Consider the following 72,089-nt stretch of genomic DNA (forward strand, 5'->3'; position numbering starts at 1 on the left):
TATGGACAAGAGAACTACAAGAAGTTAGCCAGGAGCACTAACTCATGGGTTTGCAGACATAAGGGCAAGGGCAGGCGTTTCTGCCACCACTGGCTAAATGAGTCTAGGAGGCCCAGCACCAGGGATATGGGGTCAGCATCTTCCCATAAGGACAATAAGTCTTTCATGAGAATCCCAAGGTCTAAATTGAACCAATTCAGGAAATGGTACACTCTCAGTGCCAGCCTTGTAAGTTACAGGTTGCAAAGCTTTCATGGAACATCTTCATATAGTTAGTTGCAACAAGAGACATATAAGTATACATATGTAATAGTTTGAACACTTAAAATAAATAGTACCAATACTTTTATTAATAAAGATAAATCACTGGCATTGATTAAATACTTACTACATGTTAGCCATAGTGATAAATGCTTTATAGAGATTAGGTACTTTAACTTCACAAATCTATGACCAGAGGCCACAATAGATCTATGACTAGAGCCACAATACCATTATATAAGAAGTTTGGAAAATAATATTCATTTTTAAGTACCAAAATGCCATGCGTTAGATTTTCCTATAGCATACAGCTTCTCAGCTTATGAATAAGTGTTTCTCACAGATAGAAAATTAGCCGGTGTAATCGCCTGCCTGCTCCTTGATCATGATCCACACGAGTTCTGTCTGAGCCAAACTTCAATTCTCCAGCCTTCCCAATTCCTCAGTCACCTCAAGACTGAGTGAGCCCATCAGGGAGACTCTGCTACACACAAAACCAATTTATAAAAATGCTGAGGAACATCTTTCCTTGTAGCTACTATTCACTTTACTAAGAAGGAGAAGTACGGTCTTGCAGGCATGCCACATTACTCTCCTGTAAAATTTCACAGAGTCCACATGTGTACATACTGCTGCTGAGCCAGTTCTTTTTGGGGAGTGTACAATAGCACCTTTACGTTTGTCAAAGTCTCTGGTCAAAATACGCCATGTGAGCTTTTCCTAGAGATTAGACACAGATACCCATCTGAGTAGTTTGTTGCTGACTTAACCACAAGGAAAGATAAATTTTAAGGTTTAGAGCTTTGGATAACTTTTAAACATGAAGATTTGGAAAAGTCTAGTAATTGTCTTCACTTGTACATTAGGATCTATTATTCTTGGATGTCTCCTTGATGATAAAATTAACAGCTTTCTTTTCAAGCTGTTGTACTGTCTGTCCTAAGTTGTATGATTACTTTATATATTTTGGAAATTAACACCTTATAAGATGTATCATTGGTAAATACCTTATACCTGCCAGAATGACTACTATCAACAAATCAACAAATGATATGTGCCTGTGTGGATGTGGAGAAAAGGAAACCCTAGTACACTGCTGGTGGGAATGCAGACTGGTGCAGCCACTATGGAAAACAGTATAATGTAGAGTTTCAAAAAAAAATGGAACAACCATTTGACCTAGCTATCCAACTTCTAGGAATATACCCTAAAAATCTCTAAACACCAACCAGAAAAATATGTGCACCCCTATGGTCATAGCAGCATTATTTACAATAGCTAAGATCTGGAAATAGCCCAAATGCCCATCAATGGAATACTATGCAGCTATTTAAAAAAAAAGGGGGGGGGGGGTTCTATTACACTTAGCAACAGCATGGGTAAACCTGGGGATTATTATGCTAAGAGATACAAGCCTGTCAGAGAAAGACAAATATCACATGATATCACTTATATGTGGAACCTAATGAACAAAATAAACTGATGAATAAAATAGAACCAGAGGCATGGAAACATGGAACAGACTGTGGAATCTCTGAGAGAAGGGGATTGGGGGTCAGGAAGAGATTAACCAAAGAACTTGCATGGCCCATGGACACAGACAATAGTGTGGTGAAGGCCTGGAGCAAAATGTGAACCAGGTGGAGTGGGGCAATAGGAGAAAAGAGAGACATCAGTAATACATTCAACAATGAAAAATTTTTAAAAAATCATAATGGAGACACTTCTCCAAAGAAGGCATACAAAAGGGCAAGAGACATACGAAAATGTCTGAATCCAGCAATAACTAGTGAGGGGGGGTGGGGGGAGGAGACTCTATTTTCCATGAATTTTTCCCTTTTATTTATTTATTTATGTTTCAATTATAGTTTATATTAGATATTATTCTGTATTAGTGTCAGTTATACAGGAAAATGGTTAGAACATAATTTACAGAGTGGTCCTCCACTTCTTCAAGTATCCAGTTGGTCCATACCTATTTATCTCAATATTATTGATTATACTAGAGGCCTGGTGCACAAAAATTTGTGCATTCGGGGGGGAGCGGGGTCCCTCAGCCTGGCCTGTGCCCTCTTGCAGTCTGGGACCCCTTGGGAGATAACGACCTGCTGGCTTAGACCTGCTCCCGGGTGGCAGAGGGCAGGCCCAAACCTTAGGTGCAGCCCCTGGTCAGGCTCAGAGCACGGCCAATTGGGGAGTTGGGGCACCGCCCCCTATCATGCACAGAGCAGGGCAATCGGGAGGTTGTGATGCCACCCTCAGTCACGCTCAGGGTAGGGCCAATTGGGGGGTTGGGGCCCCGTCCCCTGTCACACTCAAGGCAGGGTCCATGGGGAGGTTGCGGCGCCACCCACTGTCACACACAGAGCAGGGCCAATCAGGGGGTTGGGGCACTTCCCCCTGTCACGCACAGAGAAGGGCGGATAGGGAGGTTGTGGCCCCGCCCCCTATCACACACAGAGCTGCAGGGCGATCAGGGGGTTTGGGCGCTGCCCCCTGTCATGCTGATCCCAGTGCCTGGAGGCCTCGCAGCTCTGGCTCTGTTGAACCCGGTGCTGGGAGGCATATTACCCTTTTACTATATAGGGTAGAGGCCTGGTGCATGGGTGGGTGCCAGCTGGTTTGCCCTGAAGGGTGTCCTGGATCAGGGTGGGGGTCCCCACTGGGGTGTCTGGCCAGCCTGGGTGAGGGGATGATGGCTGTTTGCAGCTGGTCACACATCCTTCAGGGTCGGGGTCCCCACTGGGGTGCCTGGCCAGTCTGGGTGAGGGGCAGAGGGCTGTTTGCAGTTGGTCACAACCCTTCAGGGTGGGGGTCCCCACTGGGGTGCCTGGCCAGTCTGGGTGAGGGGCTGAGGGCTGTTTTCAGGCTGGGGGTGACTGAAGCTCCCAACCGCTCCTTTTTTTCTTTTTTTTAATTCTGGGCCAGCATTAGCTTTGAGGCTTGGCTCCAGCTCTTAGGCCTCTGCTGCTGAAAGTAGGTTTCTGGCCTTTGCTTACAATGTTGCAATCCTCCTGGCTGAAGCCCGGGACTAAAGCAGGTTTCTGGGGGTTTGTTTAGCTTCTATATTTGTTACATAGTTGCTTAGAGTTGCAGCTCAGAGGCCTGCAGCGGCAGGCGGGGAACGTTGGAGTCCTCCGTCACTGAAGCAAGCAAGCCTCATGTTAGTTTCAAGCTGCCTGGTTGCCGGCCGCCATCTTGGCTGGCAGTTAATTTGCATATTGCCCTGATTAGCCAATGGGAAGGGTAGCGGTCGAACGCTAATTACCATGTTTCTCTTTTATTAGATAGGATTCCCGATGCTGTAATCTACATTCCTGTGGCTATTCTGCCACTAACAATTTGTACTGCTTAATTCTGTCCCCTTTTTCATCCATCCCTCAATCCTCTTCCTCTCCAATAGATGTCAGTCTGTTCTTTTTATCTCTGGTTCCTAAAAAAAAAAATAATAATAATAATTAAAAGTGGAACTTCCTTATGACCCAGTGATCCCACTTCTGAGACTATATCCAAACAAACCCAAAACACTAATTTGAATATATGCACCCCTATGTTCATTGCAGTATTATTTACAATAGCCAAGATTTGGAAACAACCCAAGTGCTCATCAGATGAGTGGATAAAAATGTTGTGGCACATGTACACAATGAAAAAACAAATTTTGGAGAGGCTGTGGAAAAAAGGGAACCTTCATTCACTGCTTTTGGGAATAGACTGATATAACCACTATGCAAAGCAGTCTTGTAATTCCTCCAAAAATTAAGAATAGAGCTACCAGCAATCCCACTCCTGGGTATATACTCAAAATCATGTATTTGCAAAGATATATGCACCCATATGTTCATTGCAACATTATTCACAGTGGCCAAGACTTGGAAAAGTATCCTGTGATAGAGGACTGGATAAAGAAGATGTGATATATATATATTTTTACACACAATGGAATACTATTCAGCCATAAGAAAGGATGATATAGCGCCAGTTGCAACCACATGGATGAACCTTGAAAACATTATGCTAAGTGAAATAAGTTGGTGAGAAAAAGCTCAGAACGATAAGATTTCATTCATATGTGGGATATAAAACTGAAATTCATGAACACAAATAGCAGTGTGGTGGTTTCCAGAGGGAAGGAGGTGGGAGGAGAAGGGGTTCCTCATATGAGGTTACAGGAGAAGATTTGACTCTGGGTGGTGTGTATACGGTGCAATATACAGACCTTGTAACATTGAAACCCGCATATGAAGCCTATATGTTCATACTGACCAATATCACTCCAATTAATTTAATAAATAAAAAAAGGAAATCTTACCATTTGCAGCAGCATAGATGGACTGGAGAACATTATGCTAAGTGAAATAAGACTGTCAGAGAAAGGCAAGTACCATATGGTTTCATTCAACTATTATCAGCTGGCAACTGATCTAGCACCCGGAGGGGACATAGTGTTCTGTTGTTCAGTGATAGTCATACTGAACACCAATATCCTCCCCCCAAAAAAAATCACCCCATAATCATGACGGACAGAGACAGAACAAGACTAAGCACAAGTCATGCATAAACAGCGGCAAAAGGAAAACGGGGTCAAAACTGAAAAACTGACTGGCCGTGTATCTTTCTTGCCTACCTTCTTTACCAAATCCAGAATCAGCCCTGTGTCAATACACCCATTCCTCCACAAAAACAGGAACATCTTTCTGGAAGTTCTTAACCTAAAGCAAAATCATGCTTCCTTAACCCTGTCAACAATATCAGTTAACACAAGACCAAATCTCCTTGACATCTTTTCAAGATGCTCCATGACATCTCAGGTGTGCTCCTGTTCTTGAGTGGTGGGAATTTGCTATCAACTGAATTCTTGTGTTTAAACTCCAACCCCCCAAGGTGATGGTATCAGGAGATGAGCCTTTTTAAATTATGAAGGTAGAGACCTCATGAACGGAATTAGTGCCCTTACAAAAGATACTCTGCAGAGTTTCCTGGGCCCTCTGCCATGTGAAAATACAGTAAAAAGACAGCTCTCTCTATAAATAAGAATGTAGACTCTTACCAGACACTAAGTCAAGCCTCCAGAACTGTGAGAATATATTTCTGTTGTGTATAAGCCACCCAGTGTATGGTATTTAGTTATCTTTAACTAGAGGCCCGGTGCACAAAAATTTTTGCACTCAGGGGGGTCCCTCTGCCCGGCCTATGCCCTCTTGCAGTCTGGGACCCCTCGAAGGATGTCCACCTGCTGGTTTAGGCCCGCTCCCAGGGGGATTGGGCTCAGGCTGGCAGTCAGACATCCTTCTGGCAGCCCGGCAGCCCTTGGGGGATGTCCATTTGCCAGTGGGGAGCAGGCCTAAGCTGCAGTCAGACATCCTTAGTGCTGCTGAGGAGGCAGGAGAGGCTCCCACCACCACCGCTGTACTGGCAGCTGTCAACATGGCTTGTGGCTGAGCAGAGCTCCCCCTGTGGGAGCGTACTGACCACCAGGGGGCAGCTCCTGCATTGAGTATCTGCCCCCTGGTGGTCAGTGTGTATCATAGTGACCAGTCATTCCCAGCTGTTCTGCCATTAGGGTCAGTTTGCATATTACCCTTTTATTATATAGGAGTGCCTGGCCAGCCTGGGTGAGGGGCTGATGGCTGTTTGCAGGCTGCCCCCCGCCCCCCAGTGGGGACCCTCACCCCATGGAGGTTTGGCCAGCCTGGGTGAGGGGCTGATGGCTGTTTTCAGGCTGGCCACACCCCCTTTAGGGTTGGGGGGTCCGCACTGGGGTGCCTGGCCTGTCTGGGTGAGGGGCTGAGGGCTGTTTTCAGGCTGGCAAAGCTACCTGGTGACGGAATCTCCCAGCCTCTCCTTTTTTTCTTTTTTTTTTTATTCTGGGATTTATTTACCTTTTATAATTGAAACTTGTAGCCTTGAGAGGAGCTCAGAGCCGGCCAGGGCGGGCGGGAGGGAAGCCTCCTGCTCGCTCCAGCTTTGTGCCCACGGCCAGCTGAAAGCAGGTATCTGGGGTTTATTTACTTTCTATAATTGAAACTTTGTTGCTTTGAGTGGAGCTCAGAGCCCGCTGCGGCAAGCGGGAAGCTTGGCTTCCTCCATCATTGGGGAAACCAAGCCTCCTGCTCGCTACAGCTCCGTGGCTGCCGGCTGCCATCTTGGTTGGGTTAATTTGCATATAGTCACTCTAATTGGCTGGTGGGTGTGGCTTAAGGCATAGCGAAGGTATGGTCAATTTGCATGTTTGTCTTTTATTAGTGTAGATAATAAAAGCATAATATGCTAATTAGAATGGACAGCCGAACAACCTTCTGGACATAATTCTGGATGTCATTCCAGACATCCTTCAGGATGAGGCTGCTGCAGTGGGGGCAGAGGCAGAGGCAGTTGGGGCAATAAGGAAGGCAGGTGAGCAGTTAGGGGTGATCAGGCAGACAGGCAAGTGGCTAGGAGCCAGCAGTCCCAGATTGCAAGAGGAATGTCAGACAACCGGCAGTCAGGCATCCCCTGAGGAGTTCCGGATTGCGAGAGGTTGCAGGCCAGGCTGAGGGACCCTCCCCCTCTCCTGGTGCACGAATTTTGTGCACCAGGCCTCTAGTTAGCATCTATAACAAACTTAGACTGGGTCTATACACTTTTGCAAGATAATCCCTAAATTGCACCACCTATTAAAATATTTTTAGCCCCATGTTTGGTGGGTGTGGTAAATTATAAATACAACATGTTCTTTTTCCTAATTCATATCCTTTTCTAATGTCCTTCCACACTGCTCTGGGTTAGCTTTGTGACTTGTTTTAGACAATGAGACAGTAGCAAACATGACACAAACAACACCTGTAAAGTTCTTCTATTTAGGGGTTGTTCTCTTGCAGCTCTTAGAACCTATTTGCCAGGTGAAGAAACCTGACCTAATCTGCCTTCAGGATGATAGGAGACACAAGAATATTACCAAATTAACTGATCATAACTGCTGATATTGGGACAACCATGAGTTACATGACTGAGGCCCGTTAGACCATTCAGTTCAGCCAATTGCAGAGAACATTTGAACTGGTCCACACTGACAGACCTGTCCATCTAATGCATGTTTGTGTCTTAATCCTCTAGTAGGTATGGGATGGGTTACTGCACAGGAAACTTAACTAATAAGCAAGATAATGTCAACTACAAAAAGAACCATTTTATAGGGAAACCCTTAAGTGTGTGCTTCTGTTTACATAGAATACAAATTAGCATACAGAAAATAAGATACCCCTAATGCATTAAGAGGTCAGCTAAGGAAGTAGAGGCTGTTCTTCAAAGAAGATAGGAGCTCTCTCCTGACTTAGAGTTATCTGACAGCCACAGCCCTCTTGGGACTAGCCTATCTAAGTTGTACACTTCAAAGATCAGTATAGTAAACAAGAGTACTTCACCTGATGAAGACTTCCCCTTTATGTAGACTTTCTTAGTGATACTGAAATTCTTTGAACATACTCTATAATAAAGTATGCAATGGTTTTTGTGCTGTGAAGAAAAGGTCATTTCAACCAATTTTGAATAGAGTTAGAGTTTCTTATGTCCATATCAGCAAACCAATTAATTCATTTTTCTTCTAATGGTAGAACACCAAAAACAAAACAAAAACATAATTGTTATTTACAATTGAAACTTTAAAATAATTTATATGTTTACACTTTCAAGCAGATGAATTAAAATATTTGAGACAAAGTTTGATGATATGTAATGAATGTATTAGAAAAACTCACTTTAAGGTTTTAATGACTGTGTCATGAGTTGTTTATCCTTTAACAAACCATGTTGCTCTGATCAAATATCCTCAGGTTTATAGGTTATTGAAATGAGTCCAAGAATAACAATAGATAAAACTTGGGTTTTAATATAATAATTTCATAATCTTGAAAAAATTCTATTTCAGTAGATTTTGGTAAAATCACTGAGCTGAGGACTATAGGTTTTAAGTACATTACTGTATATTCATGGACTATGTTTTGCTATAAAATCTGGGGAAAGACCCACTTATGCTTCCTGGTTATTTTTTATTGATATTATTTGTTATTTTCACTATTACTACATCAGAATATCAATCTCCTTTTACATTAAGAGCGACGCCAGGTCCCTTACGCAACACTTATCATATTCTACACCTTATCTCTAATATTCTGAATTCAAATGCTTGATTCAAGTACCTGAGGTTATCAGACTAAGTCTTCTTAGGTTCTAACAAAACACACAAGTAACAAACCACAAAAACAGCAGATATGAGTTAGAAGACTACTTCAACTAACTTAAATAAAAAGGAACTATTGGACACCTTGTTTATCACCAGGTGAAATTTTGTAATAAGTATGTCTTAGGTACAAAAGTAAAATTAAGGCAGTATCACTCTGTATATTTTCTTTTAGCTGTAATGATGATTATTTGAAGATCCATTGCATCATGATGACTTTATTATTTTCATTGCTCTTCACTGAATGTGAAGTCTGAGATACCTCCATATATGTAAGTACATATTTAATCAAGCACAGACAGGCTTCAGTGTATCTTGGAAATACCTTTTAGGTCTCTACTTGTCTTCATTTTTCCTGTTCTTGCCCATTATCTCTTTTCTGGCTTCTTAAAGTAGACCCTTAAATGGACTCTCAGGTTTCAATCTTACTCTACTATTATTGATTTTTATTTCATCTTCTGTTACCTTTCTAAAATACATATATGGTCATGTGTCTTCCTTGCTTGAAGCCTTCCAGGGCTTCCTCATTACTCAGAATAAAGTTAAAACCCTTGCAATGCCTCATGACCTGCTTCCTTCTCAGCCTCTACCTTTCTCTCTCACCGCTCTCTTAATAAAAATGTTCTCCACGCTCATACTCACATTATGCACAGTTCATTTTAAGAAGCATAATTTATAAGTTAATTCTATTTTAATAAAATTTATAACAATATTTTATCCTTTCTTTCCATCTTCTAACTTTTGGGACTTATACAGCATAATGTTTCCATCAACATGAGCTCTTTTTAAAATATTTATCAAATGTTTCTTTGTCATAGTACATCTTCATTTATATTTTTAAAATACATTGTTATAGATACATGAAATTGAATTATCTTGTTGATTCATAAATTCTGTTAGAATCTTATGTTACTGAAAATATGCTTATGAATGTTCAAAGATTAGCAAATAACCTAGGTTTAAAATTCTTGAATAAAAAATTTCATGTACATTTAACTATATTTTTTCTCTTCTCAAAAGTTTATCAGAATTTATTTAAGGGCAGCATGTCCTGAAGTTCTTTCTAAAAATGTCATCTTAAAAAATTCTGGAGGCATATAAGATTTTTCTTAATCTTATAATTGTAAGAAAATTGTCTAGTTCATATAAGTGTACTATAACTATATTTTAGTTATTTTATCTAATCCACTAGAGGCCCAATGCATGAAGATTCATGCAAGAATAGGCTTTCATTCACCTGGCTGCTGGCACCACCTTAGCTCTGGCCTGGAGCTGCCTTCCGCCTTCTCAAGCTGCCCAGAGGGACAGGAGGGGTGGAACACCTGCTCTGTCGCCATGGCAACGATGCAAGCATGCTGGCCGCAGCCATCTTTGTCGCATCAATTTGCATATTCCCTCTTTATTGGCTGTGGGAACCGCCATCTTTGTTGTGAAGTGGCAGTCAATTTGCATATTCCATCTTTATTAGATAGGATATACACCACTTTTTTTTTTAATTCAGGGTCTTTTTCAATCACATTCTTAAGTATAGATCCTGTTGCAATCCTTCCACTTTTACTTTATTCAAAACAACCAATAATCTTTGAACACATGTTTAAATATTCTCTGTGTCAAATCAGTCACCTCTTTTTCATTCTTTTAAGGTCTTTATAGGGAGGTAAACATTGAAGTTAAATATTTTGCTTTGCTTTCCATTTTATAAAAAATCCACACCTGAGATTATGTTTTTTTGTTGTTGTTTTTTTGTTTGTTTTGTTTTATTTTAGAGAAGAAGAAGAAAGAGAGAGAGAGAGTTCCAAACAGATCAATCCGCTATTCCTCTCACATCTGCCTCATCTGTGCCAGGGGACAAGTTTTTTGTGTGTGTTTTATTTCCTTAGACAAAAAATATCCCAAATACATAGTTTGGTAAGGCTATCTGGCTGATACAACCAAGTCTTCTAATGAGTGGAACTGAGAACACATTACATAATGGTTGTGCCCCATTAAAACACAGACACGAGGAGAAAACCAAGATGGCGGCATAGGTAAACACCGAAGTTAGCTGCCTCGAACAACCACTTCACAAATACAACTAAAAGACGGAACGGACATCACCCAAAACCACAAGAAGGCTGGCTGAGTGGAAATTCTAAACTAGAAGGAAAGAGAAACGCATACGAGACTCAGAGGAGGCGCAGTGTGGAAAATACAAAGGTGAGGAGGTACGCGCGTGGAGCGGACTGGTAGCTGAGGGCATGGTTGTCGTTTTCAATCGGAAGGGAGTCTCAGATTCTGAGCTCCAGTTCTGGGTGAGTCTCTAGGGACCCAGACTCAAACGAGAGAAGCGGGACTATCTGGCATCGGTCGGAACACGAGGGCAGCTTTCTCTCCAAGGTTTGCAGCGGTTGCTGGGACTCTGAGAGGCAGAACCTCTGGGGACAGGACTGAGAGCAGCCATAACTGCTCCCTCCACCTGCCCTGTTGATCCTGTGCGACCTGCCCCGCCCAAGCCCTGTGCAGAGCCATTTGCCAGATAGCCTCAGGCAAAGGCTAGATTAGCACCTCCCTAGAGGACAGAAGTTTTCCCACTGCAGACACAGCTGATTCTCACAGCCAGTTGGCCTGGAGGTCAAATCCCCCTAGTATTAACTACAACAATCAAGGCTTAACTACAACAAGACTGCGCACAAAGACCACTAGGGGGTGCACCAAGAAAGCATAAAAAATGCGGAGACAAAGAAACAGGACAAACTGTCAATGGAGGATATTGAGTTCAGAACCACACTTTTAAGGTCTCTCAAGAACTGTCTAGAAGCCACTGATAAAGTTATTGAGATCCTCAAGAAATCTAATGAGACCCTCGATGTTGTGATAAAGAACCAACTAGAAATTAAGCATACATGGACTGAAATAACGAATATTATACAGACTCCCAACAGCAGACCAGAGGAGCACAAGAATCAAGGCAAAGATTTGAAATGAGAAGAAGCAAAAAACACCCAACCAGAAAAGCAAAATGAAAAAAGAATCCGAAAATACGAAGATAGTGTAAGGAGCCTCTGGGACACCTTCAAGCGTACCAACATCAGAATTATAGGGGTGCCAGAAGATGAGAGAGACCAAGACATTGAAAACCTTTTTGAAGAAATAATGACAGAAAACTTCCCCTACCTGGTGAAAGAAATAGACTTCCAAGTCCAGGAAGCGCAGAGAACCCCAAACAAAAGGAATCCAAAGAGGACCACACCAAGACACATCATAATTAAAATGCCAAGAGCAAAAGACAAAGAGAGAATCTTAAAAGCAGCAAGAGAAAGAAACTAAGTTACCTACAAGGGAATACCCATACGACTGTCAGCTGATTTCTCAACAGAAACTTTGCAGGCCAGAAGGGAGTGGCAAGAAATATTCAAAGTGATGAATACCAAGAACCTACAACCAAGATTACTTTATCCAGCAAAGCTATCATTCAGAATTGAAAGTCAGATAAAGAGCTTCACAGATAAGGAAAAGCTAAAGGAGTTCATCACCACCAAACCAGTATTATATGAAATGCTGAAAGGTATCCTTTAAGAAGAGGAAGAAGAAGAAAAAGGTAAAGATACTAATTATGAACAACAAATATGCATCTATCAACAAGTGAATCTAAGAATCAAGTGAATAAATAACCTGTTGAACAGAATGAACTGGTGATTATAATAGAATCAGGGACATAGAAAGGGAGTGGACTCACTATTCTTGGTGGGGAAAGGGGTGTGGGAGATGCGGGAAGATACTGGACAAAAATTGTGCACCTAGGGATGAGGACAGTGGGGGGGTGGGTAAGGGAAGAGGGTGGGGTGGGAACTGGGTGGAGGGGAGTTATGGGGGGGAAAAAGAGGAACAAATGTAATAATCTGAAAAATAAAGATTTACTAAAAAACAAAAAAACAAAAAAACACAGACACAGGTTCTAGACTGCCCGTTGCACCCTTGGATGGTCTGATCATCTGAAGCACTCAGAATCCAAGGATACTGATGATGAAAAAATATGGTACGTATGTAGTCTAAGTGCCCTAGCAATGTAAAGGGACAGCACCAAAGCTTGTAACCTTAATCTTATAGTCATCTCCTCCAGAGTCAAACAGTGGCTGCTGCTCATGGAAGTCAAACTGGACCATCATGTTCATCAAATCTATCAATGGGAGTGCACAGCCTATAGTTCCATACCTGGATAACCCCAGGGTGTAAACTGGTCATGATCCAGGATCTTTTGGGGTTACCTAAGTGCTAGAAATTTATACAATATAGTGCTTTCTCTATGTATTGTTTTTATATCTTTCATATTCACATGATGCTTCCTGTCTGATATGTATTGATTTATTCACTTCATATAATTTAATATGTTTCCTTACTTTAAATACAATAACCACCCAAAAAATAATAAAATTCAAATTATTACAATGCATAAAATGTCATAAAAGAATCAACCTACAGCATGGTTTGTTTTTTTCCTTAAGATTATGTATTTATTATTTTGTAAAATTTTAACTTGTTAAAACTTTAATTTTCACTTCATATTTTTCATCTATGAAATATAAGCATTAACTGAATACAATGTGTCTTTATATAATTTACAAAAGAACCACTTTTGGCCTTGCTAAAAAAGGAAACGACTAGGTTACAAATTTAAAATATGCTTCATTAGATCTGTGCTGAAATCTGTATTTTATTGTTGAGTACCTTGGATTATTCTGAACCACATGGCCCAAGCACTAAATTTTGAGCAAATAATCTTCAATTTTCTTCCTTATCTGAAACTATATGATTCTGATTTCTGGTTTATACTTTAGTAAAAAATATGAAAGTAGTGTTATGAAGTTCTTTTTAAATGGTGCTTTCCACCACCACACTGAATTGTTTGCCTTCTGTTTCTTAACACATACACATTTTAAATGAAGAAACTATTGTACTTACCCTATTCCTGTCTTATCTTTGCCTCTTTGGTGTGGTGGATATGGAGAGCATAATTGTCTCTAGTCAAGGCTCTCATGTGGAGAGTTGTATTTAAGCTGCTGTACTAAAGGAATGACACTAAAGCTGCCTCATCTATTCCTGGACCCCACTTAAATGATGAGATCTTAGAACCTGAGCCCTTGAACCCATGCCTAATGCTATAAAAGATGCAATTTTGGCAGTCAATTGAGGGGAGAATATATTTTGAATGTGGAACAAATACCAGTGATTTATAGGCTTATGACAGACAATGGTGATTTCAACTTGTTTGTATATTTTTTTGGGATCTCTTTCACAAATCTGAGTCCTATTTTCAATTTCTCAAATATGACTCACTTTTAACAAAGAAAATGTAGTGGAAGTAATGCTGTTCAACATTTGCAAACTGTTCTCTTAGGTCTTTCTCCATTAGGATTCCTGCCTTTGGAGCCCTGAGTATCTGTGGAGGATGTCTGACTACCCTGAAGCTTCTATGTCGGAGAGACCACATGGCAGAACAAATAGAGATAGACAGAGAAGTGTTACCTGTTCTAGCTCCCAACTGTTCAGTTTTTCCCAGACACCAGACACTTGGGTGAAGAAAACTTTAAGACAATCCTCTGCCCCTGGCCACTCAATCAATGCAACATCATGAGAAATTCCAGCTAAAACTATGAGCCAATATGCTCTTGAATTCATGATTCAGAATAACAATAAGAAATAATAAACAATCATTGTTTTCAACCACTAAATTTTGACTTACTTGTTCATTATCAAAAGAAAACATATAGGAATTCAAAAGAGAAATAATAATCTTTTAAATAAATATCATTGGAAAAATTAGATATTTAAATTTTAAAAATTTAAATGTGAAAATAAAGTGATATTTTTTAGTTATCTTAAAATTACTACTAAAAATCTGTAAATGTTCTTAACCAAACTAGTTTCATGTTTTAAATTAATGGCTACCTAGAAGTATATTTACTGCAATATATTTGTATGTATATACAGATACAGATATATATATACATACACACACACACACACACACACACACACATACACTAGAGGCCTGGTGCACAAAAATTTGTCCACTCGAGGGGGTCCGTCAGCCCTGCCTGGGCCCTCTACAGTCTGGGGGATGACCACCTGCTGGCTTAGGCCCGCTCCCCTGAGGATTGGGCCTAAGCTGGTAGTCAGACATCCCTCTAGCAGCCAGGGAGCCCTCAGGGGATGTCCACTTGCCAGCGGGGAGTAGGCCTAAGCTGCAGTCGGACACCCTTAGCGCTGCTGAGGAGGCAGGAGAGGCTCCCACCACCACCACCACCGTGCTGACAGCCGTCAGCCGGCTTGTGGCTGAGCAGAGCTCCCCCTGTGGGAGCATACTCACCACCAGGGGGCAGCTCCTGCATTGAGTGCCTGCCCCCTGGTGGTCAGTGTGTGTCATAGTGACCAGTCATTCCAAGTCGTTCTGCTGTTAGGGTCAGTTTGCATATAAGCCTTTTACTATATAAGATAGAGGCCTGGTGCACAGGTGGGGGCCAGCTGGTTTGCCCTGAATGGTGTCCTGGATCAGGGTGGGGTTCCCGCTTGGGTGCCTGGCAAGCCTGGGTGAGGGGCTGAGGGCTGTTTTCAGGGTGGCTAAGCCCTCCAGTGGGGACCCTCACTCCATGAGGGTGTGGCCAGCCTGGGTGAGGGGCTGATGGCTGTTTGCAGGCTGGACACAGCCCTATCAGGGTGGGGGTCCCCCTGGGGTGCCTGGCCAGTCTGGGTGAGGGGCTGAGGGCTGTTTTCAGGTTGGCGGGTGACGGAAGCTCCCAACCGCTCCTTTTTTTTCTTTTTTTTTTTTTATTCTGGGCCAGCTTTAGCTCTGACTCCAGCTCTGAGGCCTCAGCTGCTGAAAGCAGGTATCTGGTTTGTTTCGGTTCTATAATCGAAACTCTGTATCAACTCCAGCTCTGAGATCCCAGGCTCACTGAAAGCAGGTTTCTGGGGTTTTGTTTAGCTTCTATATTCGTTACAATGTTTCTTAAACTGCAGGCTCAGAGGCCGGCAAGTCAGGCAGGGAACGTTGGAGTCCTCTGTCACTGAAGCAAGCAAGCCTCATGTTAGTTTCAAGCTGCCTGGCTGCCGGCCGCCATCTTGGCTGGCAGTTAATTTGCATATCTTGTTGATTAGCCAATGGGAAGGGTAGTGGTCGTACGCCAATTACCATGTTTCTCTTTTATTAGATAGGATTATGTATAACAGGGTATTGTAAAAATTAAGTTACAAAATTTTTATTAAAACATTTCTTACATACCGTTATATTGGCTGGGCCGCAAACATATTTGTTGTGGGCCGCATGCAGTCCATGGGCCATGAGTTTGACATGCTTGACCTAGGGCCGTGGTCAGCAAACTGCGACTCGTGAGCCACATGTGCCTCTTTGGCCCTTTGAGTGTGGCTCTTCCTAAGCCTTAGGAATATCCTACTTAAGTTAATAACATGTACCTACCTATATAGCTTACGTTTAAAAAATGTGGCTCTCAAAAGAAATTTCAATTGTTGTACTGTTGATATTTGGCTCTGTTGACTAATGAGTTTGCTGACCACTGACTAGGGGAAACAGACTGTTCTGTGGGCATTCTCTCTCAGCCTTAGGGCTAGTGACTGGTGCTTGTACATATTTTTTGTTTTTTTTGATTTATTTCAGAGAGGAAGTGAGGGGTAGAGAGAGATAGAAACGTCAATTATGAGAATCATTGATCAGCTGCCTCCAGCACGCACCCTAATGGGGACTGAGCCTGCAACCCAGGCATGTGCTCTGACCAGGAATGAAACTGACTTCCTGTCTGGGCTGTTGTTTGTATATTTAGAGATCCTTTTACTATCTACTAGCCAATCTGCTCTTACTCTAATCCTCTATTAAAATTAATAAATTTTTATATTAAATTTTCTTGTTCAAATTACTGTGTAATATCTCTCTCATGATTGGACATTAACTTATATAAATATGAATGCAAGGCAATGCAACATTCCTTTATTGATCTTATACTATGTCAACTGATGGCTGTTGGCACCAATTCAGTGCCAGCAGGAATCCCAAGTTCGGGGCACAGTGAAGAAGGAAACTTTATTCAGTGCAAACAGCACAATTGCGATACAGCATGCTTGTGAGAACAGCTCATTTATGGAGCAGAGCTATGGGGCAGCACAACTGTGAGGCAGCCCTGGGGCAAGGTGGCTCTCAGGCAAGGCCCTATGCACCAGAAGGCTCTGCTGGCTCTGGGCTCCTCCACCTTCTCAGGTCTGATCCACTCTGAAAGGCAATCTTCAGTCTTGGGTGGAAGGGGAAAGTGCAGCAGAGGAAAGCTGACTTATACAGAGAGAAGTTCCGAACCCTGGTTTCTGATTGGTCTGTTTTCATGCAAATGAGGATTCCAAATCCTCAAAGTTTGGCTCAAAACCCATTGTCCTAATTAATTAGAATGAAGTTCCTACGGTTGGTTGGTGAAGATGCTGATGAGGATATAGCTGCACAATTCTGGTTGGTTATGGAAAGCCTCAATCCTATTGGTTGATGCAGGACTCCAGGAACTCCTTTATAAGGATTGGCTCACATGGCAGAAACACGTGCAGGCAGGCAGTTCAGTGTAATGGTAGTTCAGTGCAGGCTTCTCAGGAAGTGTGGTTTGAATGAGAGGCCCCAGTTTAGAAACAGCTGCTAGGCTCTGCTTTTACATTGGAGCCCAGTTAGCCACCAGGAGACCTTCTTAGTAGGTATTTTCTTTCTTGTAGTCAACAACTATTAGTTTAAATTTGACTGCCTCCATATTCTAGCATCATTATCATTGTAAGTTTCATCATCACCATGTTTTGTATTGACTGTTTAACATGAAACTAGCACTGTTTTAATACATTCATAAGTGTGTCAAGTAAGTTATATTTTATAAACAAAGAAAGGAAGGTAATACTATTTTCTTATATTTAATTTGTGAATTAACTGATAGTAAATAGGTTAAAATTTTTGTCCAAATTTATATAGCTCAGTTAAGTGGCAAAGCTAAGATTTAAAGATAGTGGGTATAGCTCCAGAATCTATGTTATCAACACTATACTATACTGAATAAAGACTTTCTTGAATTCTAAATATGCATGTGCCTTTCCAATAAAGACATACTTGTACTATTAGTATTAATAATTAAGGTAAATGTGGCCCAATCATCCTATATAATAAAAGGCTAACATGCAAATTGACTGAATGGCAAGACGACTGGTCGCTATGACATTTACTGACCACCAGGAGGCAGACACTCAACACAGTGTCCGTAGGTCCCAGGCCAGCAAAGGTGGGTGCCAGTAGGCCTCCACCCCGATTGCCCTGCCAGTCGCCGCACAGATCATCCCTGATCACTGGCCAGGCCTAGGGACCCTACCTGTGCATGAATTTTGTGCACTGAGTCCCTAGTATCTCTATGTAGACCTATTTTTGATTATTTCTACACTAGCCATATAATTTTCAATTACTGTTAATGATAGATCCATATCATATTTAAACCTATACCAATAATAAGTATTTAACCAGAAATATTTTTGCCAGAGCAATGAACAATCTGTTGCCATTATATTTTAATTGTATTTTCATTCAGAATTAATTATCTCAATTACTTGTGTTTCTTTTAGATATGGTTTTAGTTTCATTATAGTTAAAAATACATTGGAAAAAAATGCAGTGAACCCAAATTTCACAAGTCACGTACTCAGCTCACTGAATAGCAAATTCTTACCATTCTGGATTTTCCTTCCTGACACTTATCAATAATCAGTATCTGATTTTCCTATAACCAAATATATGTTTCCTGCCTTACCTTATAGATTATAAACTATTTTGGAGAAGAGCCACGTCCCTCTCATTCTTCATTAATATTTTGCACAAAGCCTGCATGTGTTGAATGAATGAATGAATAATGGAAAATAAAATAATTCTCATGAGTTTTATTTTCCTGGTTGGTGACTTTAAATCAGAATAAGCTTTTCTTTGTGGGAAGGGGAGTCTGGTTTTTATGTATAAATCATGTAGACCACAGTGAGCTTTTAGTCCTTCCTTGGTAAAGAGGAAGGACTATGTTAACACCATTCTCTTAAAATCAAATGTGATTATTTTACTAATAAGCTACTGGCTATCTTTGATAGTTTATGTAGATTTTTGTGCTCAGTAAGAGTTGTTGATGAATTCTTTAATCTATAACTTCTAAATAAGTGAGAAAGCACAGTGAAGTAACACAATGCATTGCATTTTCTAGGTGTCAGTGCTTGGAATTATGTGTTCTTTCTAATGATGTTATATTGAGGAAATGGAATGTTAAGTATCATTTTAAGCCTACTAATGTGTCATGTTACACAATGAAAAAATAAAATAAATAAATAAAACATGGCAGTTGTTCAGAGCTTTGTTGGTGGAGCCTTACTAGAGAATTGTAACAAAGAATACTGAGAGAGAGCCTGGGGATATTTTGAAGCCTGCTCTCATCTCTTTTATTTGTTTCTTCTCCAGTTCTATGTTTTAATTAAAAGAGTAAATTGAAACAGCCTGAATCTTTTAGCACCGAGTTCTCAAGAGATGTTACATAGCCAATTGGGTTAAGAATCAGGCATCTGCAACATAATTTTCAGCCAACTAGTCAATGACTAGCACTCTGGCTCTGGATAAATCTCATAATCCTTTTGTAACAGTTTCAATACTGGCAAAGTGTAATGGCAAGTTTGTCAGCCCACAGTTCCACTCACTAGGAATAAGATGTCTCTAAGGCACCTCTCATGTCTAGGGGCTACTGGATTCACTAGAAACCCAGTAGTACAAAGGAAAAAAGCTGACAGATCTTGATAGTTTACTTCAAATCTTGATACTGGGAATTTTTTAACATGTAATAGCAAATAGAAACATTTAATCAAAGAATAATGAACATGCAATATCTAATTTGCACAGTAGACTTAAATGCAAATATGGCAAATACATTCATCATTTCGGCAGACCACCTCATTGACATTTTTCACTTTCATTTAATAATTTCTGTGTAGGCAGTTTGTGAGGTTTAAATTTTTCACATATGAATGTTGCTTAGAACACCTGTTTTGATTTTGATTTAGACAGAGTTAATGGTCTTTCATAAAACTGAGTTACAGATACATTTTTCTTTAATAAATTCAAGGTTCCAAAACAAACAAAACCAATTAAAAATAATAAACAAGTGCCAGACCAGTGTGGCTCATGGACCAAGAAGTTCCTGGTTCAATTCCCGGTCAGGGCACATGTAAAAGTAAAAGAAGATATGGACAAACAGAATGTTAGTGACAGTAGATACTGTATTGCAGGTTCCATCCCCAGTAAGGCGTAAGCAGGGCGCAGCTGGTCAATGTTCCTCTCTCACTGATGTTTCTATCTCTCTCTTCCTCTCCCTTCCTCTCTATCTAAAAGTCAATAAATATAATTCATCGGCTGGGGAAGCCTGTGCGCCAAGGGAAATGGCATCCGTTCTGATAGCAAAGGTGTGTCGTTGCTGTGTGCGTCTGCAGAGTTCCTGACTAGGCGGCGGGGCGGAGAGGCAGGTGGGGAGGGAGCGGTGGTGGATCTTTTTCTTTTTTTAAAAAATATGTTTTTATTTATTTCAGAGCGGAGTGGAGAGGGTGAAAGAGATAGAAACATCAGTGATGAGAGAGATCACTGATCGGCTGGCCCCTGTACCCCGGAATCGGACCCAGGACTCTTCTGTCCACTGGCCGATGCATCCATTGAGCCAAACCAGATAAGGCTGGTGGTGGATCTTGATGTGCGCCAGGACCGGAAAGGCTGCCAGAGGAAGCCTGTGGGAGCCCAGTGGGCCTGGCTCTCTGGTTAAGCATCCACCCACGCAGGGAGGTAGGGCACATGCCCCGTTGCGGGCTTTATCCACAGTGGGGGGCATGCAAGAGGCAGCCCATGGGTGATTCATTCTTATGTTGATGTTTCTGCCTCTCTATCCCTCTGCTTTCCTCTCTCTAAAATCAATAAAAACATGTTCTTAAAAAAATAAAAAAATTAAAGTCAATAAAAATATACATTTTTTAAAAAGCATGATCAATGTGGCACAGTGGTTGAATGTCAACCTGTGAACCAAGAGGTCATGGTTGATTCCTGGTAGGGCACATGCCTGGGTTGTAGGCTCGACCCCAGTGGGGGGCGTGCGGGAGGCAAAAGTCCAATTATTCTTTGTCATCATCAATGTTTCTATTTCTCTCTCCCTCTCCCTTCCTCTCTGAAATCAATCAATAAATATTTTTTAAAAATGAATCTACCAATGAATGAATTAGCCAAAGAACATGTATGCTTAACACATACACTCAGACAATAGTGCAGGTAATGGCTAGAGGGAAGGGGAACTGGAGGCTAGGAGGAAATGAGCAAAGGAGGATAAAATGGGGACATCGGTAATAGTGTCAACAATAAAAATAAAGGTAAAAATAAAAAAAACTCACAAATCATAGATTTTTAAGAATTGTTAGATTTATTACAACTATGTGGTAAATTAATTAAAACTAAATTCCTATTATAGCTGTGAATACAGTTACTATTTATCTATTAGCTAAGTGCAAGATGATCTTAGAGGTGGGAAGAAAAAAAAGAATGAACCAATAAAAATGCATAAATAAGTGGGACAACAATCCATGTTTCTCTCTCTCAAATAAATAATAAAAAGTAAATAAAACAAAGAAAATCTGAGATAAATAAGAGCAACAATATACTTCCATTTATTTCCAATAAGAGATGTAGTATTACATGTACACTTGCAATAAAGCAGGATTACAATAACACTAATAAAACAAGCACAAATGTTTCCTATATGATGAACACAATAATTAATGAAAAACAACCTACCAAACTAGGTTTCTTTGCAATATTATAAATATTTTTGGAGTCTATGAAATTGCAATTAATAAGTTAATAAGCTGTTTTGAAGTCATATATTTAACTTAATGCACATTTTTCACCAAGGTTTTTATGGGCAAATAATTCTTTTAAAAATGCATTGCATAACAATTATTCTCTGACACAATTCCTACAAAAAACACATCTATAATGCATGTTATGCTATTTTCATTATTTTTTTATTTCTTTAGAAGTGATCAAAAAATTAAAGACACTTCTAAAATCATCTGTGTATATAATTTTCATATTTGTAGTTCATTTTCCATTTAATAAATGGCATACATTGCTAATTTGAAAGACTTTCAAGTTTTTTCTAAATATTTTAACGATTTTATAGAAATATACTCTTTTCTTTCAAAATCACAAATTATGTAATAATTAGTAAGATAGTTCTCTAATATTTAATTGAATAACTATCACAAGAAAAACTAACAAGCAATTTGAGAGCAGACATTTAGAAAAGTCAGACCTAAACTAATGGGATTAGAGGTAAGCACAAAGCAGCCCACTATATAAAGGTCTTAGAGGTTCATGAACATAACTAAGTATATTTAAGCAGGGGACAATTGTACCTTAATCCAGTAGTCAGACAGGTGGAAGATTATTTTCCCACATATTAGTCAATAAATTCATTAAAGATAAATACCATGCAAGTGTGGTCAAAGTATGTACATTACCTGGGAAAAGAGATATTAATACATATTTTATCTTATAAAATATTTGGTAAAGAATACAATGCATTCTCACTTAAGTAAAATAATTAAAACATTGCAAATATCCACGCTAACAAGAAAAGAAGGTATATTCAATGATAATTTATAGTTCTGATAGTTTCTCTACACTTTCATACATTATTTAAAATAACATCTCATTTTCTTTAGCAATTTGAAGGGATGTAAATCCTTTAATGCTCTTCAAAGTATTAAGCATTCTATTTCTGAAATAATTTTAAAAATAAAAGAGAAGAGGGAAGGAAGCTAAATATGTACTATAATATGATCCCAGACAATGACTAGATTTCATTTTAAAAAGATATATCATATTAAAACTGAATAACTTTAACAGAATTGCTAAATATTTATACTAGCATATCTTGAAATTATTAAAATGCTCAATATAATGTTACATATAACATCATGCAAAATCTATTCAAAGTGGATGGGCCATGAACACTGTCAAAATGACTGACTGATAAATAGCATAATGTTTAATGAAAAATAACAATGTGTCATATTTATGAGAAGGCCTCCAGCTGAGTGCCACAGAATCTGTAATGTTTTCAGGTACCTTAAAAATTCTCATGTGTTCCAAAAGAGAATCAACAACATAATAATTATAAATAAACGTCACTTTTCAACATTGTAGGTTTTTCTTAGTGTGTCATATAAAAATAAAATTCATAAAATGATTTGACATATTCAGGTTTACATAATTTAATTTGCAATGTATCTCTTCTTTTTGCATTTTCTTCTTTTAGACCTTTACAGGTATTGGGAAAACTCTGCTGATTTAAATTTTTATTAAAATGTAAAAAGGAAATATTACAGTAAGGTGACCCTCACTACCCATATTTTTACAGTAAGAACTTCAATTTAAATAATTATAATTTCTATTCTTCTTTTGTTTACTTTGTATTAGTGGTCAGGGAAAAATATAACAGAGAAAAAATGTTATTATAAACCTACAGTTATGTTTATAAAAGTAACTATACTCATATCTATGTGTAAATTGTGTCTAACATCTATAACTATTTTCAAATAGATATTCTATAAGAAAAAAATGTTTTTTTTTTATTTTCAATGAGTAAATGTCATTATTTGTTAAGTCACAATATCATGTGCTCTTTATTCTTCCTAATATTTTTTTCTTTTCAATTGTTTTTTAAATGTTATTCTTTTTTATTTCATAAGAAATAGATTTGTCTATTGTATAGATTTTTTTAAGCATTTTGTTTTCTGTACCTCTGAATCTCTTTCATTTTTTTTTCACTTCTACTCTTATTGTCATTATCCTTTCTTTAGAGGTACTTTTGATTTATTTTTTTATTCTTTATTGTCTGTATCCATTGGTTATACTTATCCTATATAATAAAAGGATGATATGCAAATCGACCAAACAGCAGAACAACCAGTTGCTATGATGTGCACTGATCACCAGGGGGCAGATGCTCAATGCAGGAGCTGCCTCCTGGTGGTCAGTACGCTCCCACAGGGGTAGTGCCACTCAACCAGAAGTCCTGAGCCAGGCTCACAGCTAGCAAGCGCAGCGGCAGTGGCGGGAGCCTCTCCCACCTCTGCAGCAGCACTAAGGATGTCTGACTGATGGCTGCCTTTCCGCTGAGGTTTGATGATCTGTTTGATGATGGTCTGTGTCTCTGGATGTATTTTTGTTCATCAGTTTATGTTGTTCATTAGATTCCACAAATGAGTGAGACCATGTGATACTTATCTTTCTCTGACTGGCATATTTCACTTAGCATAATGATTTCCGGTCCATCCATGCTGTTGCACGTGATAAGAGTTCCTTCTTCTTAACAGCAGCATAGTATTTAACTGTGTAGATATACCACAGGTTTTTAATCCACTCATCTGCTGATGGGAATTTAGGCCGTTTCCAAATCTTGGCTATTGTAAACTAGAGGTTTGGTGCACAAAATTCATGCATGGGTGTGGTCCCTAGGCCTGGCTGGCGATAGAAGTGCAAGCGTCTGGTGTGGAAGGGCAAGTCCCAGCTGATCTCAGGGCCCTGGGCAGCACCTGGGCCCCCAGACCCCCGTACACCTCCCTCTGCCTGAGTATGGTGCCTGAGTACCCACACAGAGATGTGGTGAGTGCAGCTGGACGCTGCAGGCTGGGGTGCAGCATGGGCCCCTGGGCCACCCAGTGATGCCACACAGAAGCCGGGCAGGCAGCGCGTTCTCTCCCAGCCAGCCTCGCAGACCAACTCCTACGCAAACCCACAGGGAGCCCAACTGGGCCCTGTGGTCCAGGTGTCCGTGGCCCAGCTCGCCCCGAAGAGGCCACGCAGGTGTGGGGTGGGCTCCTCACGGGTGTCTGGCACCTGGGCGTGGGGGCTTCCCTGACAAGTGAGCCCTGGAATCTCAGGGGATTGTAGCAGGGGGAGTGAGCATGAGCTCAGCAGACACCCCACATTCTCACTGCAACTTCATCCCCATCACCCTCGCCCCTAGGTAGCTGATGCCTGCCACGTTCCACGCCACCCCCTGGTGGTCAGTGCACATCATAGTGAGCGGTTGAGCAGCCTTAGCATATCATTAGCATATTACGCTTTGAATGGCTGACCAGTTGACCAGACACTTAGCATATTAGGCTTTTATTATATAGGACTAGAGGCCCGGTGCACAACAATTTGTGCACTTGGGGAAGAGGGGGCGTCCCTCAGCCCGGCCTGTGCCCTCTCGCAGTCTGGGACCCCTTGGGGGATGTCTGGCTTCTTTCATTCCCGCCTCCCTCAGCCGCCCGGCCTGGGTTGTTTCATTCCCGCTTCCCTTCGCCGCCCGGCCTGGGTTGTTTCGTTTCTGCCTCCCTCCGCCGCCCAGCTTTTTTTGCTCCCGCCTCCACCGCCCGGCTTGTTTTCGGCAGCCTGGCTTGCTACACTCCCAGCTGGTATATGCAAATTAACCACCATCTTTGTTGGTGGTCAATTTGCATATCGCCCTGATTAGCCAATGGGAGGCATAGCAAAGGTACAGTTAATTACCATTTTTGGCTATTATTAGATAGGATATGTATTCATTTAGTTAACTTTTTGTTTACATATTCTTGATTCCTAATATTTTCTACTTGAACTCTATGTGGCTTTTCATTTCTTTGTGCATAGAACATTCAGCCCATTCACATCAACACTAATAAAAGAGAAAAATGGTAATTGGCGTACGAGCTACCCTTTTCATTGGCTAATCAGGGCTATATGCAAATTAACTGCCAACTAAGATTGGCAGTTAACTGCCAACAAGATGGCGGTTAATTTGCATATGTAGGCACAATGCAGGGAGGCGAAAGGGAAAGCAGGAAGAAGCCCCCTGCCACTGACAGTGATCGGAAACCCAGGGGGGAGCTAAGAGCTGGGGGCCATGATCAGAGAATCAGCTGCCTTTGCCGCCCTGGCCAGTGATAGCAGGAAGTAGGGGTGGAGCCAGCGATGGGAGCTGGGCACGGTCGAAGCTGGCAGTCCCAGGAGCTAGGGGTCCCTTGCCTAGGCCTAAAGCGAAGCCCACGATCGCGGGGCCGCTGCAGCTGTGGGTCCCTGCTGCCCGGGCCGGACGCCTAGGCCAGAGGCGTCAGGCCTGGGCAAGGGGCTGATCCTGCGATTGGAGGGTGATGGGGGTCAACGCCTGAGGGCTCCCAGTATGTGAGAGGGGGCAGGCTGGGCTGAGGGACACTCCCCCCCACACACACACCCAGTGCACGAATTTCGTGCACCAGGCCCCTAGTTTATAATAATAAACATAAATAATATTGAGTCATATTTTATGATTTACTATAATTCAGTAAAAAAAATTCCCCTTTCATTTTTTCTTTTCCTTCTTTTTTTAAGTTTTGGTGTATTCCTGTTGCACCTATTGCTTGTTCTAGATTCTATAATTCTGCAGTCTTTTCTTGGCTGGGAATGGCTGGGGAATAATACCATTAACCAGATCTCTTAAAAAATACTTATGAAGCTTTCTAACACAAAGCTAATGCATTTTATGGTATGAATTATTTTAAACCTAGGCTACTTATTGTAAAAACAAAACAAAACTACTAAAGAAAGCAAAAAAAAAAGTTTAATTTATGGATTAATTTTTGGGTTTATGATAGCTGGATGAATAATAAAGGATAATCATATAAGCTGTTTAAATAATAGAATAGGAAATGAATATGCTCCATAAGTGAAATGGCACTCTTTATAAGTAATATCTCCACATGAATTGGCTTGAATGACCTTTGCATACTAACTCAATTTATAATGCATTCTAACAATGAAAAAGAGGGATTTTTGGAGATTTATCTGATGTCCTGGACTCCTCCAAAGAAAGAATGGGATTTCTGTGTCCTATAATTCTTTGTATTCTTTAAATATCTAGTATCCTGTAAATCATTTAGTGAGTTAGATGAGAAAATTGGACTCTGTATTACCACAAATTCTGATTAATATTTCTGGTAATAGTTATCTTTCAAACCTTAACCACCATAATAGAACATCTGTGTTTCAAATTCAACTATTTTAAGTACGTTGAAAAATGAAAATTACTCTTCCAATAAGATGCCTCCCTTAAAAGGTAATTTTAATCCTTTACCTTTTTATTCTCAACCTATTCTCCTGGCAACAGCCTCATGTTTCCATTCCCCCTGTTTTGCTGAGCTGCTTTATTCTATTGGCTTTAAGACACAGGAATTGAAAGCTATTATAAATATCCACTCATATTTTATATATGAAACAAAAATTATATGATGTGCCTACATTATTTTTTTTTACTTTTATCTTTCCTTATTTAAGTTTTTGTCTTTTGGTTAGCATATCTTGGAATATCTATTCCTCTCAAATTCATTACAAGCATAAAATACTCTCTGTGTTCTTACATTTAGTCAATGTTTATTGTTGTTGTTGTTGTTTGGCCTTAACAAAAAAATTCTATCATGTCTGAGTATCAGGGTTCTAGTTATTTTATCTCATAGTTTTTAATACCATATAGCAATTTATTTGTTCACATTGTTGAAAACAAAAGGTCAAATTTCAGTATGATTTTCTCTAAAAATATTGTTAATACTTTGCCTGGAATATTTTTAAGACTTTTAAAAAAAATTTAATTCAGGATTTTCAGTAAGATATCTATAGGTATATATATCTTTAATAACTTTCCTTAAGAATTTGTGCACCTATGAAATCTGAAGACAAAGACTTTCTTTAGATCAGAGAAATATTATATTGTTCTCAGATAATTATTTTTTAACATCTATTATTTTTCTTCTTTGAGAGTATCTATTATTTGCATGATGGGTGTGATCTATTTTCCAAGAATCTTATTTTTTCCCTTTGTTTATTTAATATTGAGTAATATTTCTTTCACTTTTCTTTTAAGTTTTTCTCAGAGATTGTGTTGTTCTAAGTTCATTAAATATATGCTTCATAATATTTTTAAATTATATTGATTGTTTACCTGGTGAATTTCAAAAAGTATTTTTATGCTATAGTCAAAATTTTCCGAGAGGATTAATATAAATTGTATTAGACTTTGTATCTTATACTCATTTCAATATATTTCAATATCTACTACTCTAGTTAATAAATACTCAGCCTGACATTTCATCAAATTTATGACTCAGAGAAAGTGAGCTTTTATTTTATTGACTCAATATCTGCAAAATAAAGCAGAATATGTTTCTAATTATCTATCTTTTTCAAAACAAAAAATGCATACTTTTGTCTTGAGAAATAAAGTTGTACTGTGTCTAGCTCCCCTGGCGTGTTAGTAGCATCTTTTTTCCTGACCAATAAATTTGTGATCTAATTCTTCTGAAAGAGAGCTATTGCACAAAAACATTGGGCCACAAGAGTCAGGAGGACTTTCCCAGGGAAGTGGAAGGAGAATTAAGGTGGATTGTTTTTGTTTTTTGAGTTTTTAAAGATTTCTCGGTGTTGAATACTTTTAGGAAAGAATAAAACCTTTTTTATCATGAGCTTGGAGGTAAGACAAACCCCCACTTATTGCTATAAATATCTAATCCCTTGTATGCTTTTAAAAAGAAATTTCTTATATGTTTTTTCTATCCTTGATAGTCTGAAAAAATTGGAGGGTAAATTAATATGGATTTTAAATCAAAAGACTGAATACTATGGGAGATTCAGATTTGCCTTTCATGAGTATGGAATATATCCCTTAATTTTCCTTCCACACTCCTCTTTTTACTACAAAGTTTTAAAATTGAGCAAATATCTTGATAGAAAGATTGTTTGAAAAATTAAAGCAGGCTTCTTCCAACACCCATGTGTGGTGTTTTTTGTTTTGTTTTGTTTTGTTTTTCAATCTGGGGGGATATCTCAGCTGCACAGACCTCCCATGAGAAGAAAGGGGTCTAAACCCCATGCCAGACCCTCAGCCCAAGGTTCCAGAGCTGGGAAGAGAAGTCCCATAACTCTGGGCTGTAAAAACCAGCGCGGATTGAGCTGAATGACACAGAGGCTGCTGGAATCCCAGGCAGTTCGTCTTGGAGGGCTGGCACACAAACTTACACAGTCCCACCTTCTCTGAGCTCTAGCACAGGGCATTGGGTTTGGAGAATACAGGGACATACACAGAGGGACTGAATTCTCTGGCATCAGGGCAGGAACTCAGGGGCGGCTTTTTCTCAGACAGAGGTGCCTGCAGGGCTCATTGTTCCTGTTCTGGGACCTCTTGCATTGTAGGGTTAACTGGCAGCCATAACTGAGTTTGCATCAGCATGGCTCACACTGTTGCTTTACCCTTCTGATTACCTGAGACCCTGCCACATCCAATTTGCATCCCCACCCAAGCTGTTTGCAGTGGCTTTTCCATATGAACAGCTTGTCCCAGCTCAGGCTTCAGACTTTTCTAAAATCTCTCAAACAAGCAGCAGGTGGCATTAGTGTGCTGAAACCTATCAATAAGAGGCCCAAGAGACAGCACTAGCACCAGCCTCCCTTGCTTCACAGATGGGCCTCACCTGGGTACTTCCAAACCCAACACAAGTAGCAATCATCTATAGATCTCTCTGTAGCTGCTGCCAAGTAGTCCCAGGCAGTGGCTGACTTTGCACCTCCCTGGAGGCCCCAGAACCAGTGTACCCAGTGCATAGCTTCAGACCATACCAGATTACTACTCTACACATCCACATGTGACACATTCAAAGGGTAAACATAGTGAGAAAGTCCTGCTTCATATGGAGTGTTTCCTGCACAGCAGCTCTCCCACTGTAGTCACAGAGGATCCTCACAGCCAATTGCCTTGGAAGTCAATTCCTCCCAATGACACCAACAGCAACCAAGGCTCAACTACAACAAAAGTGTGCACATAGTCTACACAGGGGGAATATCCCAACTAGAGGACCCAGCTCAAGTGACTTGGGATACTGAAACGCTGGGTGTACAGAACACCTACTACAAAAGGCCACTCTACCAATTCCAGGAATATGTAAGCTGTACCTAGTACATAGAAATAAACACAGGGAAGCAGCCAGAATGTGCAGACAAAAAAACATGTCACAAATGGAAGAAATGGAATCAAGAAAACTAATAGATACAGAGTTCAAAACAATGGTTATAAAGTTGCTCAAAGATCTTAAGGAGAACTTAAGGGAACTTAGTGAGATTTTTAAGACTTTTAGTGAGAATTTCAAAGATATAAAAGGACCAGTCAGAAATTAAGCATATACTAACTGAAATAAAGACTAATTTACAGGGATTAAGGAGTAGAGTAGAGAATTTTGAGAATCAAATCAAGATTTGGAGTATGAGCAAGCAAAAAAACACCCAATTAGAAGAGAAAAAATATGCAAAATATGAAGGTCATGTAAGGAGCCTCTGGGATAACTTCAAGTGAACCAACATTCACATTATGAGGATGCCAGAAGGAGAAGAGAGAGAACAAGATATTGAAAACTTATTTGAAGAAATAATAACAGAAAACTTCCCCTACCTGATGAAAAAAATAGACTTATAAGTCCAGGAAGCACAGAGAGTTCCAATAAAAGGAACTCAAAAAGTCTCACACCAAGACACATCATAATTAAAATGCCAAGGGTTAAAGCAAAGAGAGAATCTTAAAAGCATCAAGAGAAAAGCAGTTAGTTACCTATAAGGGAGTACCCATATGATTGTCAGCTGTTTTCTTAACAGAAACTTTGCAGGCCAGATTGGAATGGCAAGAAATGTTCAAAGTAATGAATAGCAAGGACCTACAACCAAGATTACTCTACCCAGCAAAGTCATCATTTAGAATTGGAGGTCAGATAAAGACCTTCACAGAAAACAAAATGCTAAAGGAGTTCATCACCACTAACGCAGTATTACATGAAATGTTGAAGGGTATTCTTTAAGAAGAGGAAGAAGAAGAAGAAGAAGAAGAAGAAGAAGAAGAAGAAGAAGAAGAAGAAGAAGAAGAAGAAGAAGAAGAAGAAGAAGAAGAAGAAGAAGAAGAAGAAGAAGAAGAAGGAGGAGGAGGAGGAGGAGGAGGAGGAGGAGGAGGAGGAGGAGGAGGAGGAGAAGAAGAAGAAGAAGAAGAAAAATTATGAATGTAAAATGGCAATAAATACATATCTATCAAAAACTGAATCTAAAAATAAATGAACAAGAAATCTAATGAACAAAATAAACAGATGAATAAAATGTGGGGCATGGAAACCTGAAATAGACTGATGAATCTCAGAGGGAAGAGTGGTGTGTTGTTGGGGGCCAGATGTAAGCTGGCAAGGTCCTTGCACCTGCCGGGGCTAGCAAGGCTGGGACCCTTACCCACACAGTTTTCCCAGACTTGTTTGGATGGCGGTTATCAGTAGAATGAGAGCAACATTTGTAGAATGAGAACAGCCTTTCATAGCTTACCAAGAAGTCTGTAACTATTTACTGAGATATGCTGTACTGAGAACTTGTCCTTCTGCTGTATCTCTCCCTTAGAGATTAAGAGGAACAAAGAATACATTCTTCTTGACAGACCTCCGATTCAGTGTGTTGTGTATAAATAGGATTGTATAGCTAATAAACTCGCTCCAGTTCATCAAGAGAACTAGGGTCCTCCCGACCCCGCTTTCCTGTCTTTCTTTCTTTTCTCAATTCCCACCTCCCTGCCTCAGCCCGGCTCAACCCTGTCAGGCTGGCCCTGACAGTGTGTGTGTGTGTGTGGGGGGGGGGGGGTGGGGAGAGATTAACCAAAGATTTTATATGCATATATGCATTACCTATGGACACAGACAATAGAGTGGTGAAGGCTTGGAGCAGGAAGGGAACTGGGTGGAGGGGGGGCAATGAGGTGGGGGGGAGGGGGACATCTGTAATATTATCAAGAATAAAAATGTTAAAAACAAATAAATAAAATGAGGTGAGAGCCCTTATTCAATGCAACTGGTGTCCTTTTAAGAAGAGGAAATTGGGAACCAGACAAATACAAAGAGAAGACAACGTGAAAAAATCAGGAAAACGTTTGTCATCTTCAAGCCTGAAACAGGTCTTTACCTTTTTGTCCTCAGAAGGAGCCAACCCAACTTACCACTGTCTCAGATTTCTAGCTTCTAGAATTGTGAGTAAAAATAACTCGTGTTATTTAAGCCACTGAGTCTGTGGTGCTTTTTTGCTGTATTCCTCATAAATTAAAACAATTTGCCTTGCTAAACTTTTATGAGTGTGTGTTTTCCTTGAGATTTGTTAGGTTTCTTGGATCTATGAGTTTGTACTTTTCATCAAATTCGTAAACATTTGGCTATTGCATATTTTTGAGACTTCCAATTGGCAGTTCAAAACCAGAGTATCTTGGAAATTGTCACTCCAGTCTTCACAACAATGGCAAAATAGCTAAACAAGTTGAAAAGTAACAACTCTTCTTAAAGCCATGAGTACTGAGGTCAAGGGACAAAACTGCTGTGCTCAAATCTGCAGAGACAGACACAGAGGAAGAATCACAGCTTCCTGGAGCAGAAGGCAAGGACTGAAATTTTCGCTGGAAATGGGGTGAGAGTAGAAAAATGTATACAATTGAAAAGTTGCTGAAAGTTCAATGTGGAGAAGTTTAAGAGTTAAAAAATTCAATGTCTTCAGTATTTGGTGTGTGTGTGGGGGTAATCTCCAAATATTTGTGCATTTAACCTCCAGAAACCCAACCAGGTTTTCACAGTGGAGATCAGAGAAAAATCTCCTCCTGCTGTCAGTGGGAGAAGGAAAAAAGTATTCACCTGTAAATATGCCCACAGAATAACAGAGAATACAACCAAAAGTACTGCATATCTCAGACCTTACTTACAATGAAGTTTTTTGTGAGATCCGAAGACAACAGAGGAGACAAAGAAGGAAATTTTAGCTACTGACACCTACAACTGAAACAATCAGTAAAAGGGCCTAATCCCTAATCATAAAAACAGAGACCTCACACCAAAGACCTATTTATTTACCTTAATTATTTTTACCCAGTATATCATGTCCTAGTCTTGTTGGCTTGGGCTGTAAAAAAAAAAAAAAGGAGCAAACTGATTAACTTAATAGAAATTAATTTTATCAAAGTTCTGGAGGCTGAGAGGTTCAAGATTAAGGGCTCAGATGATTTGGTTTCTGGTGAGATGTCTTCCTGGTTTCCAGAGGGATGTCTTCTTGACATGTCTTCATATAGCCTTATAGAAAACTCTGATGCACTCTTCCTCATTTCCTATGGGGTCCAGCCCTATTGGATTATGGTCACACCCTTATGACCTCATTTAACCATTGTCAACTTCCTTGTAGGCCCCACCAACAAATACATTCATATTAGAATTTAGGGCTTTGAGATATTATTTTTAAGTGGACACAATTCAGTCCACACTAGGTTTTCAACATAAAAATACAAAACATAGTACAATAAAACACAGTTTGAAGAGACAGAGAAAGCATGATGAACAGACCTCAATATGGCACAGGTGTTAGAATTATCAGAGCATAAATTTAAAACAATTATGATAACTACTAGAGGCTCGGTGCACAAAAATTTGTGCACGGGGGGTGTCCCTCAGCCCAGCCTGTGCCCTCTCACAGTCTGGGACCCCTTGGGGCATGACCATCTGCTGGTTTAGGCCCACTCCCCAGGGGATTGAGCCTAAGCTGGCAATCAGACATCCCTCTGGCAGCCCGGGAGCCCTTGGGGGATGTCCACTTGCCAGTGGAGAGCAGGCCTAAGCTGCAGTCTGAAATACTTAGCGCTGCTGAGGAGGCGGGAGAGGCTCCCACCACCACCACCGTACTGGCAGCCTTCAGCCTGGCTTGTGGCTGAGTAGAGCACACTGACCACCAGGGGGCATTGAGCATGTCATAGTGACCAGTCATTCCCAGTCTTTCTGCTGTTAGGGTCAGTTTGCATATTACCCTTTTATTATATAGGATAGAGGCCTGGTTCATGGGTGGGGGCTGGTTGGTTTGCCCTTCGGGGTGGGGGTCCCCACTGGGGTGCCACTGGCTTGCCTGGCCAGCCTGGGTGAGAGGATGGAGGCTTTTTGCAGGCTGGCCACACCATCTTTAGGGTGGGGGGGTCCTCACTGGGGTGCCTGGCCAGTCTGGGTGAAGGGCTGAGGGCCGTTTTCAGGCTGGCCAAGCCTCCCCAGCTACAGAAGCTCCCAGCCTCTTCTTTTTCTCTTATATTTTTTTCTGGGATTTATTTACCTTCTATAATTGAAACTTTGTAGCCTGGAGTGGAGCTCAGAGCCGGCCAGGGCGGGTGGGAGGGAAAGCCTCCTGCACTCCAGCTCAGTGGCCACAGCCAGCTGAAAACAGGTATCTGGGATTTACTTACCTTCTATAATTGAAACTTTGTTGCTTTGAGTGTAGCTTAGAGCAGGCCACAGCAGGCAGGGAACATTGGCTTCCTCCATCACTGGAGCAAGCAAGCCTCCTGCTCGTTCCAGCTCCAGGGCTGCCGGTCGCCATCTTTGTTGGCAGCTAATTTGCATATCTCGCTGATTAGTCAATGGGAGGCGTAGCAAAAGTATGGTCAATTACCATGTTTGTCTATTATTAGGTAAGATGTCAGTGGATCTAACATAAAAAATAAGCAACATGCAAGGTATGAGTAATATAAGCAGACAGAAGGAAACTCTAAGAAAGAACCAATAAGAAGTGCAAAAAAAGTCAAAAACATGTCAACAGAAAATGAAGACTTTAATGGGATTAACAATATGATGGACAAATCAAGGAAAGAACCAGTGAGTTTAAAGAAATGTCAATAGAAACTTAGAAGATTAAAATGAAAGAAGAAAAAACAATTAAAAAGATGGAACAAAATATCCAAAGACAGTGGAATTATAAAAGATAGAGGCCCTGTGCACAAAAATTTGTGCACTCGGCGGGGAGGGGGGTCCCTCAACCCAGCCTGTGCCTTCTCGCAGTCTGGGACCCCTCGGGAGATAACGACCTGCTGGCTTAGGCCTGCTCCCAGGTAGGAGAGGGCAGGCCAAATCCCTAGGTGCAGCCCCTGGTCGGGCTCAGAGCAGGGCCGATTGGGGAGTTGGGGCGCCACCCCTTGTCATGCACAGAGCAGGGCAGATTGGGAGGTTGTGATGCCACCCTCAGTCACGCTCAGGGTAGGGCCGAATGGGGGCTTGGGGCACCGTCCCCTGTCACACTCAAGGCAGGGTCGATGGGGAGGTTGTGGCGCCACCCCCTGTCACGCACAGAGCAGGGCCAATCAGGAGGGTTGGGGCTCCATACCCTGTCACACACAGAGCGGGGTCAATCAGGGGGTTGGGGAGCTCCCCCCTGTCATGCACAGAGTAGGGCCGATAGGAGAGTTGGGGCGCCACCACTGTCACACTCAGGGCAGGGCCGATGGGGAGGTTATGGCTCTACCCCATCACACACAGTGTAGGGCCCATGGGGGGGGGTGTTGGGGCACCACCCTCTATCATCCACAAAGCAGGGCTGATCAGGGGGTTGGGGCGCCGCCACTGTCACTCTCAAGGCAGGGTCGATGGGGAGGTTATGGCTCTACCCCGTCACACACAGAGCAGACCCCGTGGGGGGGGGGGTGTTGGGGCGCCGCACCCTGTCACACACAGAGCCGCAGGGTGATCAGGGTGTTGGGGAGCTCCCCTCTATCAGGCACAGAGCAGGGCTGATCAGGGGGGTGGGGTGCCTTCCCCTGTCCTGAACAGAGCAGGACGAATAGGGAGTTTGTGGCCCTGCCCCCTGTCACACACAGAGCTGCAGGTCGATCAGGGGGTTTGGGCGCTGCCCCTGTCACACTGATCCCGGTGCCGGGAGGCATATTATCCTTTTACAATATAGGGTAGAGGCCTGGTGCACGGGTGGGGGCCGGCTGGTTTGCCCTGAAGGGTGTCCTGGATCAGGGTGGTGGTTTCCACTGGGTTGCCTGGCCAGCCTGGGGGAGGGGATGAGGGCTGTGGTCAGGTTTGCGGATGACTGAAGCTCCCAACGGCTTCATTTTTTCTTTTTCTTTTTTTCTTCTGGGCCACCTTCAGCTCTGACTCTAGCTCTGAGGCCTTTGCTGCTGAAAGCAGGTATCTGGTTTGTTTGTGGTCTATAATTGAAACACTGTATCAACTCCAGCTCTGAGATCCCGGCTCGCTGAAAGCAGGTTTCTGTGGTTTTGTTTAGCTTCTATATTTGTAACTATGTTTCAAACTGCAAGCTCAGAGGCCGGCAAGGCAGGCAGGGAATGCTGGTTTCCTCCGTCACTGAAGCAAGCAAGCCTCATGTTAGCTTCAAGCTGCCTGGCTGCCGGCCGCCATCTTGGCTGGCAGTTAATTTGCATATCGTCCTGATCAGCCAATGGGAAGGGTAGCGGTTGTACGCTAATTACCATGTTTCTCTTTTATAAGAGGATATGTAAATAACAGAAGAAGAAAGAAAGGAATAGAAGAAATATTTGAAGCAATAATGACAGAATTTTTCAAAGTTAATGATAGAAAACAAACCACTGATCCAGGAAGCTCAGAGAATACCAAATCTAAAAACAAAACAAAACAAAAGAACAAAGTACCCACACCTAGCCATATCATATTCCAAGTAAAGAAAATCAAAGATAAGGAGAAAATCTTGAAAGATACTGGGGGTGAGGGTAAAACCCCTTATAGAGAAACAAAGATAAGAATTTCATTGGAAATATCTTAAGAAATCATGCAAACAAAAAGAGTATAGAATAATAAATTAAAGTGTTGAAAGAAAAATATTTTTGTTCCTCTCTGCTTTCATCTCCTTTGAGGACTTCAACTACATATTTATTTGGTTACTTAAAGTTTTGTCCCAGTTCATCTATACTTTTTAAAAATGTTTAATTCTTTTATCTGGGTTTCAATTTGGATCATTTTATTGCTGTCTATGAGTCTCTGTGAATACTTTTTATTGATGGATAACTTCTATTGATTATGTTCAGTAATATTTTCTACTGCAATAATCATTATTTCTTCTAACTTGGGAGTCAGTAGATTATTGTTCATGGTCCAAATTTGGAGTTTTTAATGAAGAAAATTGTACTGAAACAACCACACCCATTCACTTACATATTATTTATGTCTGGTTTCACACTACCATTACAACAGAAGCTATGGGGTTCACAAAATCTAAAATGTTTTATTATCCGGCCCTTTATTTAAAAAATTTTGCTGAACCCTGCTCTAAACAAATTTATGAAATATGCACACACTGACTGTTTTAATGTCCTTCTTTTAATTTGATAATCTGTCATTTGGGGGTCAGTTTTGTTTGATTTTTCTTCTCATAACAGGTGTATTTCACTGTTTTTATTGGCTTATCTGGCAAGGTTTGACAGGATATTAGACATTGTGATTTTTTACCTTGAAGATGGAGTGCTGTATTATTCATCTTTCTTAAATATTCTTTAAAACTGTGTTCTGGGACATAGATTATATAGAAATAATTTGATCTATTCAGTTCTTTCTTTTAAACTCTTTTTATTTTTTGGATAAGAAAGAGTTGTGTTATATTAGGGTCCAATTTCCCCACAATTTTGGCAAGAATTTTTTATTCTAACCAGTGCATCCTAGATAGAGGACAAGCATTTTTCAGGCCCTTGGTGAGCTCCAAAGACTCCCTGTATATTTATTTCTGCATTAATCCTTTCCTAGGACTCAGGCAATTTATTTACATGCAAGTTATGACCAAACACAATTGAATAGTCAAGGGTGATCCTCTGTAGATCTCTGGAATTCTCTTCATATACCTCATTCTTCTTTTCTTTTAATTTGCCCTGTGATTTTTATTAACTATCACTTGCCTGAAATTTCAGCTCAGGATGGCAGCTGGGCTTATTTTGTGTTCATCTTCCTGGTCTTCATCCTGTAAATGTTCTCGAGGTCAAACTCTCAGCCATTTTGGGGCACTCGATGTTTGTTCCCTATCTTTTATGGATCTCATTCTTTTATTGCCTGATGTCCAAAGCCTTGAGTGCATTTTTTTTTTTCATATATATTGACTAATTTTTTAACCATTTTAGCTAGAAATAAAAATATGGTCCCTTTTCCTTAATCTTGACTGGAAGTGGTAGTCTCTTCTCATTGCTTTCTAATGTCTCAATAATGTATCTAAATGAGTGGGTAACCTATTATATGCTTCCTCCCTGGCCCCTAACACTTAAGGGCTTCTAACACTTAACATTCATCTGTTCAAATTAATCATTAGCTTGACTGTACCGACTCTTAACTAGTTTATTTCCACTTCTTGCATTTTATCAGAAAGACAATTACCAAATCAATGTCTTATAATTTTTTTGTAAGCCAAGTCAAATATTTTCACCACAGTAGCATGTTTCTCTTCTATGTTTACTCTCAAATTTGGAGGTTTAATGAAAGTTTTATCTTTTATATTATTTTGATTAGTTCAAAGGTAATACAGGAAAGAATAACATATTTAGTTTTTAGCACATATATATTTTCAGGAAAACATATACAACATTTAAAAGGAATATTTACTAATTTAATTGTTTTAGTACTTCAAATATATATTCGGGAATCTAAAAAAATCAGTCATCTGCTTTATTTATTTTATAATAATAGATAATTTACTTTAGTTTTTTTTACATTAGAAAAATTACTGGTCTTTAGAAATTCTACTATTTTAACATTAACACAAATCCCATTAGAGCTATAGCCAGCAATTCTAATGGTTTGCTTAATTGCTAAAAAAATAACAGGTTATTTTCGAGAAAAAATTCGCATCATAAATTTTTCAGGTTTAATAATTGCTATTATGAAACCCTTTGTAAAATAATTTGAGATGCTGTATGACTAATATTTTTAATCATTGAATCAAAATACTTTGAATTTTAATATAATTTTTATGGTTTTGTGATTGTGGACTATATGACAGACTTTTACTTAAAACAAATAATGAAGTTTTATTTTTGTCTCCTTATATTTAACAGGTTGTAATAATATTTTACTTTTATTTCTATTCAGCTGTAGTGTTATGTTTAATTTTACCAAGAAGAAATAAATTATTTTAATATTCGTACTTGTTAGTGGATTACTGTAATTAAAGTAGAATGTATGTAAAAAGTATTTGAATTGGACTCTGCTTTATATACTAAAAAAAATTTGAAGTGATTTCAGCATGTTCAGAGTTATCAAATAATTTCATATATATTTTTCTGTTCATCAATTTTTTTGTAAACTTAGAAACATAATATTGTATCAGTATTTCCTTACTTAAAATATACATTTATAAAACTTTCTTCTTCTTAATGAAAAATGAATTATTTAATAACATCTCTTATTTTGCTCATTTAACAAAAAAAACACTCATCAATGCAGAAGCATATGAAGTATTTTAGAACCATTAATAGTAACCCATTACCTGTATCAGTCCGATTTTCTCAACACTTATTAAAAAGACTGTCTTTACACCATTGTATGCTCTTGCCTCCTTTGTACAATATTGAGCATAATAGTTTGGGTTAATTTCTGGGTCCTCTGTTCTGTTCCATTGATTTCTATGCCTGTTCTTGTGCCAGTACCAGGCTGTTTTGAATACAGTGGCTTTGTAGTATATCTTGATATCTGGTATTCTGATTTCTCCAACTTTGTTTTTCTTTCTCAATATTGCTGCAGCTATTCAGGGTCTTTTTTGGTTCAATATAAACTTTTGGAGTGTTTGTTCATGATCTGTGAAATATGCTATTTGTATTTTAATGGGGATTGCATTGAATCTATAGATGGCTTTGGGTAGTATGGACATCTTAATGATGTTGATTATACCAATCCCAGAACACGGTATCTTAGAAGAAACTATAAGCAGCAAAATCTCAGATATCTCTCACAGCAATATGTTTACAGATACATCTCCTAGGGCAAGGGAAACTAAGGAGAAAATAAACAAATGGGACTACATCAAAATAAAAAGCTTCTGCACAGCAAAAGAAACCATCAACAAAATGAAAAGAGAGCTTACTGCAGAGACAGCGGTTCTCAACCTGTGGGTCGCGACCCCTTTGGCAGTCGAACGACCCTTTCACAGGGGTCGCCTAAGACCATCCTGCATATCAGATATTTCCATTATGATGCATAATAGTAGCAACATTACAGTTATGAAGCAGCAACGAGAATAATTTTATGGTTGGGTCACAACATGAGGAACTGTATTTAAAGGGCCCAGAAGGTTGAGAACCACTGGCATAGAACATACTTGCCAATGATATATCCAATTAGGGGTTACTATAAAAAATATATAAGAAATGCATGCAATGTAACAAAAGGAAGACAAACAATCCAATAAAATAATGAGCAAAGGACCTAACTAGACAATTTTTCAAAGTGCACATACAGAAGGCCAAGAGACATGAAAGATGCTCAAAGTCACTAACCATTCGAAAGATGCAAATCAAAATGACAATGAGGTATCACCTCACATGTGTCAGAATAGCTATCATCAACAAATCAACAAAAGACAAATGTTGGCTGGGATGTGGAGAAAAGGGAACCCTAGTACAATGCTGGTTGGAATGTTGACGGTTATAGGCACTATGCAAAAGAGTTTGGAGTTTCCTCAAAAAATTAAAAATAGAACTCCCATTTGACCAAGTAAGTGATCCCACTTCTAAGAATATATCCTAGGAAACCTGCAACACCAATCAGAGAGAATACATGCACCCCTATGTTCATAGCAATGCAATTTACAAGAGCTAAGATCTGGAAACAGCCCAAGTGTCCATCAGTAGATGTGTGGCTAAAAAAGCTGTTGTATGTTTACACCATATAATACTATGCAGCTATAAAAAGGAAGGATCTCTTACCCTGTCAGACAGCATGATGGACCTAGCGAGTATTAGGTTATACGAATAAGCCAGTCAGAGAAAGACAAGTATCACATGATCTCACTCATGTGGAATCTAATGAGCAAAATAAACTGATGAACAAAATAGTTCTAGAGACATATAAATATGGAACAGACCATCAAATCTCAGAGGGAAGGCAGGGTGGTGGGTGGGAAGAGATCAAGCAAAGAACTTGTATGCACATATATGCATAACCCTTAGTCACAGACAATAGGGTGGTGAAGGCCTGGAGTGAGGGGTGGGCGTGGGCTAGAAGAGGTCAATGTGGAAAAAGAGGGACATATGTAAGACTTTCAACAATAAAGACAAATATAAAAAAGTAACCCATTACTTATCAATACACAGTCTTCTCATAATTTGGTATATCCTTCCTGTAAAAGTCAGCTTTAAAAATGTATTTACAATGTGTTCTAGAAAAATGTTACAATTTTTCTAGTACACAATTAAGAATTTTAATCACTTATTTATAAATGGCTTAAAAAAAGGATTTATAATGGAAATGCCGACAGTCTTACTTGAAGTGCTACAAATGTCACACTATAATAGGATGAACAGGGAATGAATCCCAGTTACATGCAGTTATATGCAAAAATCAGTATGCATTTTATACTGTCAAAAGATCAATATCTTTACTCATAGTCAAATGACACTACAGATTGACTTATTTATTATATTTGCCTCTCCATAACACATTCATTTATTTGACAAAGTACATTATCATTTATGTTGTAAACACAACTAATTAATTCTGGCTTGTTGTTAATTATTTATTCTTTTAATTTGTTATTTATGAATTGAGTTGGCAATAACTATAGACCGTTTGACATCACATTGGGAAACAAATGTTATTAGCTTTATTATACAATGCATGTTTGTAAAATGCTGAAATGTTATAAAACTCAAATACACATAAAGACACTTAAAAATACTATCAGTTGGAAAATTGGTACTTCCTACTTTTATATGAATAATGACAATCTTTTATAATTCTCTTCATCTTTGTAAATATATTTTGCAGCTCCTTGGCATTATATTTTATTTGAATAACTGCTTCAAGCATCAATTTCTCATAAAATTTATATTGATATTACTTGTTACAGACACAAATATATAAGATGCATTTTCATTTGAGTTTTCCATACATATTTTATGATAAAAATATTGGACTTCTAATCATAAACACACAATGTGCTCACTTTCATTTTTTAGTGGTTACATATAAAATATTAAATCTCTTAAGAGGAAAATACAGTTTTAATAAGAGAAAGAATATTGGGTAGTATTTAGTGAAATTTTGATGTATATATTCAAGTGCATTTGTGAAAGAAATTACTGATTTTTAAGAAAATAAATTCAATAAAATTTTATTTATTAACTTAAATTTTTCAAGACATACATTACCCTCAAGACATACATTATAGGCATGTAATAACTAAAGCATTATCTGTTAAGTCTCTGGAAGGATAATTAGTGACATAATTAAAAGGATTTAACTTCAGAGACAGTAATGAGGGAAATATTACTATAGGTGTTAGTAGGACAAAGGGAACATATATGGTGGTTAAAGATGAGGCACAAGTATGTGGGAAACTGTTGTTTTCCCCAGGGCTAGAGGGAGAAACCGAGGTAAGGCCTTGGAGAGAGTGGAACCCAGAATGAGCTAGATCAGGTGGTAACCAGACAGGTGAAGTGAATTACCTCATTATATTTAAAAATCCAAATAATCTTAGAAGGTAGGAATATATGAATATAGAGGCATAGGCTGACACATACAGAAGTTTATTGATTTGTTCAGGTGATACTATTCAAACTTTCTAGAAGAAAAATTTTGTCTAGTTGTCTGACATAAGATGTTTAGTTATCTACAACTGATGGGAGGGGGTGGAAGTGACTATATTTGTTAAAAAATAAAGATTATTATTAAAAATGTAATTGGAAACTCGATTACATTTTTTATTGTATCACATTTGTTCTTAATTTTCTCTTTGTGTATTATTTTAGTTGCCTGAAATTTTCAAAGTGGTATAATATTTTTTTAATTATATTAATTTTATTCTCATAAATGGACAGTCTGACTAGTAATATATTATATGACAATTGTTATTTAATTACAATGGTACATAATATGTTAAATGACAATATTAACAAATTCTTTAACAGAAATCTATCTTCAAATGTTATAAAAAAGAGATGGACAAAAGAATTGATTTGTTTTCATACTAAATAGGACACAATCTCAAGTACTGAGTATAATAGCCAATTAACTCACTTTTTGTTATTACGAGTATCCAAGTTTTAAAAAGACACTTTAAATATGACATTCTATCCAGAGCTTCTTTTAACAAAACACTCAGTAAAAATAACTATTTTTCATTCTTCTGAAGTTAAATATCCTTAAAACCCCTTTGTTTGCTGGAAAGTTTTCTCATCTCTTTTACCTTATTCTATAAAATAATTTTGAGTAGGTTTAGAAAATGGGACTCAGTAAACAGACTCAACATAGACTGCTATTAAGAATCAGGAGGAGCCAAAACCGGTTTGGCTCAGTGGATAGAGTGTCGGCCTGCGGACTGAAAGGTCCCAGGTTCGATTCCGGTCCAGGGCATGTACCTGGGTTGCTGGCATGTCCCCAGTGGGAGATGTGCAGGAGGCAGCTGATCGATGTTTCTCTCTCATCGATGTTTCTAGCTCTCTATCTCTCTCTCTTCCTCTCTGTGGAAAATCAATAAAATATATTAAAAAAAAAAAGAATCAGGAGGAAAAATGATACAAGCTGTTATTCCCTCCTTTAAATACTGATATAATAGTGTAAAGTATAACCAGTTTTATTACTAATCTTTAAATGATTGAGTATTTTATATTTTAATATATGGAAGTATAATACATATTATATGTAATTTTAAAATATATACTGTTATATATGGATGTACCATATATATACATATATATATATACATATATTCTTTATATGCACATATAAACTACTGATACATATATATATATACACACACACATATATATATATACACTATCCTATCTAATAAAAGAGAAACATGGTAATTAGCGTACGTCCGCTACCCTTCCCATTGGCAAATCAGGGCGATATGCAAATTAACTGCCAGCCAAGATGGCGGCTGGCAGCCAGGCAGCTTGAAGCTAACATGAGACTTGCTTGCTTCAGCAACGGAGGAAACCAACATTCCCTGCCTGCTTTGCCGGCCTCTGAGCTTGCAGTTTGAAACATTGTTACAAATACAGAAGCTAAACAAAACCTCAGAAACCTGTTTTCAGCCAGCCTGGATCTCAGAGCTGGAGTTGATACGGTGTTTCAATTATAGAACCCAAACAAACCAGATACCTGCTTTCAGCAGCAAAGGCCTCAGAGCTGGAGTCAGAGCTAAAGCTGGCCCCGAATTTAAAAAAAAGAAAAAAAGGAACAGTTGGGAGCTTCATTCACCCGCCAGCCTGAAAACAGCCCTCAGCCCCTCACCCAGACTGGCCAGGCACCCCAGTGGGGACCCCCACCCTGAAGGGTGTGACCAGCTGCAAACAGCCATCATCCCCTCACCCAGGCGGGCCAGGCACCCCAGTGGGGACCCCCACCCTGATCCAGGACACCCTTCAGGGCAAACCAGCCAGCCCCCACCCATGCACCAGGCCTCTATCCTATATAGTAAAACAGTAATATGCCTCCCAGCACCGGGATCAGTGGAGCCAAGAAGCCCCCAGGCACCAGGATTGGTGTGACAGGGGGCAGCGCCCAAACCCCCTGATAGCCCTGCGGCTCTGTGTGTGACAGGGGGCAGGTCCACAACCTCCCTATCTGCCCTGCTCTGTTCGTGACAGGGTGCGGCGCCCCAACCCCCTGATCGGCCCTGCTCTGTGTGTGACAGGGGGTGGCGCCCCAACTCCCCAATCGGCCCTGCTCTGAGCCTGACCAGGGGCTGCACCTAGGGATTGGGCCTGCCCTCTGCCACCCGGGAGCAGGCCTAAGCCAGCAGGTCGTTATCTCCTGAGGGGTCCCAGACTGCGAGAGGGCACAGGCCGGGCTGAGGGACTCCCCTCCCCCAAAGTGCACAAATTTTTGTGCAGTGGGCCTCTAATTACATATAATGTGTAATGCTTAAGTTTAATATAATTCATTATTATTATTTTGTTGTTAATCTTCACCCGAGGATATTTTTTTCTATTTAATTTATAGAGAGAGTGGAAGGGAGGGCAGGAGGGAGAAAGGGACTGAAACAAAAAACATTGATGTGAGGAGACATATCCATTGGTTGCCTCCTGCATGCATCCTGACTGGGACTGGGGATCAAATCTGCAACCCAGGTATGTGGCGTTGACTGGGAGGTAATTAATTTATATTAGTTTATAAGGGTGGACACCCCATTGTAGGATTAATGTCTTTATTAAAAGGAAGAGGCCAGAGCCTTCCCTCTCTCTCCTATGTAGGACACACAAAAATGAGCAATGAGCAATAGGTCTCTTAGAAGAACCAAACCATCCTGGTACTCTCTCTCTCTCTCTCTCTCTCTCTCTATATATATATATATATATATATATATATATATATATATATATATATATATATATATATATAGTGTATGGTGTAAGTTGGTAGTGTAGTATATCCTGGGATGCTATCTGTAATGTATTCAAATGCTGTACAGTGTTTTTGGACCCCTAATATGAGAATTGCAATGTATAACTTTGATTATGGAGCAAATTTTTTGTGCATTTTAATCCAGATTTCTTTTATTACAGTGCAAATAGACCAGATAAAACTTGTAACCTTTTTCTTTGTAACTATATCATGCATGAGTTGCAGTAATATTTATTCATTTGTTTCCTTGTTTAACCATAACCACTCTTTTAATGATATACTAAAGAGTATGCTATTTAGTTTTTTCAGAAATAGCTGTAAAATATGTGTTTGGTTGTAGATTTTATTTCTAAAATAAAGAAAAAACATTACAAATTTAAAGTAATAATGACCAAAGAAAAACTTGATATGACTGTTGGGATACATTTAAATATTCATCCTATTATATTTAGATTCACCAAGAAGTACATGTTATGATATTCTTAGATTGGAATTGAAACATGGTGTTCTGCATTAAATTTAAGATATTCAAATTTATGTAGAGATAAAACAAGAAAACAAATTCATATAATTAAATACTTGTTATGTGCAAATGTTTCTTTTACTACAGAAAACTACTTACTATTTATAAAGTTGCTTTTTTATGATATTCATTTATATTAAGAATCAAACAATAAGATATGAAGTGACTCTGTGATCATTTTTTCCCATTATGAGTTAAAATTTATTTCACTTTCTGAGTGATAACATTGGGTGAATGTAGTGGAAACATTTTATATGATTGAAAAAGCATATTTGGCATTGGATCTGAGAAGGTCCAAAGGACACAGTTTAGTTATTTTTTCTTTTTTAATTTTTAAAAATTGCCTTCAAAATATTCTAAAAGTTAAATATGTATGAAGAAAAAAAGAACATGATAAAAGAGTACTTCTCCGAGCAAAAGAAAACAATCACACCAAACTTTTTGTACTAAATAATTGTTTATAACCTTTAACTGGAAATCCTCATCACACTGAATATTAATTATGCAATCATTCTAATCTAAGCATTGTTTGTTGATTTTTAGTTTTAGAATAAACTTATAGTTGAAGAGCAGAAGACAGTTTTCTCTAGAAAATGAGATGTGCATTTCATAAACCTTGATGTTATATAGACAATGATAACAGAAAGAAAATTACCATACATAATACAGATTCGGGGATTTCTAGAAAATACAGATACCACTAATTTGAATGAACAAAATTAACTTTTGAAAATATTGTTATAAAAAACAAATTAAAGAAATTACAATAATTGTATATATAATCACACAGGTTCATGAAAGCTTTCTAAAATTTTCCTCTTTCATTGTCTAGAGTCAGTTCATGGTGTCTGAAATTGATAAATCAAGAACAGAGAAGTAAAAATGCATTGAAATTATTAAATGGGGTGAGATGGGCCAATAGACTTTCTTTACAGTTTTATTCTATTCTCAAGTACATGTATCAGTTTTATAATAATCATAAAATGAAAATAGAACACTATATTCATATGCATGTGTTCTTTTCTGATTATGTTCACAAATATTTTAAAAATACCATCTATTGTTATTAATTCTGGTAAGGAAACAATGCAAATTGGATGCAGCTATAATAGGTCTTGAGATGAGGAAAACATTAATTTTGTTAACTTATCTGTTTCTTATCTTTAAAAATAAATTGCATTAATAAAACATAAATAGTAATGTACTAGGTTAATGAAATACTTAATTGAATACTTGGTTTTATGCATATCTGGTAAATATTTGTGTGTCTGGCATTTCTAACATAAATACTTCATGTATTCTAATTGTTCACAAATAGAATTTTTTTAAAAACATATTCCTGTGGACTGATTGTTTGAGTCCCCTCAAAATATATTTTTATTTTATTATTTTATTTATTGATTATGGTATTACATATGCGTCCTTATCCTCCCGTTGCCCCCCCAACCCCCCACTCATGCCATCACCCCCCCCATTGTCTATGTCCATTGGTTAAGCTTATATGCATGCATAGAATTCCTTTGTTTGATCTTTCCTCCTAACCCCTGCCCTCCCCTACCTTCCCTCTGAGGTTTGAAGGTCTGATCAATACTTCTCTGTCTCTGAATCTGTTTTTGCTCATCAGTTTATGTTGTTCATTATATTCCATAAATGAGTGAGATCATGTGATATTTTTCTTTCTCTGACTGGCTTACTTCACTTAGCATAATGCCTCCAGGTCCATCCATGCTGTTGCAAATGGTAAGACTGTGGTACATATACACAATGGAATAATATGCTGCTGTAAAAAAGAAGGGAAAGAAAAGAAGAAAAAAAATTTTGAGGCCTTAATCACCCACATGATTGCCTTTGGAGGTGAGGCTTTTGGGAAGTAATTACATTTATATTAGTTTATAAGGGTGGAGACCCAATGGTGGGATTAATTTCTCTACTAAAAGGAAGAGGCCTGAGCCTTCCCTCTCTCTCCTATGTAGGACACACAAAAATGAGCATTCTTTAATATCTATATATCCTATCTAATAAAAGACAAACATGGTAATTAACCATACCTCCGCTACACTTCCCATTGGCTAATCAGAAGGATATGCAAATTAACTGCCAACAAAGATGGCGGCAGGCAGCCACACAGCTGAAGCGAACAGGAGGCTTGCTTGCTCCAGTGATGGAGGAAGCCAAGATTCCCCACCTGCCTTGGCCCAGCTCTGAGCTCCAGATGCAACAATCTTGCAATTATAGAAGCTAAACAAACCCCAGGTACCTGCTTTCAGCCGGCAGAGGGCTCATAGCTTAGAGTGCCAGTGATGGCAACAGAGTTTCAATTATAGAAGCTAAACAAACCCCAGATACCTGCTTTCAGCCAGCCATGGCCTCAGAGCTGGAGCAGGCTCTCAGCTCCAGTGACAGCTATAGAAGGTAAATAAATCCCAGAATTAAAAAAAAAGAAAAAGAAAAAAAAAGAGGCTGGGAGCTTCAGTAGCCCACCAGCCTAAAAATGGCTCTCAGCCCCTCACCCAGACTGGCCAGGCACTCCAGTGGGTACCCCCACCCTGAAGGGGGTGTGACCAGCTGCAAACAGCCATCAGCCCGTCATCCAGACTGGCCAGGCACCCCAGTGGGGACTCCACCCTGAAGGGGGTGTGACCAGCTGTAAAAGCCATTAGCCCCTCACCCAGGCTGGCCAGGCACCCAAGCGGGACCCCCACCCTGATTTGGGACACCCTTCAGAACTAACCAGCCAGCCCCCTCCCATATACCAGGCCTCTATCCAATATAATAAAAGGGTAATATACAAACTGACCCTAATAGCAGAAATACTGGAAATGACTGGTCGCTATGACACACTCTGACGACCAGGGGGCAGATGCTCAATGCAGGCACTGCTCTCTGGTAGTCAGTGCGCTCTCACAGGGGGGAGCTCTGCTCAGCCACAAGGCAGGCTGATGGCTGCCAGTACAGCAGTGGTGGTGTTGGCTTCTCCTGACTCCTCAGCAGCCCTAAGGATGTCTGACTGCAGCTTAGGTCTGCTCCCCACTGGCAAGTGGAAATCCCCAGAGGGCTGCCGGGCTGCTAGAGGGATGTCTGATTGCCATCTTAGGCCCAATCCCCTGGGGAGCAGGACTAAGCCAGCAAGTGGTCACCCCCTAGGGGTCCCAGACTGCAAAAGGTCACAGGCCGGGCTGAGGAACCCCCTACCCCCGAGTGCACAAATTTTTGTGCACCGGGCCTCTAATAATATATATACTAGGGGCCCGGTGCACAAAATTCGTGCACTGGGTGTGTGTGTGTGGGGGGGGCAGTGTCCCTCAGACCAGTCTGCCCCCTCTCACATACTGGGAGCCCTCAGGCGTAGACCCCCATCACCCTCCGATCGCCTGATCGGCCCCTTGCCCATGCCTGATGCCTCTGCCAGAGGTATCAGCCTTGGACAGGGGACCCCCATCTCCCCCCGATCACTGGCTCTGGCCCCCGCCCAGGCCTGAGGTCTCTGGCCCAGGAATCATGCCTGGGCAGGGGACTCCCATCTCCCTCTGATCACTTGCTCCACCCCCCGCCCAAGCCTGATGCCTCTGACCCAGGCTTCAGGCCTGGGAAAGGGGACCATCATATCCCCCCAATCCCCGGCTCTGCCCCCCGCCCAGGCCTGACACCTCGGCCAGAGGAGTTGACCCTCATCACCCTCCAATCACCAATCACTGGATCGGCCCCTTGACCAGGCCTGAGGCCTCCGGCAGAGGTGTCAGGCCTGGGCAGGGGACCCCCAGCTCCCCGCGGTTGCAGGCTCCGCCCCTGCACAGGCCTAATGCCTCTGGCCTAGGCGTCCGGCCCGGGCAGCGGGGACCTGCAGCTGCAGCGGCCCCGCGATCGTGGGCTCCGCTTTAGGCCCAGGCAAGGGACCCCTAGCTCCTGGGACTGCCAGCTTCGAACATGTCCAGCTCCCATCGCTGGCTCCACCCCTACTTCCTGCTATCACTGGCCATGGCGGAAAAGGCACCTGATTCTCTGATCATAGCTGGGGGGCAGGGCAAAGGCGGCCCTGGGGCTGCCTTTGCCCTGCCCCCCAGCTCTTAGCTCCCCCCTGGGTTTCTGATCACTGTCAGTGGCAGGGGGCTTCTTCCTGCTTTCCCTTTCGCCTCCCTGCATTGTGCCTACATATGCAAATTAACCGCCATCTTGTTGGCAGTTAACTGCCAATCTTAGTTGGCAGTTAACTGCCAATCTTAGTTGGCAGTTAATTTGCATATAGCCCTGATTAGCCAATGAAAAGGGTATCGTCGTACGCCAATTACCATTTTTCTCTTTTATTAGATAGGATATATATATATATTAGTGTGTGTGTGTGTGTGTGTGTGTGTGTGTGTGTGTGTGTGGTGTAAGTTGATGTCTAGGTTTATTTTATTTTTTGCATGTATCTGTCCAATTCTCCCAACACCATTTATTGAAGAGACTACCTTGACTCCATTGTATGCTCTTGCCTCCTTTGTGAAATATTAATTGGCCATAATGGCTTGGGTCAATTTCTGGGTTCTCTATTCTATTCCATTGGTTTATTTGTCTCTTCTTGTGCCAGAACCAGGAAGATTTGAGAACAGTAGCTTTGTAATACAGCCTGATATTTGGTATTGAGATGCCTTCTACTTTGTTCTTTTTCTGGATTGCTGCAGTTATTCAGGGTCTTTTTTTTATTCTAGATGAATTTTTGGAGAGTTTGTTCTTGGTCTGTGGAATATGCTCTTGGTATTTTAATGGGGAATGCATTGAATCTATAGATTGCTTTGGGTAGTAGGGACATTTTAATGATGTTGATTCTACTAATTCATGAACACATTATGTTCTTCAATCTGTTTATGTCTTCCTCTATCTCTTTTCTCAATGTCCTGTAGTTTTCCAAGTACAGGTCTTTTATCTCCTTTGTTTATTCCTAGCTATTGGTATCTTACTTTTTTTGGTGGGATGGTAAATGAGATTTTTTTTAAATCTCTCTTTCTGTAAGTTAACTATTGGTATATAAAATTGCCATAAATTTCTTGGCATTAATTTTGTATCCTGCTTACATTGCTGAATTCATTTATTAATTCTAATAATTTTTAATGGAGTCTTTATGGTTTTCTATGAATAATATCATGTCATCTGCAAATAATGATTAGTTTTACTTCTTTTCCAATTTAGATACCTTTTATTTTTTCTTCATGTCTAATTGCTATGTCAAACAGGAAAGTGGGCATCCCTGTCGCATTCCTGTTCTTAGGTGAAATGGTTTAGTGTTTGCCTATTGAGTATGATGTTGGCTGTAGATTTGTCATATAAGGCTTTTATTATGTTGAGGTATGATCCCTCTATTCCCATTTTGCTGAGGGTTTTTATCAAGAAAGTGTGCTGGATTTTGTCAAATGCTTTTTCTCTACATCAATTGATATGACTATGTGATTTTTACCTCTCAGTTTGTTTATGTGATGTATTATGTTTATTGATTTGCGGATATTGTACCATTCTTGCATCCTGGGATAAATCCTACTTGGTCATGGTATATGATCTTTCTAATGTAATATTGGATCTGATTTACTAGAATTTTGTTGAAGATTTTGGCATCTACAGTATTTCATGAGGGATATTGGCCTGTAATTCTCTTTCATTGTGTTGTCTTTATCTGGTTTTGGTATTAGAGTAATACTGGCTTCATAGAATATACATGCAAAAAAAAAGAAACTAGATCATCAACTTACACCATACACAAAAATAAACTGAAAATGGATAAGGATTTAAATGTAAGATGGTGACACATAAAAATATTAGACCAATCCACGGGCAGCAAAATCTCAGACATATGCAGAAGCAATATCTTCACTGATACAGCTCCTAGGGCAGTGATGGTGAACCTTTTGAGCTCAGCATGGCAGCATTTTGAAAAACCCTAACTTTACTCTGGTGCCGTGTCACATATAGAAATTTTTTGATATTTGCAACCATAGTAAAACAAATATTTATATTTTTGATATTTATTTTATATATTTAAATGCCATTTAACAAAGAAAAATCAACCAAAAAAATGAGTTCACGTGTCGCCTCTGACAGGCCTGTCATAGGTTCGCCATCACTGTCCTAGGGCAATGGAAATTAAGGAGAAAATAAACAAATGGGACTACATCAAAATAAACCATCAACAAAACAATAAGAAAGCACACTGCATGGGAGAACATATTTGCCAATGTTATCACTGATAAGGGTTTAATCTCCAACATTTACAGGGAACTCATACAACTTAACAAAAGGAAGATAAACAACCTAACCAAAATAGATACTTTTGAAAGAGGACATAAGAAAGGCCTAGAGACGTATGAAAACATGCAAAAAGTCATTAGTCATCTGAGAGATGCAAATCAAAACAACAATGAGGTACCATCTCACACTTATCAGAGTGGCTATCATCAACAAATCAACAAATGACAAGTGCTGGTGAGGATGTGGAGAAAAAGGAACCCTCATGCACTGCTGGTGGGAATGCAGACTGGTGCAGCCACTGTGGAGAATAGTATGGAGTTTCCTTAAAAACACTAAAAATAGAACTCCCATTTGACCCAGTGATCCCACTTCTGGGAATATATCCCAAGAAACTAGAAACACCAATCAGAAAGGATATATGCATCCTATGTTCATAGCAGCATAATTTACCATAGCTAAGATCTGGAAACAGCTTAAGTGCCCATCAGCAGATGAGTGGACTAAAAAACCATGACACATCTACACAATGGAATACTATACTATGCTGCAGTAAAAAAGAAGGAATTCTTACTATTTGCAACAGCATGGATGGAACTTGTAGAGCATTATACTAAACAAAATAAGCCAGTCAGGGAAAGATAAAAATCACATGATCTCACTCATTTGTGGAATATAATGAACAACATAACCTGATGAACAAAAACAGATCCAAAGACAGAAAAGCATAGATCAGACTGTCAAACCTCAGAGGGAAGGTAGGGGAGGGTGGAGGTAAGGGGGAGAGATCAACCAAAGAACTTTTAAATATTCTTTAATTTTTAAAATAATTTATGTAAAAAAGTTAATTCATTTATCCTACCTACCACTTCCTGCCTTTGGCAACCACCAATCTGTTCTCCATATCTACGAGCTTATATTTATTTGCTTCACATATAAGAGAGGTTATACATTATTTGTCTTTCTCTGTCTAACTTGTTTCACATAGCATAATGCCCCCTCTGGGTCCATCATTGTTGTCATAAACAGCAATGATTTTTATGGCTGAATAATATTATATTACTAGAGGCCCAGTGCACGAATTCATGCATGGGTTGAGCCCCTCTGGGTGGCTTGTGGGGGTCAGGCTGAAACTCGCAGTACAGCTCCACCTGCAGCTCCTACCTGATGCTTCCACTCATCCGGGTCCCACTGCACCTGCCATGGGCTCACACCTAATCAGTCCCTATTGGGAGAGGCGCTGCTACAACAGCGCTCACCAGCTGTGAGCCCTGCATCTGGCACCCTCCTGAGGGAAGTGGCCTGTGGGATTGCGCTAAAACTGGCTCTTTGACATCCCCCCACGGGTCCTGGATTGCAAGAGGGTGCAGGCCAGGCTGAGGGACCCCACCAGTGCATGATTGGGTTGGGGAGGGACTGCAGGAGGGCTCCAGGGCATGTCCAGCCCTGTCTCGCCCAGTCCCAATTTGTCTGGATCCCAGCAGCAAGCTAACCTACCAGTTGGAGCATCTGTCCCCTGGTGGTCAGTGCACATCATAGCAACTGGTTGACTGTGCCCTGATGGTCAGTGCACTTCATAGCGAGTGGTTGAGTGGCATTAGTATATCATTAGCATATTACACTTTGATTGGTTGAACAGTTGACCCTTCTCTGGACAACTGGACACTTAGCATATTAGGATTTTATTATATAGGATATTTACAATCTCATACTTTATTTATCTATTCACCTATCATTGGATGCTTATGTTGTTTCCCTATCTTAACTATTAAAAATGTTGCTGCAATGAATATGTGAGTGCTTATGTATTTTTTTCAAGTTAGTGTTTTCATTTTCTTTGGATCAATATCCAGAAGTGGAATTGCTGGATCATATGGTAGTTCTATTTTTAATGTTTTGAGGAAACACCATACAGTTTTCCACAGTGGCTGCACCAATTACATTCCCACCAGCATTGCACAGGCTTCCCTTTTTCCCACATCCTTACCAACTTGTAATTTCTAGTCTTTTTCATAACCATTCTATCAGGTGTGAGACAATATCTCACTGTGGTTTTGATTTGCATGTACCTGATGATTAGTGATGTAGAGCATCTTTTCATGTACTTGTTGGCTATCTGCATGTATTCATTAAAATATATCAATTAAGCTCTTTGATTAATTTTTATTGTATTACTTGTTTTATATTGAGTTGTTATAGTGGGTTCTTTATATATTTTGGATATTATCCTTTCATCAGATTTATATGATATTCAAATATGTTCTTCCTTTCAGTAGGTTTTTTTGTTTTGTTGATGGTTTTCTTTGCTGTACAGGAGTTTTTTAATTTGATCTAGTCCACTTGTTTATTTTGCTTTTGTTGCCTTTGCTTTTGGCAACAAAAGGAGCTTACCCTCAATTTTTTTTTTTTTTAGAAGTTTTATGGTTTCAAGTCTTACATACAAGCATTTAATCTATTTGAGTTCATTTTAATGTATGGTGTAAAATAGTGGTCCACTTTCATTCTTTTATGTGTGGCTGTCCAATTTTCCCAATATCAACTATTAGAGAGTATTCTTTCCCCAAATATTATTAAATATTATCCTCAATATTTAGTGATTATTAGATAACTATTTATTTTGAAATTGTATATCTTTCTTTACTTGCAATTTAATGTTTTCTAATTATGCTGGTTCTCTTTTTTTAAAGTTTTGGTAGAACAACATGAAACTATCCCCTAGTAACATGTGGAGCTAGCTGACTTATCTTCCTGTATTTTGATGGTAATAATTTACTAAGTCATTGGCTCCTTCTTCAAACTGACAACTATGCTAAAAGTCACCAGTTTCTACATTCTAATTTCAGACAATAGTAGGTTTAATTCTGGGTCAGATATTCCTTTTCCTCTTTTACTTAATCCACCTGTGGTGTCTTTAGAGATAGAAGATTTTACCTCAGGTTCTCCTTTAGGTTTATTTTATGTCTTTAATTCCCCCCTGTTAAACACACATCAATGATTTTTAAATAAATTAACTTGATTGTTCGCTCATCTATCAACGACTGCTTAGTTTGGAGAGAGTTGAAGAGACCTGGCTATCCAGTTCTTTTGAAGGAATTTCTTTAATTTTTTTTAATTATTATTTTTTAAAGTATTTTTATTTATTTCAGAAAGAAAGAGAGAGATACAAACATCATTAATGAGAATCATTGGCAGGCTGTCTCCTGCATGCTCCCCACTGGGAATTAAGCCAGCAACCTGGGTATGTGATCTCCTGGGTCAAAGGTGGACACTTAACCCTGAGCAACACCAGCCAGGCTCTGATTATTTCTTTAAAGTAACCTCTCATTTTCTTTGTATTTGATGACTGTATGCTTGACATTTATCTATTACCACTCACCCTTTCATTTGTGTATGTATTCCTTTTTCCATCATTTGGATCAATTTGTTTTCTTTTTTTCCAAGAATTTTTCAAGAAGTTTGATAAACTTATGGAAAATTTTCTTTTAATATTTGTACTTTTAAGAAGTAGTAACTACAAAATTTTTATGGCATTTCAAGATATTTTAGCTGCTTCTTTCTCTATTCTAATTCAAATTCTAACCTTTCTAATTCAATGAATACATGATTCTATGGCACTAAGGCTGCTAAATATACTTTTGTAATTAGTTTTTTAAAAATTGATATGTCTAATTTATTATGCATGTAAAATAATGGCTCAGAGCTGGCCCACTTTTTAAAAAATATTAAATGTTGAATAATAATAGATGGTTTGTTTAATTGCTTAGATATTTGCATTGACATATTCCAACTTCAAAAACTTGTGCACTTAATAAAATATGATTGGGTTCAATTATCTCAAAGCCATTATATCATATAACTTCAATAAAGTATCTTCATTAACTGTTTTCTGTGGACATCTTGCAACTTCTCGGTTAATACTACTGCTAGTTTTACTGAAAGAGTTAGTCGTTTAAAGTTACTTCTATATAAATACAAACTTGTATTAATTGAATTTAGCAAACACACACACACACACGATTCCAGTTTCAAGTGAATTTTACTCTAAAAATGTCCACTTTATTCTATAAACCTCCGCAATATAACACATGTACCATGTGGACAGTTTTTATAAGTTAGTTAACAAAAATATTGTCATGAAAGCTTTATGTAAATGAAGCCTTTGCTGGATGAATGTTCTAAATGTTAAATTACTTGGGTTTTGATTAATTCAAAAGTGTTATTAAGGCATATCTAAACTCCTTATTAAATTCAATCATGACTGATTTAGAGAGATTTAGAAAGTAAACATAATTAAAATCAGGATACCACAAGAATATCAATTCTAAAGTTCTGTAGAGTTAGGTTATATTTTAATATGATTAACTAACTCTTTATTTTTCCTATTGCATAATAAGGAAAAGTAGATTTTATAGTTTAAAATTTATCTTTTTATCTAAAGAATTATATAGACTCTAAATTTAAAATCATCACCTTCTGACCTCTTACAGAAGAAATTGTAAAAATAACAAATTACACTTAAAAATATTTTCAGTATAAATAGTTATAAAAAATAAAATTAAAAACATGCATTTATAATAAAACTTACAGAAATAACACATATTCTTTTTTACCTTAATCTTGGAGTTTGTCTAAAGTTTTATTTTTACTTCGCAGTTCATTAGAGCATCCTACATTATTTAATTTAAAAATAATTTTTTATCTTTTTATTTTGAAAAAAGAGAGATAATATATTGTGGGATGTGAGAGTAATCTGATCTACATTTGGTTCTGTGGTTATTCCTGAGCTTCTAAAATATAATAAGAATCAGAAGAAAATTTAAGATTTTGACAGAGACAGATGTTTCTAATCAAGGTTGCCCTAAAGCAACAGATTTAAATCTAAAGAGCAAATTAATATTTTAATATGTTATTTTATAAGTTCTAGATAGGTTTATTATTTTGTTCCATTTAAAATTATTCTACATTTAGAAAAAATATAATCATACATGGACTAAATTGCTATATAGTCATGAAAAACTAAGATTATATACCAAATGTATACCCTTAATCACAAGGTAGGTCATCAGAGATCTGGATAGCAGTAACACCAATTAAAGCAGATAATTGTACACTATTTGTAAAATTGCTCCTGTTATGCTAAAGGATACTGCATTGTAAAACTTTAATGGTGTCACACCAAGCAAGTTGTTAACATAGAACATTCCAATTGCAATCCATCACAATATGGAGTGATGTATTTGGAGCTGAACTTAAGCAAGGTCATGGGTCAGAAGATTAATATTGTTAAGATCAAAATAATTACAAAATTACCTATATATAGGGACTATTTCAAACTAAAAAACTTCTGCACAGCAAATGAAACAAGAACACATTGTATGGGAAAACATATTCACCAAAGACACATCTGATAGGCGTTTAATTTCCAAAATATATAAAGAACTCATACAACTCAACAAAAGGAAGACAAACAATGAAGTTAAAAAATGGACAAAATACCTGAATAGATACTTCTCGAAAGAGGACATACAGATGGCCAATAGACATATGCAAAGACGCTCAATTTCATTAATCATTAGAAAAATGCAAATTAAAACTACAATGAGATATCACCTCACATGTGCCAGAATGGTTACCATCAATAAATCAACAGAAAAGTTTTGCTTGAATGTGGAGAAAAGAAAACCCTAGTATACTGTTGGTGGGAATGCAGATTGGTGTAGTCACTGTGGAAAGCAGTATGGAGTTACCTCAAAAAATAAAAAATGCAACTACGGTTTGATGCAGGGATTCCACTTCTGGAAATATATCTGAAGAAACACAAAACACTAATTTGAAAGAACACATGCACTCCTATATTCCTTGCAGCATTACTTATAATAGCTAAGATTTGGAAGCAGCCCAAGTGCCCATCAGTAGATTAGTGCTTAAAACAGCTATGGTACATTTACACAACTGAATACTACTAGGATGCAAAAAAGAAGGAAATCTAAAATTTTGTGGCAGCATATATGAACCTGGAGAATATTATGCTAAGTAAAATAAGCCAATCAGAGAAAGACAAGAATCATATAATTTCACTTATTTGTAGTGCACATCTGGGAAGGCACATGAGCATTTCTTTAATTATTGTCAGCCAAATCCAGTGGCGTTGGCAGAGCCACATCCTGGAAACACGCCTTGCCAGAGGTAGGAATGTTGTCAGCTTGACCTTCAGCCCAGGTGCCAGCGGGTGGGTTTCGTTATCTAAATCCAGCCAAGCACCAGGAATGAATACGACTCGGGCCCACCCAAGAATGCACATAATCTTTGTCTTGACTTTTAGTAAAACTTCCTGTTTCGTGCTGTACAAAATAAATACGCTGTATTGGCTCTGGGTCCCTGTCCCTGTCTCATCATCAGAGGACAGTGGCTCCACCTGGCTGCAGCTTTTTTCTTCCATCTCTGTGTCTGTCTCTTTCTTTCATTTTCTCAATCCCCAGAAGCCCCTACTCAGGAACTGGACTGCTCTCTAGCCATGGGGGACACGGAGGAGAGAGAAATATTTACACTTATATGTGGACTCTAATGAACAATCCTATATCATAAAAGGGTAATATGAAAATTGACCAAATGGTGGAATGACTGGTCACTATGATGCACACTGACCACCAGGGGGAAGATGCTCAATGCAGGAACGGCCCCCAGCCCTTAGGCCCCAATCGCCTGATCAGGGCCTGCCTGCCAACATCTTGGTCCCTTCCCCTGGGGAACCTGTGGTGGGTGGCAGTGGATGAGGGGGGTGTGGCCGGCAGGCTCTTATTGCCCGATGGTGAATGGGGAACCAGGGATGGGTGGTGATGGTGAGAGGGCAGGAATGGCCAACCTCTTGGTCCCTCCCCCCAGCAGGCTCCAATCACCCAATGGCAAACAGGGAACCAAGGGTGGGTGGCAGTGAAGGGTGGGGCTGGCATGGATTTCATGCTTTAGGCCTCTAGTAAAGTGATAAAATAGAAACAGACACAAAGACAACGGAACAGCCTGACAGCTGTCAGAGGGGAAGTGGGGTTGGGGAATGGGTAAAAAATCTGAAGGAATTAAGCAAAAATAAAATTCATATACACAGAAAACAGTATGCTGATTGCCAGAGGAAAAGGGGGATGAGGAGTAGTAGAAGAGGGTAAAGATGGAATAAATCATGATGTCAGGAGACATTATTTGGGGTGTTTAATACACAATATAATATACACATGATATACTATAGAATTTTACACCTGAAACCTATAGACTTTTATTTTTAAAAAACCCTGATTAACTCAATAATAAAAAATGAACCAATGAAGACCAGAGGTTGGTCTGTGTAAGAAAGAACTAGCTCAATCAGAATGGTTTGCTCAAAATGCACATTCTCCAAGAACTCTCTTAAAGATGGGTCATTCTTGGCTCCTGAGATATGAGCTCTCAGCCCTTGCAATATTATACTCTATAAGAATGTTTTTGTGTACCTGAAGTTGGGTTAATAATTTTTGTTTATTACACCTGCATGTTTGTGCTCAACAAGCATTATACCAGTGGTTCTCAACCTTGGCTGCACATTAGAATCACCTGGGAATCTTTTTAAAATCCTGATTTCTGGGCCTCATCCTCTGGAAATTCTGTTTCTTTGTTATGGAGTGGGGCCACAACATTAGTAACAAAGAAACAGAATTTCCAGAGAATGAGGCCCAGAAATCAGGATTTTAAAAAGATTCCCAAGTGATTCTAATGTGCAGCCAAGGTTGAGAACCATTGCATTATACCTTATATGAGTATGCGGTGATGCTATAGGGTGCATATATAGTCATCTCAGACAATCTAACTGCTTTACTAAACAGATTTTTCTATTCCAAAAATTGTGGAAATATAGCAATGCACTGTCTATTATAAATAACTAGAGGCCCAGGGCACAGAATTCATGCATGGGGGAAGAGGTGTCCCTCAGCCCGGCCTGCACCCTCTCCAATCTGGGACCCCTCAAGGGATGTCTGATCCCGCAACCGGCAGTCAGATCCCTCTCACAATCTGGGACCACTGGCTTCTAACCACTCACCTGCCTGCCTGATTGCCCCCTAACTGCTCCCCTGCTGGCCTGATTGACACTTAACTGCTCCGCTGCTGGCCTGATCACCCCCAACTGCCCTCCCCTGCTGGCCTGATTGACACTTAACTGCTCCCCTACTGTCCTGATCACCCCCAACTGCCCTCCCCTGCTGGCCATCTTGTGGTGGCCATCTTGTGACGACATCACACGTGAGGGTGGGAGAACAACCTAAGCTTTTATTAGTATAGATTATACCTCTAAAAGTTTGTAGCAACTTCATTGACTTATTTTAGAAAAAAATGATAATTAATTAGAAAATTATTTAAACAAAAAAGATAATATATTTGAGTTCTCAGTTTTGACTAAGAGTCAGTTCTGTATTTTTGTATATTCCTGAATATCTCTCAGCTGAGGTAGATGTAGATTTTCCACAAGAAAGAAAGCAGGAAAATATTAGGCTCTCATTAAAAGTATGGCTACTATTTTGTTTTAATTTGTTATTGTTGACACTGTTGTAGATGTCTCCCATTTCCTCTCTTTTTCCCACATTCACCTAGCTCCCTCCTCCCCCTTTGTCCTCCTAATACTATTGAAAAGCAAAGCATATATTGAAAATATATGTATTTTTTACATATTTTTGAAATAATATTTATTTGATAACTACTATCTATGGATATTCTTGTGGTCACTGGGAATGCAATGGTGAGATAAAAATGGTATCTGATTTTTGAAAATTGGAGCTCTGTGGAGTAGGTCAAAACTAATTTATGTAGAGGAAACAATGGGCCGGAGGAAGCATCAAATGTCTCAACAATTGAAAAAGTATGGGAAAGGAAAGTTAACCTGGATTGGACAATGTATATGGGAGATTTTCGTGCTTAATGAGGCACCAGGGATCTTTGTCATGTCATACATACAGGGTGGAGCAAAAGTAGGTTTACATTTGTGAGTACACAAAACACCGAGGTTATTCTCATATTATTATTTATTATTGTATTATTTTCCATACAAATAACTTTCACCCCACCCTGTATTATCCTTCATAGTCTTTATCCTAAAACCAAAAATTTTTTTATGTAGTGTTTAAACAGTGTATTATAATTACATTCATTCAAGTAGATATTGTCTACCATATTTTAGAATATATGTTAAATTTTAAAAATAAATTAGAAAGCTACAAGCCTGATATTATTCTCTTTAAAGAAGCACTGAGAGACTGAACCTGGAGATTATGATACAGACCAACACCAAGGCCCAGTTACCAACATAAATGTTGACTGGAGCTTCTTCAAGTACACTCTTTCTGAAGTTCAGATCAGCTAATCTGGGATGTCTCAAGTCACATTTTGCAGTAGGTTGACTATTGCGCAGTTTTTAATGTGCCTCTACACTTTCCTTGTTAGTGTTTTGCACCAGCAGTACCTGTTTCCTTTAGAGCAATCATAAATCTTCTGAAAAATCAAAATTATCTTTTCTTCTAAAAAATACTTACAATGACTATCTCAAATCCTGTTTGATAACTAATCCTATCAAATAAAAGAGTAATATGCAAATTAACCATCACACCCTCACTCCGTCACTCCGTCAGAAAGATGGCTGTGGGCATGGAACTGGAGCTAGCAGGAGGCTTGCGTTGGCCCCGGTGATAGGGGAAGCCAAGCTTCCTGCCTGCCCTGGCTGGCCCTGAGCTCCACTCAAGGCTACAAAGTTTCAATTATAGAAGATAAATAAATCCCAGGTACCTGCTTCCAGCCGGCATGGCCTCCACTCAAGGAGGGGCTGGGAGCCTCGGTTGCCAGGGGTAACCCGACCTGAGCTCCGCTTAAGGCTACAAAGTTTCAATTATAGAAGTTAAATAAATCCCAGATACCTGCTTCCAGCCTGTGGGCATGGACAGCCTGAAAACAGCCCTCGGCCCCTCACCCAGACTGGCCAGGCATCCCAGCGGAACCCCCCATCCTGATCTGGGTCACCCTTCAGGGCAAACCAGCCGGCCCCCACCCATATATCAGGCCTCTATCCTATATAATAAAAGGGTAACATGCAAATTGACCCTAACAGCAGAACGACTGAGAATGACTGGTCACTATGACACACACTGACCACCAGGGAGCAGACTCTCAATGCAGGAGCTGCCCCCTGGTGGTCAGTGTGCTCCCACAGGGGGAGCTTTGCTAAGCCACAAGCCAGGCTGATGGCTGCCAGCACAACAGTGGTAATGGGAGGCTCTCCTGCCTCCTCAGCAGCGCTAAGGATGTCCGACTGCAGCTTAGGCCTGCTCCCTGCTGGCAAGTGGACATCCCCTGAGGGCTCCCGGGCTACCAGAGAGATGTCTGACTGCCAGCTTAGGCCTGATCCCCTGGGGAGCGGGCCTAGGCCAGCAGGTGGACATCCCCCGCGAGGTCCCAGACTGCGAGAGGGCACAGACCCAGCAGAGTGACCCCCCCCCACCCCAAGTGCACAAATTTTTGTGCACTGGGTCTCTAGTACTAATATATCAGTGAAGACAACCCAAAAAGCTGCAATTGTTTATGATATGCATTTCTTCCTTTCCCTGGCAAATTAATGGTGAAAATTTATATCCAGGCAACTGAAAACATCTTTACTGCTACACCCCATCAATGGAAGGAAATTGAAAACTTCAATAGAGGGAAAAAGAGTTGGAAAATATTATCAAATTCAGCTTTCAGACCAGAGTTCTAGCTCTAATAATCAAATTAGCTTACAATTTTGCAGTGTCTATATAATTACAACAGAACTGTTTCAAATTACAAAATAGAGACACAATGATATCTTCTTTTTCTAGGCTAATAGAACTGTTATTTAAGGATTTCTCAAATATATATCTCCAGATAATTACTGAAGACACTGGAAAATTCAGAATATAATACAAATTTAGTTTTTTTCAATAACATAAAGATAGCTTTGTGGTTTGCTTCTTACTTTTATGTTCACATCATAAAATTAAGGTTACTAAAATTATGGTTTTCATAGGAATAATGATTTCTAAGTGACTTCTGTAGATAAAATGTGCTTTTTCTGCTCTCACTTAACAATGCTCATCCTGAGGAAGGATATGGCACAATTTAACAAGGCACATGTAGACTGTGACAAAAATATTCTTGCATTTTAACCAATCTGTATTTGTAATTCTTTGAATCCTTTTCATTTTCCCATTATTATAGATAAGTGCTTTTGTAACTATGTACTCAGGAAAGGTAATGAACACCTGCGCCTGATAGGAATTATGAAGAGTCTGTTATTTTCCTCATGAAAGACACAAAAAGCACAATGAAATTCTGTTACAATGATCAGCCTGAGCAGTTTAGATGAATCATTTATTTTTACTTATCACTACATGCCAGTAGTCTCCCAGATGCTGATTTCTTTTTTACTAATTCAAGCATTTCCAAAAGAGAAATAGCTTTCTTCAAAGGATAAGTTCTTATATAGAATATGCACTTACTAGACAAATCATTGTGAACTCTAATAAGGAGTCCCAACATCTGTAATTATAGCTAAGTTGCTCTCAAAGGTTTAAATACTTTTATCGCAGAAATAATCAAGAATTATTCATTCATATATTTTAAATCTAAACTAGCTAGCTATTGGGGTTGCCTTATACAAGACAATAACATTTGAAAAGAAAAAGTTCAGCAATTAAAATGAAATAATCACCAACAAACTGATTCCTCATGTCAAAAAAAAAAAAAAAAAAAAAAAGACACCCACTAGCCCAGCAACCTGACTGCACAGGAGAGCTGATAGAAACTTCAGATTTCCAGCTGATCCCACTGGACTGCATACAAAGATTTCTGCCCAGCCAAGGACAAAGTAATGTTTTGGACTATCCGCAGGGGAGTAGCTCTGAGAAAGGGAAAGACACCAACCACATTCCCTGAAATCTGAACAGCACCTACCCCACCTAAAGCCCTTGCAGAAACAGATTTTTGAGCGATTAAGATTGACAACTGGTGAGCAGGCAAAGGCCGGCAGAAGCAGAGCCCAGGGAACCAGGGGAAGTTTGCAGACCCAGCCCTGGGCCACATGCTGCAAACAAACCCGCTTTAGAGGTCAAATTGACCCTCCTGCTTACAGCCAAGTCCTGTGGAAACAGACACAAACTGCGGATCGCATGGAGCTTCAGTCAAGTTGCTGAAAGCCAAAGGAGGACATTTTCTGAAAGAGGTTAGCACCTAAATATGTTACGGGAAGCCCAGAACTGGGAGAAAGAACAGTTAGCCACAGTCATCAGAAGAGTAGGATCCAAAGGGAGCTCCTATGGGGCACTAAACTCGGCTAAACAAAAGCCACTTCACTTTTTTTTTTCTCTTTCCTATATTATCTTCTTATCTATGTTCTTGATTGGTTTGTTGTTTTTCTAGTGTCTATTGTTTTGTCCATATATCTAATTTTTCTCTTCTATTTTCCTATTCAATCTTTTTTTTTCTTCTTTTCCTTTTCTCCTGCTTTATAATTTTTTTTTCCTTTCTTATTTTGAGTCTATCTGCTTTCTCCTCTATTTTCCTTTTCACTTTTTTCCTTTTCTTTTCTTCCTCCTTTATTTTAAATTGTTTTTTCCCTACTCCCCTCATTTTTTTTTAATTTCAGCTCAGCACCTACATATTTTTCTCCCTCCCTTTATTTTTGTTTGTGTTTTTTTACATTTTTTTTTCTTATTTTTCTCCTCATGATTTTTTCTTTTTTCTTTTATACTATCATTCTTGCTCTCTTTTCTCTTTCCTAATATTCTCTTTTCCAGTGGTTGTGTTTATTGTTGCTGTAGGGATCTTGTGTATTTTTTCCCACATTTTGTTGTGTTGAATATTGTTTGGTTCTCTACAACAACTCACAAGCATCGTTGGGGGGTAAGCCTCATAGCCAGCCAGCCTAAGAAGAGATTCCATGCACAGGTGAGACAATAACATTCAATATGCAACTACAATAGGAGAACCCAAATTAGTCAAGCAAGGGGCTTTCCTAGATCACCAAGCCCAGGAGGCCTAAGAGACTGCACCACTGGGTCCCACAAAACACCTATTACATGAGACCACCACACAAAGTCTGGGAGGCACAGCAGTTTTACATAACACACAGAAACAAATACAAAGGGACAGCAAAAATGGGGAGACAAAGAATCAGCCCTCATATGCAAGAAAAGGAGGAATTGCCAGGAAAGGAACTAAATGAAATGGATACAAGCAATTTTTGAGATAAGAAAATTCAAAGTTATAGTAATAAGAGTGCTCAAACCATTCAGTGAGAACTGCAAGCAACTTAGTGAGAATTATAAGGGACTTAATAGAAGTTACACCAACATGAAAAGAGAACTTAAAACAGTAAATAAGAATCAATTGGAAATGAGGACTGTCATAGCTGAAATAAAGAACACCCTGGCAGGTTTCAAGAGTAGACTAGATGAAGGTGAGGACATAATCAATGTATTAGAAGACAAGATAGAATAAAACACCCATTCAGGGAAGCAAATGGAAAAAAATTTAAAAGCAGGAGGAGAATTTAGGGACATCTGGTAAAACCTGAAACATAAAAAAACATTTGCATCACAGGGATGCCAGAAGAAGAAGAATCTAAGCTAGGAATAGAGAACCTGTTTGAAGAAATAATGGCAGAAAATTCCAAAAGGCCTGGGACCGTCCACCCCTCTGTCCCAATGGCCCATGCCAGGGGCCATCACCCTCCTCCCGAGTATGGGTGGTGTCCCTGCTCCACACTGCCTGCAACCTGCCCCTTGTTGGGTGAAGCTGCTCTGCCCCTCCATGGTCGCCACCCCCTCCGACATGCAGCCCCACATTTCCTTCCCTTTCCATTCCTGCACCTTTTTCTTGTTTCCTTTCTGTATTTCTGTTTCTCCTCTCAGCCTGTCAGCATGCAGGCCTGCCTTCCTCTCCCTCTCCTTTCCTATCCCCTCCTATCATATCCTATCCTACCTACCCTGAGCCTCGCAGCTGCCTGAGCAGGGGGTGGGGACACAGACTGCTGAATGGTCATTACGTGAGGGCATCCCAGACAATTTGCATATTCCTCTATTATTAGTATAGATATTGATATTGATCTCAGAGAAAAAGGGAGAAGTAGAGAAAGATAGAAACATCAATGATGAGAGAGAATCATTGATTGGCTGCCTTTTGCATGCCCCCTACTGGGGATTGAGCCTGCAACCCAGGCATGTGCCCTTGACCAGAATCGAACCAGGGACTCTTTAGTCTGCAGGCCAAGGCTCTGTCCACTGAGCCAAACTAGCTTGGGCCATCCCTTTTTTTTAAATTTAAATTCTTTATTGTTTATAGTATTACATATGTCTGCTTTTTCCCCCATTGACCTCTCCCTGGCCATTCCCCACCCCCAGTAAATGCCCCCACCCCTCAGTATCCATGTCCATTGGTTATGCTTATATTCATGTATACAAGTCCTTGGGTTGATCTCTTACCTCACCCCCTCACCCTCCACCTGCTTTCCCTCAGAGGTTGGATGTTCTGTTCAATGCTTCTATGTTTCTGGATCTATTTTTGTTCATCAATTTATGTTCTTCATTATATTCCACAAATGAGTGAGATCATGTGATATTTATCTGGCTTATTTTGCTAAGCATAATGCTCTCCAGTTCCATCCATGCTGTTGCAATGGTAAGAGTTTTCTCTTTTATTCCTTTTTTTTTCAGCAGCATAGTATTTCATTGTGTGGATGTATCACAGCTTTGTAATCCACTCATCTGCTGATGGGCACTTAGGCTGTTCCAAATCTTAACTATTGTAATTTGTGCTTCTATGAATATGGAGTTACATATATAATTTCTGATTGGTATTTCTGTTTTCTTGGGATATACTCCTAGAAGTAGGATCACCAGATCAAATGGGAGTTCCATTTTTAATTTTCTGAGAAAACTCCATACTGTTTTCCACAGTGGCTGCACCAGTCTGCATTCCCACCAGCAGTGCACGAGGGTTCCTTTTTCTCCTCATCCTCTCCAGCACTTGTTTGTTGATTTGTTGATGATAGCCATTCTGACAGGTATGAGATGGTACCGCATTGTGGTTTTGATTTGCAACTCTCAGATGATTAGTGACTTTGAGCATGTTTTCATATGTCTTTTGGCCTTCTGTATGTCCTCTTATGAAAAGTGTCTATTTAGGTCCTTTGCTCATTTTTTGATAGGATTATTTATCTTCCTTTTCTTAAGTTTATGACTCCCCTATAAATTTTGGAGATGAAACCCTTATTGGGGATAAAATTGGTAAATATGTCCCCCCCATGCAGTGGGCTTTCTTATTGTTTTGTTGATGGTTTCTTTTACTGTGCAGAAGCTTTTTTATTTTGATGTAGTCTCATTTGCTTACTTTCTCCCTAGTTTCCATTGTCCTAGGAGCTGTATTAGTAAAGATATTGATACCACATGTGTCTGATATTTTGCTGCCTATGGATTCAAATAAGATTTATGGGTTTGTGTCTTATGTTTAAGTCCTTTATCCATTTTGGGTTGTTGTTGTTGTTGTTGTTGTTGTTGTGTGTGTGTGTGTGTGTGTGTGTGTGTGTGTGTGTGTGTGTGTGTATGGTATAAGTTTGTGGTCTAGTTTCATTTTTTTGCATGTATCTGACCAATTTCTCCAACACCATTTATTGAAGAGACTGTTTTGATTCCATTGTATGCTCTTGCCTCTTTTGTCAAATATTAATTGAGCATAATGGCTTGGGTTGATTTCTGGGTTCTCTATTCTGTTCCATTGGTCTATATGTCTATTGTTGTGCCCGCACCAGGTAGTTTTGAGAACCATGGCTTTGTAATATAGATTGATACCTCCTATTGTGATCCTTCCTACTTTGTTCCTCTTTCTCAGGATTGCTTCAGCTATTCAGGATCTTTTTTATTCCATATGAATTTTGGGGGAGTTTTTTCTAGATCTGTGAAATATGCTGCTGGTATTTTAATGGGGATTGCATTAATTCTATAGATTGCTTTGGGTAATATGGATGTTTTAATGATGTTGATTCTACCAATCCATAAACACAGTATATTCTTCCATTTGTTTATGTCTTCTCTGTCCCTTTTTTCAATATCCTATAGTTTTCTGGGTACAGGTCCTTTATCTCCTTGGTTAAGTTTATTCCTAGGTATCTTAATTTTTTTGTTGCAATGGTAAATGGGATTTTTTTGTTTTGTTTTAGTTTCTCTTTTTGTGAGTTCACTATTGGTGTATAAAAAAAGCCATAGAACTCTGGTTGTTAATTTTGTATGCTGCTACATTGCTGAATTCATTGATTAAATATAGTAGTATTTTATGGAGTCTTTAGGGTTTTCTAGGTACAATATCATGTCATCTGCAAATAACAACAGTTTTACTTCTTTTTTTCCAATTTGGATGCCTTTTATTTCTTCTTCTTGTCAGATTGCTGTGGTTAGCACTTCCAATAGTATATATCAAACAGGAGTGGTGAAAGTGGGCATCCCTGTCTGGTTCCCGTTCTTAGGGGAAATGGTTTTAGTTTTTGTCCATTGAGTATGATGTTGGCTGTAGGTTTTTCATATAAGGCTTTTATTATGTTGAGGTGTGATCCCTCTATTTCCACTTTGCCAAGAGTTTTTTTTTTTTTTTTTTTATCAAGTATGGCTTTTGGATTTTTTCAAATGCTTTTTCTGCATCAATTGATATGATTATGGGATTTTTATCTCTTGATTTGTTTATGAGATGTATCACAGTTATTGATCTGTGGATATTGTACCAGCCTTGCATCCCTAGAATAAATCCCACTTGGTCATGGTGTATGATCTTTCTAATGTAATGCTGGATCTGATTTGCTAGAATTTTGTTGAGGATTTTAGCATCTATGTTCTTCAGGGATATTGGCCTGTAATTCTCTTTCTTTGTAGTTTCTTAATCTGGTTTTGGGATTGGGGTAATGTTAGCTTCATAGAAGCAGCTTGGAAGTATGCATTCCTCTTGAGTGTTTTAGAATAGTCTGAGATCATTAGGTAATACTTTGTTGAATAAATGAAAGTGGTATGCTGCAAAGTATTTAATAGTTAATACATTGGATGTCAGGGATATAGCTTTATAGAATATAACTGAACATTTTTATTATTATAAATAGCTTAAAATGTGGAAGAAAATTTTGATTTATCAATTTTCTTATTAATGCACATTTGCGTAGTGTCAAGTTTTAAATTGTTCATTTTTTTAGGAATGTTCATATGGACGTATGCATTCATTTCTTTTGGAAAAAAGTAGACAGAAAATGGGATATGTGGTAGGGAACTTTTTAAGGTCAGACATTGTTAGTATATACATATATATAATACTAGAGGCCCGGTGCACGAAAATTTCTGCATGGGGGGTGGTCCCTCAGCCTGGCCTGTGCCCTCTCACAGTCTGGAACCCCTTGGGGGATGACCACCTGCTGGTTTAGGCCCGCTTCCTGGGGAATTGGGCCTAAGCTGGTAGTCAGACATCACTCCGGCAGCCTGGGAGCCCTCGGGGGATGTCCACTTGCAGGCAGGGAGCAGGCCTAAGCTGCAGTCGGACATCCTTAGTGCTGCTGAGGAGGCGGGAAAAGCTCCTACCACCACCGCTGTACTGGAGGCCATCAGCCTGGCTTGTGGCTGAGCAGAGCTCCCCCTATGGGAGCACACTGACCACCAGGGGACAGCTCCTGCATTGAGAGTCTGCTCCCTGGTGGTCAGTGTGTGTCATAGTGACCAGTCATTCTGCTGTTAGGGTCAGTTTGCATATTACCCTTTTACTATATAGGATAGAGGACTGGTGCACAGGTGGGGGCTAGCTGGTTTGCCCTGAAGAGTGTCCCGGATCAGGGTGAGGGTCCCGCTTGGGTGCCTGGCCAGCCTGGATGAGGGCCTGATGGCTGTTTTCAGGCTGACCGCACCCCCTTTAGAGTGGGGATCCCCACTGTGGTGCCTGGACAGTCTGGGTGAGGGGCTGAGGGCCGTTTTCAGGCTGCCCAAGCCCCCTGGCGATGGAAGCTCCCAGCCTCTCCTTTTTTTCTTTTTTTTATTCTGGGATTTATTTACCTTCTATAACTGAAACTTTGTTGCCTTCAGTGGAGCTCAGAGCTGGCTCCTGCTCACTCCAGCTCCGTGGCCACAGCCAGCTGAAAGCAGGTATCTGGGGTTTATTTTCTATAATTGAAACTTTGTTGCCTTCTGTGGAGCTCAGAGCTGGCCCAGAAGCTTGGTTTCCTCCGTCACTGGAGCAACCAAGCCTCCTGTTCGCTTCAGCTCCATGGCTGCCGGCCGCCATCTTGGTTGGGTTAATTTGCATATATTTGCTCTGATTGGCTGGTGGGCATGGGTTAAGGTGTAGTGAATGTAGGGTCAATTTTCATGTTTGTCTTTTATTAGATTAGATAATTTTGTATATTGGCAAATATTGCTAAACTCTTCTGAGTTCTAGTAGGTTTTTTGTATAGACTCCTTGGAAGTTTCTAAGACAATCATGCCTGTTTCTCAGCCTCCTCTTGAGACCCTGGGCTAGTCCACAAATGTCCTTTTTATGGCAATTACAAGAGGGCAAGAGAGCAAAAACCAACTTATGATCCAACCCCAGTGGTCAGGAAAGTGATTAAAGCCATCTTAGTCTACCAAGCTTTAGAGTGGCAGAAAAATGGCTCACTTTAGCCAAGCCCAAATTTTAATTAACAAAATCCTAAGAAATAACAATAGTCTTTCTTTTAAGCCACAAAGTGTTGTAGGTTATTTGTTATGCAATATTTGATAAACTAGAGGCCTAATGCATGAAATTCCCGCAAGGGGCTTGGTCCCCACCATGGCAGTGGCTGCCTCTGCCTTTGCCCTTGTTGCCCTGGCTTCCTCCAGAAAGTTGTCCAGAAGGACGTCCGGAAGGACATTTGGTCTAATTAGCATATTACACTTTTATTATTATAGATAAGACATACCAATTCAAAGTATAAATTATAGATTCTTTAGAAAACATGTAAAAGGGATTCTACCAACATTTCTAGATTTAAAACAAAATTTAATAAATATTTAGGTATAACAAATTAATTTTTATAAAATATTTTATGAATATAACAATATTTTGTTCTATCTATTTAGATAGGTACATGTATGATCTACACTAATAAAAGAGAAACATGGTAATTGGCGTACGACCGCTACCCTTTTCTTTGGCTAATTAGCGAGATATGCAAATTAACTGTCAGCCAAGATGGCGGCCGGCAGCCAGGCAGCTTGAAACTAACATGAGGCTTGCTTGCTACAGTGGCAGAGGAAACCAACGTTCCAGGCCTGCGGCTGCAGGCCTCTGAGCCTACAGTTTGAAACATTGTAACAAATACCACTGGACTTCAGCCAGCAGGATCGCAACATTGTAAGCAAAGTCCAGAAACCTACTTTCAGCAGCGGAGGCCTAAGAGCTGGAGCCAATCCTCAAGCTAAAGCTGGCCCAGAATAAAAAAAAAAAAGGAAAAAAGGAGCAGTTGGGAGCTTCAGTCACCCCCAGTCTGAAAACAGCCCTCAGCCCCTCACCCAGACTGGCCAGGCACCCCAGTGGGGACCCCCGCCCTGAAGGGTGTGTGACCAGCTGCAAACAGCCATCATCCCCTCACCCAGGCTGGCCAGGCAACCCAGTGGGGACCCCCACCCTGATCCAGGACACCCTTCAGGGCAAATCAGCTGGCCCCACCCATGCACCAGGCCTCTACCCTATATAGTAAAAGGGTAATATGCCTCCCAGCACCGGGATCAGCGGAGCCATGAGGCCTCCCGGCACTGGGATCAGGGTGACAGGGGGCAGCGCCCAAACCCCCTGATCAACCTGTGGCTCTCTGTGTGACAGGGGGCAGGGCCACAACCTCCCTATCCACCCTGCTCTGTTCGAGACAGGGTGCAGTGCCCCAACCCTCTGATCAGCCCTGCTCTGTGCCTGATAGGGGGACTTCTCCAACCCGCCCCCCCATGGGCCCTGCTCTGTGTGTGACGGGGTAGAGCCATAACCTCCCCATCGGCCCTGCCCTGAGTGTGAGAGTTGCGGCGCCCCTATCCCCTGATCAGCCCTGCTCTGGGGGTGATAGAGGGTGGTGCCCCAACCCCCTGATGGGCCCTGCTCTGTGTGTGATGGGAGCAGTGCCCCAACCCCCTGATTAGCCCTGCTCTGTGCGTGACAGGGTAAGGAGCCCCAACCCCCCTGATGGGCCCTGCTCTGTGAGTGACAGGGGACAGTGCCCCAATCCCCCAATCGGCCCTACCCTGATCGTGACTGAGGGTGGCATCACAACCTCCCAATCTCCCTGCTCTGTGCATGACAAGGGGCGGTGCCCCAACTCCCCAATCA

This window comes from Myotis daubentonii, chromosome 1, assembly GCF_963259705.1.
Source record: "Myotis daubentonii chromosome 1, mMyoDau2.1, whole genome shotgun sequence".
Taxonomy (NCBI): Eukaryota; Metazoa; Chordata; class Mammalia; order Chiroptera; family Vespertilionidae; genus Myotis; species Myotis daubentonii.